Genomic DNA, 72,089 nt, shown 5'->3' on the forward strand with positions numbered 1-72,089 from the left:
AAGGAGATTAAGTAGCCTATAATAATTATAAATGCGATACAAAAATTGTGTTCGTGTCAATATAAATATTAAGCTATTTTAACATTGTACTGTCAGCAGAGAAAAAAATGCCACAGAAAAAATTTATGAAATATGAATAACAAATGAAATAGGACAAAGCCTATCACTCAAATTTCTAAGCAACAAACGAAAACCATATTGCCCTACAAGCTATAGACGGAGTAATAGAGCGGTTACTGAAGGCACAGAAGCTGACGATGCTTTCTCCAACGGCACGCTATTATGTGTTTGAGCCAATACTACAAAACAGAACAAAACCTTTTTCAATGCTTTTATTGATTGGAGAAATTAAAGTTAAAAAGAGGTTTACAGATTTACATAATGTAGATGCTGTATGTTTCTATTACATTTAAATTGTCATCAATTAAGTAGGTTCCCTTTAAAAAATAAGATTTCTGTAGTAAAGATAAATTCAGAAAATGTTTTAATGCATGTTCAATCAATGAACTTGTGGGCAGAATGACTTTTAATAAAGACTTCTTGTACAAATATAAGCAAATTGGGCTTGTTTTTGACCATCATTCCAGCAGTGGTTACCTAGGATAAGATAAACAATAAATACATGATTATTTTTTCTGAATCAAAGACACTTTTATTAATGCAATTAACTTTATATTTAATTAGTTTGAAGAAATCTGTTATATTCATACCAAAGTTTATTTCCAGAGTATGGTCAACATTTCCATAATTGTCAGGCTGTCCACTGCACCAGTTGTTGTAATCAAAGACAGATCCATCAGTCCACATCCACTGTCCTTCCTAAAGAGTGAATGAAGTGGTTAGAAAGTCTTCTGTTCTGAAACTCATTTCACAAGTTCATTTGTTGTTTACACATTTACTTATTGCAATTGATGAACTTTTTTCCCTTTTTGTAAAATATTTGTGCCCAAATTCATATTGTGTCCATCTGACTGTTTCGATCACCAGCTGGAGTGCCCTTGAGAGCCACCAGAGGGCGCTCCACATCAGACTATTGTGACCCTCACTAACTACATTTCCCATAATTCTCTGCAGGGACTCATCAGCACTCATTGTTTTCAGCTGTGCCTCATTATCCAGTTTAGCTCACCCTATATAAGCCTGGTTCATTCTGTTATTCTCTGCAAAGTCTTGTACATTTCGAACGGTATTTCTGAGTGCGTTTGTATCCTGGTTCTCTTGGTTCTCTTGTTTCTCTGTCTGTTCCCTTGGATTTCTCTCTTTGCCTCAGCCCTTAAAGGTCCCCTGAAATCTAAATTTAAGTTCTAAATATTAAGTAAGAATATGTTAGCCTTAAGGTTATGAACATTGTTCCTAAACAATGACGAAATTCACATTTAGGAGACATAAGCATTTAAACTTACAGTCTCTCACTTTCGCTAAAATGGATCAGGGATTTTTATGACATCACTGCAGACTTCAGCTTCCCGTCACATCTTCTGTCCAATCAAATGCTCTCTAAAATTTAAAGCTCCGCCCCCTCTGCTATTAACACCACCTGGCCAAAGCGTCAATTGTTGGCACGCTGCGGAGCAATATGTGTTGGAGAAGTGTGTTCGGTTGCTCAAACGCTCAAGCTTTATCATGTTTTTTTTTTTTTTTTTCTATTTATTTATTTATAATGCATCTCAAATACAATAGAAAAAAAAAAAAAAAAAACTAAGCATATAATACATACAAATCTATGTTACATTATTGATGAGTTACCATTTAAGCTTTATACAACGTTAAAAGGAATTAACCAATCTTCAATAAGGGAGAGACATTTGCTATGTTCCACATTTGATCTATTTCATAAGCTGTCAATTTCTGTGCATCTCTTAAAATACAGTCACCAATACATCTTAAGCTCGATTTTACTACTGATTTAACCGGATCTCATAAGTCTGAAAGACACAAATATTTCTAGATTTCCATAACGCTTCTTTAAAGGGGTGGTTGATTATGATTTCACTTTTCTAACTTTAGTTAGTGTGTAATGTTGCTGTTTGAGCATAAACAACATCTGCAAAGTTACAACACTCAAAGTTCAAAGCAAAGGGAGATTTTTTTCTTTTAAAGAAATCACTTTTTAAGGACTACAACAAACGGCTGGTAGAGATTACACCACATTTACACACACGGGTTAGTGACATCACCAACCCTAAAATTTACATAAACCCCGCCCCCTGAACGCGATTTATAGATTATCATGACACAATATGCTAATTAGTGACTAAAAGATAGACACATAAGCGACATAAATTCATCAACTAACCATTCAGAAATGTCCTGTTGCTTCTACATGTTGTCACTTCTTGAGTCTCTCCATCATTGTCTGACTCCGGTTTGAACATAAAAGGCTAAAAGTTTTTGAAATTTCCAGTGCATGTGTGTGTGAGGTAAAAGGACACAAGCTGTTGAAGCTCCGCCCTCTGTGCCGGGAGCAGCAGCTCATTTGCATTTAAAGGGACAGAAACAAAAACTGTGTGTTTTAGCTCACCCTCAAAAAGTGACAATTTTAACATGCTATATAAAAATATCTGTGGGGTATTTTGAGCTAAAACTTATACACACTCTGGGGACATCAGAGACTTATTTTACATCTTGTGAAAAGGGCATTATACTACCCCTTTAAAAATGTTTATAATTGTCCACCAACAAATCCATTTATTAAAATGAACCTCATTTAATTCTCCATACCAAATATCTCCCTCGCTTGGCACTCTATACAGATTTGACAACCATGGTCGAATTAAATTCCATGCCTACTGAGCATATGAACATTTCCACAAACAATGTCTAATTGTCTCTTCTTCACCACAGTTCGTTCTAGGACACAGCGTGGAACGGGTACAATTTCTTTTCTTCAGAAAAACCAGAGTGGGTAAACAATTTTGTACAACTTGCCAAGCAATATCTTTATGACAATTGAGTAAGAAGTCATAATTCACATTCCTCTAAACTTGAATACATTCTGATTCAATAAGCTTACAGACAGGGGTCATTTTAAGTAAGAAAGGGGATCACATTTCTTCTATTAGTAGTCTATTCATATTACCGATTGGAATCTTGGACCAAGACGCTTTCTTTAATAAACGCAGTATTCTATTGTACATAGCTGGTCTAATTTCTGCATGTGGGGTATTTTGTGCCGTTACCTTATTCCATATTCTCCTTGTTTCTTGGCCTATACCCAAAACTTTGCAAAGAAACTACTGAGATTTTTTTCTTCATCATTTAGACAAGCTTTTATTATAGGAAGAAGGATCATGGCATCTAATTTAGCTTCAATATCAGGTACTGTTAATCCTCCTTTCTCATTTTTTTTACATACTATTTGACGTTTAAATTTCTCTTGATTAGAACCCCATAAAAAATGAAACATAATTTTCTTTACTGAATTTAAAAAAAATCCTTACTGAATTACAAAAGGTTGCTATAACTATGTTGTGTGGTGAAGGTTTTTACAGTGTTGTTACAATATTGACTTTAAACCACCGTTCAGGGCCATTGCTTAAGGTTGTGCCAATGGTGTCTGGACAACCACTGGACTACATATGTACTCGTCACTGCCCTGAAGCGGGAAAATCAGCCTTTTAAATTTCAACCGCCCGTTGGGCTCATTGTGTTCTCATTCTTCATTGAGCAAGGGTACGTGAGTATTGCGTTTAATTTACCTCAGATAAATAAGATACGTAATTATTCAAACACAACCTACAACTTCCTTGTCTAATGTGACATTTATTTGTTCTGTCTAATTGAAGGGACAGAATAACTGTAGCTGATAATTCATGGAGTTTGCAGTCTTGTGTAAATTACAGTATTAGTGTAGGCTATGCTAACGTTAGCTATATTTCTTTTAGTATTCATCTTTTAATTCTTACTGTTAGGAAAAGTGTTGAACTATTAGTTATGACTAATATTTTAACCTTATGACAAAAGTTATAAGCCATAATGAAGCCAAAATGAGTTTAATGATGAGTAATTTACATTTCAGCACTCCTTGAACAGACAGCGACTGAAAATGCATAGAATTTTTTTTTTTTGTAACCACTCACACAACGATAAACTATTTAACCCTCTGGGGTCTAAGGTGTTTTTGGGGTCCTTGAATGAATGAATGAATGAGGCATTTATATAGCGCTTTCATATGTACTACTGTACACCCAAAGCGCTTTACAATCATATCAGGGGTCTCTCCTCAACCACCACCAGTGTGCAGCATCCACTTGGATGATTTTCCTTGAGATGCTTTGACATGCCTTGACATTTGTGCTTTTTTCAGTTGCTTATAAACATATAAATGGCAAAGGTGTAATTACACTCTATTTAGCACAAACAGGGCTACCATAATATGTGAGCAACATGTATGTACATGTTTGTATTTTTGAGAGAATAATGTTTATGCATGGTTATTGAAAAAACTAAAAAAGTTTCTGAAATAAGGCCACAAAACACATACTAAATATGTGTCCACAAGACTTCTGAATAATGGATGTTGTTGCCTAGAGTGTTTGCTTCAAAGGCCCCATTTACACTGCATGGTTCAAGTGACCCAATTCCGATTTTTTCCTCTCATGTGGCACAGATCGGATATGACCGGTGAACGTGTAAGCAGGAAAAAAACGCATGGATTCCGATTTTCTCAGATCGGATTCAGGCCTCACTCATATGTGGTAAATCGGATATGAATCGGATACGTGCATTTGCGTGTGCCATGTAAGCAGACAAATCGGATATTCCCCAGTAAATGCAAATCGTACGTCATTAAAAAAGTGACTTCAAACTCAGGTGGACACCACCAACTGAGGTCACATGTCTTATTATAGGCGCGATGGAGGACGAAGGCTCAACACAGTGGAGTAATTTTTTGTTTTGTAATGTTTTGCTGATCTTTGAAAATAGTGCGGAAAGCAAAACACTGCATAATTAGAGATGTGCGGATGAGCTCCAACGTCACCCAAATCCGCAGCCAAAAACAAATCATTCACCTGCCACTCTCCCGCACCAATAATTTTCTCTGATTTAAGTATCCACACCCGATGGTCAAATTACTATTATTCTTATATGTTGTTACGCGTGAGGATAAATGGATGATCATCACCTTCGACAGCGGACTCGAGGCGACGGTTGATAACGTGCATCTAATACAATGATGAATGAGCGCTGCTTTTAAATGATAATTTCTTTAAAACAAAATTTATTTGACAGAATTTCATTTTCTTAATGGCATAAACAGGCTTTACTCCCTTGAAACTTAAACTGGAATGGAACATGCTCATATTTTAGAGAATGTAGTCAATATTTTCGTTAATAATGATTTATCATATCCACCCGCGACCCACCCGAAATTAATCAGAATGTTATTTTTTTTTTTTTTTTTCCAACTTTTTTTATTGAGAAGATTTTACATTTTTTCCCAACACCAGGTGACAAATGTAGTTAACAATAAGCATTACAAAATGAACACCTGAACCCAATCCCCTCCCCACCCAACCCGTGAACTAACCCAACACAGGCCACTAGACGAAGACAGACACACAGACCCATGCATACCAACAGACTTATCAATACAGACACACACGGAGAAAAAAAAAAAAAAAAAAAAAAAAAAAAAAAAAAAAAAAATAAGATAGGGATTCAAACCTCCAAATCAGGGGACAGGTTGAGGGAATTAATCAGCCCCAAGAAAGGGTTCCACGTGTTAAGAAATGCTGTGGTAGCGCCTTTCAAGGAGGATCTGAGCTTCTCCAACCTCAGATTGACAAGCACTTCTTTAATCCAGCGATCATGTGTGGGGGGGCAGGGAAGCTTCCAGTTGAGCAGAATCAACCTTCGGGCTAGCAATGATGTAAATGCCAGGGCCCGCTCCAACGCAACAGGGAGGTCAGTGTCTGGGGAAATGCCAAAAATGGCTGACAAGGGGCTGGGAGGGATAGTGTGTTCGTAGGCTCTACTTAAGGTGTCAAAAAAGTTAACCCAAAAAGTTGTCAGTTTAGGGCAGGACCAGAACATGTGTGTATGATTGGCAGGAGACTGGTTACACCTGTTACAGGCGTCTCGGACATTAGGGTATATTTTAGACAATTTTGCATTTGTGTAATGAACTCTATGGAGGATCTTACACTGGATTAGACCATGACGGGCACATATAGAAGAAGAATGAACCATAACCTGAGCATGGCCCCACTGTTCGTCCGTAATAGCCATGTTCAAGTCGCCCTCCCACGCGGCTTTGGAAAAGGCACCAGGGTTTGCAGAGGTCGATCCTAATGACTCGTACAATACAGAAATGCATTTTCTACTATTGGGGTCTGTCGCCAAGAGGGAGTCAGTCAGGGTTTCGGGGGGGCGATTTGGAAAGTGGGGAAATGTTTTCTTAACAAAGTCTCTGATCTGAAAAAAGCGGAAGAGGTGTGACTTTGGCAAGTTGTGAAGAGATGAGAGCTCTGTGAAGGATGCAAATATGCCATCCTTGTATAGGTCCTTAACACTAATGATACCATTGCTATGCCAGGCCCTGAATGCCAAATCTGACCTTGAGGGGGTAAAGACATGATTTTGGAAAAGTGGTGTCAGGATGGAGGGACCCTGTAAACCTAAGCACTTCCTAATCTGACTCCAGATCTTGAGTGAGAGGGATACAATCGGGCACGAGCCAGCAGAGCCTGAAGGCAAAGGGAGTTGGGAGCATAGGACCGACCGCAACGGGAAGCGTGCGCTTGATCGCTCCAAATGTACCCAGGCAGGAGGTGAGGCGTCCCCACCCATCCAGTATAAAAGTTTTTGCATGTTAGCTGCCCAATAATACCGTCTAAAGTTGGGGAGGGCCAGACCCCCCTCAGACTTAGGGGACTGTAAGATCGTTTTGCGGATTCTGGCAGGTTTGCCGCCCCAAAGAAATTTAGATATCACTGTATCCAGTTTGTCAAAAAAAGATTTGGACATGAGTACAGGAATGTGCTGGAACAAATAAAGGAATTTGGGGAGGATAACCATCTTGATCAAATTTGCCCGGCCTACGAGGGAGAGTGGAAGGACCGCCCATCGGTCAAAATCACTTACAGTTTTTGCGACCAGAGGTACGAAATTTTTGCGGAACAAGTCAGACACAGTTGTTGTAATATAAACCCCCAAATAGCTAAATCCGTCGTTGCTCCACTTAAATGCCGATAACGAGCGTGGGAGCTGCTTAGCCAGAGAGTTTATCGCCAAAAGCTCACTTTTCTGGTAGTTGAGCTTATATCCGGAGTACGTACCGAACCGTTCCAAAACATTCAAAATGACAGGGAGTGAGGTGACAGGGTTAGAGATATACAGGAGCAGGTCATCCGCGTATAGTGAAACTTTATGAGTTACGCCAAATCGTGTGATGCCCTTGAAGCCTTCCTCCGCACGGAGCCAAATGGCCAGAGGTTCTATTGCTATGGCGAATAGAAGTGGAGACAGGGGACAACCCTGTCTGGTGCCTCTCCGAAGTGAGAAAGGAGGTGATAACACGTCATTAGTTTGAACCGATGCCGTCGGGGATGAGTATAATAATCTGACCCATAGGATAAAATTCCCGCCCAGACCGAACCTATCCATTGCCTCGTACAGATATCCCCACTCGACCCTGTCGAATGCCTTATCGGCATCGAGGGACACCACAATTTCCGGGATACTATTATTTGATGAGTGAATGATGTCGAGTAGCCGTCTAGTGTTATGGAAAGACTGTCGGCCCGGCATAAACCCTGTCTGATCTAGCGAAATAATGGAGGGCATTAACCGTTGGAGACGGAGTGCAAGAACCTTCGCGAGAATTTTGAGGTCTACATTGAGAAGTGAGATTGGCCTGTAGCTGCCACAGAGCAGGGGGTCTTTCCCTTTCTTAGGAATTAAGGAGATGGTGGCTTTAGATAGGGTATCCGGAAGGCAACGCTGATGAAAAGCCTCGTTGTACATATTTTTTAGGACTGGTGCGAGAGAAGCGGAAAAAGTTTTGTAATAATCTACAGTAAAGCCATCCTGCCCTGGGGATTTACCGCTCTGTAGGGAATTAATGGCTCCCTGAACCTCAGCAGTGGTTATAAGGGCACCTAGGTCGTTCACTGATTCTGCGTCTATTTGGGGGAAAATCAAATCGATAGGCGTCTCGTCTGCAATGGGGGGGCAGCCAGAGGTGTATAGGTCAGCGTAAAATTCAGCAAATATTTTATTAATGGTGACAGGATCAGTGTGCAACTCGCCTGAGCTGGCTCTAATGGCAGGAATAAGCCGCGAGGTTGCCTCAGCTCTGGCCTGATGGGCCAGAAGTCTCCCCGCTTTATCCCCCGACTCAAAGAAACGCTGTCTAGATTTGAGCAAACGGAGCCTGGCTTTGTTATCAGATAGAAGATCAAAGTCTGTCTGGAGTCTAAGACGCTCTCTGTAAAGGATAGGGTCCGGGTTAACCGCATATTCGTCATCAATGCTCTTAATTTTCTGTAACAGGTCTAATGTTTGTGACGCTTCGACTCGTTTTGAATTAGACACAAAGGAGATAAGCTGTCCTCTAATATAAGCCTTCGAAGCTTCCCAAAGTACACCTCTGTTTGTGTTTGGCAAATCATTCAGCTCAAAAAAAAGAGTGATCTGGGAGTGTGTAAATTGCTTGTAGGGATCTTCCGATAATAAAGAAGAGTTAAATCTCCACTGCCTGAAGGGGCTGAAGTGAGTACATAAGTGTAAGTCAAGGGAGGTAGGTGCATGGTCCGATATTACGATACTGTGGTAGTCACTGGATTTAATCATGGAGAGCAGTCTGTCGTCTAGAAGGAAAAAATCTATGCGTGTGTAGGTGTGGTGCACATGAGAGAAGAAAGAGAATGTCTTGGTCGTGGGAGAAGTGTGCCTCCATGGGTCAGAGAGGCCTAGTCGTTTGGTAAAGTCATGTAAAGTTTTGGCTGATTTGCTTACAGAGTATGGTTTGTTTGACGATCTGTCTAGTATGGGGTCTTGCACCAGATTAAAATCCCCGCCTATAATTATACGATGATTATCAATGTTTGGTAGTGACGTGAAAAGTTTGGATATGAATGAACAGTCATCCCAATTAGGACCGTAGACGCTGGCCAAGATGACGGGTGTATTTTGTAATTTGCCAGCGACTATAACAAAGCGACCGTTAAGGTCTGATACCACTTTACCTGGTTCAAACATGACGTTTTTACGAATCATAATGGCGGTGCCTCTGGCCCTTTCATTAAATCTGGAATGAAAAACATGGTCAACCCAATTCCTTTTAAGTCGTGTCACCTCCCTATTGCGCAGGTGGGTCTCCTGAATAAAAAACACGTCACCTTTGAGCTGTTGTAAGTGGGTCATTATCTTATCGCTCTTAGTGGGGCCACCCACCCCCCGCACATTCCATGAAATAAATCTAATTATATTGTTCATACTTGACATACCTTATTGATATTCCTTGAGTAAGCGAAACAGGGATTGGGGGTGAAGAAGGAGATAAAGAGGGAGAGAGTGAGAGAAAAAAAAAAAAAAAAGAGAAAAAAGAAAAAGAAAGAAAAAAAAAAAAAAAGGGGGGGGGGGGGCACACCAGATAACAACCACACACACACACACACACACACACACACAAAACTATGGCCTGGAAAACCCCGATAGCAAACAATATTTTCAGTGTCCATTGCACAGCGGTGTGTCTCATACACTTCCGCGTGAATTCCTAGTGTCCCCAACTCCCATGAACAGCAAAATAGTCCAGTGTCAAAACATTACCAAAACAAACCGAAACAACTCGTCATTCAGACAGCATCTTTCTCCGGTGTCAGCCGACACAGCTTAACAAGAATGCTAACATCAACCATAAAATCGAACTCAACATTGACAATGAAAGAAAATAAATAAATAGGTAAATAAAAGTAAATAAAGTAGGCTGCAAAAGGATGTGGCGCGTACAAATACTCACATCACCACACACATACGGTAGCGCGTGCGCATACATAAAGTTACTAATCACCACAGCCTAACACGAATGCTAACATCAGCCATAAAATCGAACTCAACATTGACAGTGAAGGTAGATAAATAAATAGGTAAATAAAAGTAGATAAAGTAGGCTGCAAAAGGATGTGGCGCATCCATATAGGCTACTCACATCACCACACACATACACGGTCGCGCGTGCGCATACATAAAGTTACATATCACCACAGCCTAACAAAAATACTAACATCAACCATAAAATCGAACACAAACATTGCCAATGAAAGAAAATAAATAAATAGGTAAATAGAAGTAAATAAAGTAAGGAGCTAGAAGAGAAGCTAAACTTAGGGGTATCATCGGCACAGAAAGTATATGGTAGCATTAGCTATTTATGGCTATAAGTCCTGGAGCAGTCTTACCAGCTCAGTAAACGATAAAGCAAGGGGGTTGTCGTGTCTTAGCTGTCCAGTAGTTAAAAGTGGACCACATCCGAGGGACCTCAATTTACAGTAGCCCTTGGAGAAGGCGTAAAGCTGGAGCAAAGCCGGCCGTAAATCACCCGTCGTGCAGGTCTAGCTCCGCCGTCACAGAGCTACGCGAGTTACGTTACCCGTCCTCCGTGGATCCCGAGCTGCTTTGACGATGAGAAGCAATGAAGTCCTGAGCAGCTTTCGGGGAGGGGAGGTGGCGTCGCGGTCCGGTTTCGGGCCTGATAAACAGCCTGGCAGGAAAAAGGAGAGTCGGTTTAAGGCCCAGATCATATAGCTGCTTCATCACGGCCCGGTATTCAGAGCGTTGTTCTGCCACTTCGGGTGAGTAATCTTCGAATATGTGGATCTCAGAGCCCCTGTAGTTTAGTTTGCCCCGTAAACGTCGAGCTTCACGCACAACCAACTCCCGCTCTTGAAACTTAAGGAAGCGAATAATAACGGGCCGGGCTTTGCCGCCAGGCCCCGGCTTTGGAGCTAGGGTGCGGTGAGCTCGGTCAAGTTCAGGGGCAGAGTTTAATATTTGGTCGCCGAGAACCTCCACCAAAACTTGAGAGAAAAAAGCCGTAGGGTGGCCACCTTCAATGTTCTCTGGAAGGCCCACTATCCTTATGTTGTTTCTTCTAGAGCGGCCTTCCAGGTCGACAAGCTTAGTCTGTAGCTTAGCGTTCGCTTCAGATAATGTGGCCAGCTCTGCTTCCATGGCCTTCATGTCTTGGCTCGTGGAATTAGCAAATGACTCCAATGACGCGAGACGCTGTTGGTGGTCGAGTAAGGTATTCTGGAATTTATCAACCCGCTCCTCGAGCTTGGAAAACGCAGTGTTGAATTCCGCCTGGAACTTAGTCATAAGAGAAACCTCGTGTTTAGCTAGCATATCTGCTAGCGCAGGCAGCACGGTGTTCGGAGGATCGTTCTCTCCTTTCTGGTCCCCTTTTTTCGATCTACTGGTCATTCTCTCAAGCAGCGATGCCCTGTCAAATATACTTAAGTGTTGGGGATCGTTTTTAACACTTTAGTTGGACTGTAAGATAAGTTATAAACGTAGAGGTTGGGAGCAGGGCAGAAACGCGACTCACTCCGTCATTTCCTCGACCTAATGTCCTATCAGAATGTTATTTTTATTAGCCTACTTGACCCGCCCGATCCGCGGATTATCCACAGAGCCCCCGCGGATATAACCACAATCCGCGCATCACTACAATAATTTTGTCTGCTTCTGCATCCATTGCATATCGAGCTGTTTTACTTAATTTTCTGGGCCAAAACGTCTACATTTGGTTGTTTTGGCAGTGTATAGTGTAAATGCAAATATCGGATACTGGTCACTTTTAAAAGATGATGTAAGCGGGTCGTCAAAAAAATCGGATATAGGGCCCTATCTTGCACCCAGCGCAATTGACTTTGTACACCGACGCATGTATCATTCCTATTTTGCACCCGCGCAAAGCGCGTTTTTCCCTCCACAGAAGCACGTCGCTAAACTAGGGAATGAACTTGCGCTCCCTGGGCGGTTCAGCGCAAAAAAGGAGGCGTGTTCCAGCGCAAACGTTCCTTCATGCTATTTTGCAGGTTTAGAAAACAGTTGCGCCACTAACCAGGAAAAAATAGTTTAAAGTCAGTGGCGCGTTGCGCATGTTATTCATATGCTATTTTAAGGGCGCATGCTTGGCCATAATCAATGTAGCGTGTGCACAACGCGCATACACTTTGATTCTCTCATCTACACAGAAGCAGCAGTTTTAATTTTTGCAAATCATACATTATTACGATAGATAGATAGATAGATAGATAGATAGATAGATAGATAGATAGATAGATAGATAGATAATTTATTATAAAAGCATACATCTAGCTTACACATTTCCTACCCAAATTATCATACGCCTTTTTAACCGAAGTTAATTTGGGTGGGTTTCTCCATCCCCAACGTCCCTGACGAGAGCGTTGCTCTCCTCGGCTGTGAACCGCTCCTCGCGTGCGTCTGGCAAATCCGCCGTTATAATAGGAATCCGCTTTAGAACAAGCGCGCCTGCTCTTAAAGGGAATGTGAGATGACGCTCTGATTGGTTTATTTCACGTTACGCCCAAACCACACCTATGAATAATGAAGCTCTTCAGACCAACCCATTTTAGATTTGCGCCTGGCGCAAGAGTCATTTATCCCGCCGGGAAAATAGCAACAGCGCCAAGACCCGCCCACAAAGTTACTTGCGCTTTGCGCGTTGACACTTGCGTTTCAGATCGTTAAAATAGGGCCCTAAGTCAGCAAATCGGAATTGGGCATCAAGACCTGCAGTGTAAATGCAGCCAAAATGTCCTGAAAATCATCCTGCCTAATCATTCACATAAAACCATACATTGATTTTAAACTTTGTTAGACACGTTTTGTTTGGAAAGGCAATAAGCATGGAGGCGTGAATGATCATGAATAATGCTGTGGTTCACATCTGAGAAGACAATGACCCGCATAATGAGCTGCATAATGAGCTTACATTGTTGTTTACATCTACCTTGTAAATATATGTTTTGCTATTTTATTAAACAGTTTTCACATATAAATCAACAACAAATACAATTTTAACAGTATTTCAAGTGTAATCTTTCTTTTTATAAAGTATACATTTTATCATACGTATTTCAAAGTTAAGGATTCATTAGTTTGAATATTGGAACAAACACTATAATAACATCTTAGTTGATAATTCAATATACCTATTTTATTTTTGACAAAACACCACATACTATATTACACATACTGAATTAATTGCACACATGTGCACTGTTGTTCACTACAGCTGTGCTGTTCATTCATTCACACACAGACTCGCGATTCATATTTAAACAGTCTTTTTGCGGTTTACAGACACTATTGCATATCGCGATTAGAAAAAAGCACTTAAGAATAAAGAACTTACTATTAACAACCCTCAGCTGGATCTGTTGCTCCTCGAAGTGAAACTAAACCAGCACTTCTGAGGTAAATTTCCCAGGATTATTCCTCACAGCGAAGCAAGACAACCTAAAGTACACGAGTCTGATTAAACTTGATGTGTTTTATCGAGCTGATGTGGGCGTTGACACGTTTGCATGTATCGCCTCAGATAATTTGCGTTTGAATAGCGTGCGCTCTCAGGGTTATTATAGTTTTGCATTTTTCATTAGTTTTTATTTTTATTTCGTTTTGACTTTTTGTTTTCAAATTCAGTTTAGTTTTAATTAGTTTTTAAAGTGGGTTTGCTAGTTTAGTTTAGTTTTTGTTTTTTTGAAAATGCTTAGTTTTAGTTTAGTTTTTATTAGTTTTAGTGTTAGTTTTAGTCTTTTTTTGTAATTTGGGTTATTTGTCAGGGGCAAGATTCAAAAAAGTCAGAAAAAGTATTGTGTAATAATAAAAACATAATACAATTTTAGAAAAAAATTCACACCCCATTGAAATTCCTTTACCTCTTACAAAATCCACACGCTGTACCAAAAATCTACTCATCTTCTATACAGAATTCACACCCTATACAAATACCACAGCTGTACAATTTTCACACCCTATACTAAATTTACCCAATGGGGAGAGTGGGGTGATTTGTGCCGGGGGGGGGGGGGGAGTAGTTCCACCCCTTGTTTCTGGAAAACCATAGAAGAAATTGGTCATGTGACCACATAATTTTGAAAAGCAATCACTTTTACTCATCCTCCAAAGAGACACATGGCATGTAGTCTAGATGGAAATAGGGGTCCACGCGCACCCCCCGGCTTTTTTTATGCCACCTGATTTTTTTAAATCCTTAAAGTGTCTATTTTCAGAATCTGCCAGGTACCAAGCTGAAATAACATCCCAAAGGGTTCTTTTTTAACCCTTTGATGCACCCGACCGGAACCCGAAAAATCAAAAAATTATATAGAAAGTGGCATAACATTAGAAGTAAACAACATACAGAGACAAATGAACACATTTTCCCATACAATTCTGACCCCAGGAATTTAATGGAATGGTTATTTTTGACATTTGACAACATATTGACCTTATTTCTGGACAAAAATAGCAAAAAATGGCCAAAGATGTGTAGAGGATCAACTATTTTTTCGTTTTCTCAAGCGCATAGGGTGATTTTTTTTCCCACAACCTGTTATTTCTTAATCATTAGAGTGTCTATTTTAAGATTAAATTGGGTACCAAGCTGAAATAATGTCCCAAAGGGTTCTTTTTTAACCCTTTGCTGCACCCGACCGGAACCCGAAAAATCCAAATATTATATAGAAAGTGGCATAACATTAGAAGTAAACAACATACAGAGACAAATGAACACATTTTCCCATACAATTCTGACCCCAGGAATTTAATGGAATGGTTATTTTTGACATTTGACAACATATTGACCTTATTTCTGGACAAAAATAGCAAAAAATGGCCAAAATATGTGTAGAGGATCAACTATTTTTTCATTTTCTCAAGCGCATAGGGTGATTTTTTTTCCCACAACCTGTTATTTCTTTATCATTCAAGTGTCTATTTTAAGATTAAATTGGGTACCAAGCTGAAATAATGTCCAAAATGCTTTATTTTTAACCCTTTGCACCAAACCCGAAAAATCTAAATATGATATAAAGTGGCATAACTTTTCATGTAAACAACTTACAGAGACAAATGGACACATTTTTCAGTGCAATTCTGATCCCAGAAATTGTTATTTGTCATGTTTTACAACATCTTGACCATCTGTGGTCAAAAAGAGCAAAAAAAGTTCATCTGACAGCGTTTTTATTATACTTAGCAGCCTGAAATGGGGTTTATTTGAACCTTTTACTGCACCTATCCTGAACCTAAAGAAATTTAAAATAGCTTTACTTTTGAAGTAAACAAAACAAAGCAAATTAACTTAACATCAACTGCCAGTTTTTGAATTTTGGGACTTGCAGTTGGCAGTTGGTGGCCGTTGGTTGGTACCTGCAAATCGCCATCTCCCACTGCTCTCTCTTTTGGAAAAATTTCAGTAAGTATTTGAAACTAGAATTAAGATATATATTTGTAGTCATGACTTAAAGTGATTTTTCAACAGTTTGTACTATATAATCACAGGCTTTCGGAAATCGAATCTGTATTCTTGACTAGCAGTGTTGGTAGCTTAGTTGGTAGCTACTAGCTAAAGTTTTTTTTATTTTCAGCCTCAATACTTCATACATACTTACCATGGGGAAAATTAAACATTGTAACACAGCTGAAGTGCCTCCAAAGAGGATTCGTTCCCTAACATGTATTGTACATGTCTCAACTCTTTCTGAGTATGGTAATTTTACCACACTCAACACATGCAAGGGGGGGCCAAGCGAGAAGCTATCATATCTACACAGTATACGAGATATGAGACTCTGTGAAGAAGTCAGTTCACCATACCACATGAGGGATATTTGTGAACAGATTCCATTGACATTAGAGGACTTGCCTTTGGATACAATTGGCTATCACCAAAACTGCTATAAAAGCTTTACAGGGAAAATAGATTGTTTACAAGTGTCAAAGGCTTCTACATCTGGTGAATCATTGTCATTGAAAAGGGACTCTCTGCGCCATGTCAAATCTCTGTCAGTTCAATCTGAAGGAGCTCCAAGAAGGTGTTCCTTCTTGTTTCCCAATCAGTGCATTTTCTGTGACAAAGCAAAATCCAAATTCAAGGACAAGACTGAAAAGCTTACAAAGTTTCAGAGTTGGAAACACAAGGAACCAGCCTGGAAAGTTATAGAACCTAGGGCACAGGAATTAAAGAAAGAGGCTCTTTATCGCAAGGTGCAGGGCAAGGACCTTTTTGCAATGGAAGCTAAGTATCATCCATCATGCAGAAATAACTTCAACACAGAGTACCAAACCCATGAGCGTGGAAAGGAGAGAGCAGAAAAGGCAGGAGACAACATTGACAGCCTGCAGGCCCAGAAAATAGCAGCACATAAAAAGTCGTATTGTGTGGTAAAGGATTACATTCTTAGGAATGTGATTGAATGCAAAGAGGTTGTCCAGCTAAGATCCATGTGCAACTTGTACATGAAGACATTGGAAAATCAAGGTTTTCCTAATCCTGAATACCGCAGTGAGAAATTGGCAAGACGGTTACAAGGAGACAAAGACATCTCTCATGAACTCACATTCTCCACGGTGCAACATCATGGGTGTATTAAGTCGAAACCTCATATACAGCTCTACCATTACTGTAGATGAAGCAGTTGGATGTGTGTACAAACTTGGAACAGCTGACCAACTTCAAGAAGCAGCACTCACCCTCCATTCTCACATTATAAAGGCATTCAAAGAGTCAAAGGAGCTACCATGGCCCCCGACAGCACAGGAGCTAGATGCTGTGAAGATGGATGTGCTTCTTCCAGAGCATCTTGTACAATTTCTGAGCTCAGTGGTGACTGGGACATTCAATGGCGAAAAGTGCGAGAAGACACAGAGGCTGGTCTATTCGATTACACAAGATGTGTGTCGAGCAGCAACTAACAGCAAGTGGAAACTCCCAAAGCACATCCTCCTATGTGCTACACTTCGACACCTCTATCAAAGCAAACAGGTGAGTTATAAGTTAATTTACCGCTTTTGAGGTCCTACATTGTCAATGCTGAACTCTTTTTGATACAGGTATTTGCTTTTGATATTTACTAAAGCAATTTTCTGTCTTTGTAGCTCACAACCATCCTTTCACGACTAGGACACTCAGAAACATATGACTTCAGTATGGAACTTGAGACGGCAATGGCCAAGGCTTTTGATGACATTTCCACCCACCTGACCCCTCAAATCATCACCGGCGAGGGAAACACTGTTTTTCACAGCGAGTGGGACAACCTGAACAGAATCACAACATACGTTCATGGCTCAAATTTTGTGAACAGCACCGGAGGAATCATGATTCAAGAGGTGAAGGAGAGCCATGTGAGCACCAAGAAGAGGACACTTCCTCTCTATGACAGGTCATCCAAGATGAGAAGTCTTAAGATCACACCTCCTGAAACATTCCCAGAGCTGGCATTCAAAAGAGCTGGCCCCAAATTCCTCAACAATGCCAACTTTACCCCTCCTGCTGAGAACCAAAAGTCATATGATGCCTCAATGTTGCAGTACAACACCCATCTCCTCTGCAGATGGTTAAGCAGCCAGGGCAAGCAGCAGGTGCCTGGATTTGGTGGTTTTATTTCAAGCACAGGGAAAGTACCTTCTAGGAAATCTACAATTGACTTTTACACCCCCATCAACCAGCCCATTACAGACAATGCGGTAGTGTATGAGATACTCAAGAGGTCCGAGGCAGCAACGGAGGAGGTTGGACAGCCATACACTATCAACACGTTTGACCTCGGAGTGGTCATGAAGGCCTGTCCTATAGTATGGAAGTATGAGGAGAAATTCAGTAAGCATGTAATCCTCGTTGGCAAGTTCCATACGGCCATGAATTACATAGGCAAGCTCACTGGGCGCAAGTGTCTTGGAGCTGGCTACGCGGAGATCCTCATAGAAGCTGGCCTCGCAACCAGTGGTTGCCTGAAAAACATTCTGAGCGGCAAATCATACGCCAAGGCTCTCTTCAGTCTTAGGGCGGTCACAGAGGCACTTGAACGGTTACTCATCAATGTTTTCCTGGAGGAGGAGAAACCAGACATCCCACATGAGACCCTCATCAACCTCATCCACTGCTGCACTTACGGGAACCTTGACTCCACTCTAAAGAATCCCTCACTCCTCAACCTGATTAATCAGTACAAGCAATACCAAGATAAGGTACGCAAGGGCCATCTGGGCAAAACAGGCATGTTCTGGCTCTCCATGATGGATCATGCAAGGCTGGTCTTCATGATGGATTTTGCAGTGAAAACCAACAACTTTGAGCTCTTCCACCACTGCAATGGTGCCATGGCAGATCTCTTCTTTGCATATGATGGCCACAACTACTCCAGGTAATCTATGCAATCATTTCCTTAATACACATTATAAAAATAAGTAAGTGGGAGCTTACTTGAAGTATAAACTTTATTTATTATTCATTTCCTACAGGTACCTGACCTGGTTTGAGGCCTTTCTAACAAACATTGACCTCTCTCATCCTGGTGCTCTTGATTACATCAAGCACGGAGCCATATCGGTCGCAAGATCTCTGATCCCAGGGGCTCTTGCAGCAGTGGACAAGACCATGGAGGAGACATTCATGAAGTTTGCGAAGTCTTCAGGTATGTCAATGTGGGAACACAAACATAATCACCTATATTTAATTACAGGCTCATGTTGGTTGTTGTTATAAAATTAAGACTTCTCTCTCTCTACATTGCAGGTGGTCTACTCGGCCTCTTCAACAACTGCGGCGCATACCAGAAGTGGTGCCGCACAACCTCTGCCCGAGCTCAGCTTTATGAACTTACTCTGGAGATGTGCGGCATGATTGACGACCCTGAGATGCCGAAGGCAGGCAAGCACCGTGAGCTGGAGCCTGCCCAGATCAAAAAGTCTGAGGAGGCGGTGCAGAGAGTCATTACTGCCATAAAGGGCTTCACAAACCCCTGGAGAATCCCTGATAAAAGCCGACTGTACTCCCTAGCATCTGGGGCTCCAATCGATCCAGAGGTTGAGGTTGACGTGCTGCGGGCCGAGGCTGCAGGGAGGGCTGCCAAGGAGCAGTTCATCCAAGAGCGCTTTGTTTCCAAGAAGAAGGAGTTCTTTGACCGCCTCGAGAAACTTAAGCTCAAGACGATGGATCACTGCAGCAAGAGGGTCAAACTTACATCTGCGCAGGGGAAGGTGGATATTGATTTAACTTATACTAATTGCACATTTCATTACACAAAATACATTCTGTTAAGGTCTGTTGTATTTATGCCTTTCTCATTTCTTTACTTTCCATTACAGCTCTTTGTGTACCAGGAGCAGAGTAACCTCGCCTATCAGCTACTCGTAAAGTCACAGATTATGGAGATGCCCATCAACATTGAAGAACTCATGCGGTATCCCCTCTCACCTGTTCCTCATGCCCTTGGCTCTCCTGATGGCTATTTTGCCAAAACAAATAAGGCCACCATCCTTCACCATCTGCTGAAGGACAGGGATGAAGAAGTTACTTACCCCAAGGATGCCCTCTACATACAGGATGGCAATGCCCTCTTCCACATGATGTCCAACCTCCCACCAACCTGTGGAGAGATTTGCATGCAGCTCCTGGACCTAATGGTTGACAAGCACCATTTTGTGTTCTCCACAGATTGCTACCAGCCAGATTCCATCAAAGCCCAGGAGAGGCTCATGCGTGGCTTTACTGAGAAGTATATAATTGACGGTCCAAATACCCGGAAGCCCTATGACTTTAAGTCATTCCTTGGTAATGAGCTGAACAAGAAGCAGCTATGTGACCTGCTTCTCAAGGTCTGGGGGAGCAATGAGGCAGCATTCCAGATTGAAAAGAGTATGAAAGCTGTGGTGTGTGTTAACGGGAAATCCTATGACCTAACATCAACAAAGGGAAAGGTAAGTTTGCAGAAGTCCTAAGCAGTCACACAATGCTTTGAAAAAATATTTAGGCTCTACAATGATAGGTAGACCAAATGGCTCTGGAAGTGTGAATATTCTCGACTTTACACATGTACAATTGCAGACCATATTTGGGCTCTTAAACATTTGAAGTCATGCAGTTGTTGTCTTATGTATTAATTGTTACATTATGTAGTAGTATTTAGTTTCTTTATTTGTTACAGGTCCAGACTTCTGAGATCTACGCACTGCGGTCCAACCAGGAGGAGACAGACAGTCGCATTGTCCTGTACCTCCACCAGGCTGTCAAATGGGGGTACAAGTCCTGTGTGGTGAGGACACCTGACACAGACATTCTGATGATCCTCCTCTACCATGCCAGCAAGATCAACCTCTCAATCTACCTTGACCATGGCTCTGGCAAACATCGCATACTCATAAATGTGACGGAACTGTCTGAATCACTGGGCCCTGACTACTGTAGCAATCTGCTGGGATTCTATGTCTTTACTGGGGAGGACTGTACCAGTGCTTTTAAAGGCAAAGGAAAGGTGAATCCCCTGAAGAAGCTACAGCAGAATCCTAAACTCCACAATGCTTTCAGGCAGCTTGGTGCAGACTGGCTGATCACAGATGAGCTTCAACGGGAGATAGAGAGCTTCACGTGCATCATGTATGGCCAAGCACGGATGACATCAGTTGACGCAGTACGAGCCAAGATGCTGAGAAAAATGTTCGGTGCTGACAAAGTCCTGGACTCAAAGTCAAAAGTAGACCTGGAACGCCTGCCACCCCCCAAAGTTTGTCTCATTCCACATGTACAGAGAGTCAACTACAGAGTTGCCTGCTATAAGAGAGCAGACGAGGCAATAATCGAGAGCCCCAAACCATATGATCCAGGCATGGGCTGGGAGAATACAGGAGAGGAGGAGGTGTTGGAACCTGTTTGGACAATTGGACCCATCCTCCCTCCTTCTCTTGTTGAGGTACTGGCTCAGAGAGCAGAGTCAGAAGAGCAGGCAGCTGGTTTCAGCAACAACAACAACTTGTCTGTGGGTGAAGAGGATGGAGAGTATGAACATAATGATGAGGATGAAGTGCTGGTAGAAATAGACTTAGAGGATCTCTTCACTGATGATGAGGAAGACGAGTAGTTTGGGTCAACTTGTATTATTTATTATTTTTTGGCCATAAATAATAATAAAAAACAGTCAATATATTGTCAAATGTCAAACATAGCCATTTAATTAAATTTCTGGGATCAGAATTGCACTGAAAAATGTGTCCATTTGTCTCTGTAAGTTGTTTACATGAAAAGTTATGCCACTTTATATCATATTTAGATTTTTCGGGTTTGGTGCAAAGGGTTAAAAATAAAGCATTTTGGACATTATTTCAGCTTGGTACCCAATTTAATCTTAAAATAGACACTTGAATGATAAAGAAATAACAGGTTGTGGGAAAAAAATCACCCTATGCGCTTGAGAAAACGAAAAAATAGTTGATCCTCTACACATATTTTGGCCATTTCTTGCTATTTTTGTCCAGAAATAATGTTAATATGTTGTCAAATGTCAAAAATAACCATTCCATTAAATTCCTGGGGTCAGAATTGTATGGGACAATGTGTTTATTTGTCTCTGTATGTTGTTTACTTCTAATGTTATGCCACTTTCTATATAATATTTGGATTTTTCGGGTTCCGGTCGGGTGCAGCAAAGGGTTAAAAAAGAACCCTTTGGGACATTATTTCAGCTTGGTACCCAATTTAATCTTAAAATAGACACTCTAATGATTAAGAAATAACAGGTTGTGGAAAAAAAATCACCCTATGCGCTTGAGAAAACGAAAAAATAGTTGATCCTCTACACATCTTTGGCCATTTTTTGCTATTTTTGTCCAGAAATAAGGTCAATATGTTGTCAAATGTCAAAAATAACCATTCCATTAAATTCCTGGGGTCAGAATTGTATGGGAAAATGTGTTCATTTTTCTCTGTATGTTGTTTACTTCTAACGTTATGCCACTTTCTATATAATTTTTGGATTTTTCGGGTTCCGGTCGGGTGCATCAAAGGGTTAAAAAAGAACCCTTTGGGATGTTATTTCCGCTTGGTACCTGGCAGATTCTGAAAATAGACACTTTAAGGATTTAAAAAAATCAGGTGGCATAAAAAAAGCCGGAGGGTGCGCGTGGACCCCGATTTCCATCTAGACTAATGAGAGTTAAGCACATTTTAGTGCAAAAAACATTTTTTTTCCCTTTAAAAGTAAAATTTCTATGATTAAGGTTTTTTGATTGTAGTGTCTGACCAATTATAGACAAGTTTGAAAACATTTCACACATGTTTTAGTGCTTTAGTAGGCTACACAATGAGTCTATACAGTTAGCATGATGTTAGCTCTTAACTGCTGTATCATGCTAGTTTTTCAAACTTGTGGGTCTGGGGTGATTTGTGCCAAAGGGCCTGGGTTAAGTTGTGCCAGATCCAGACCACCTAGACCTACATACTCACAGGGGATAATCTTGAGAAGTGAGGAGATGGGCATGCCTCATCATTGTTTGACTTAGGCCTGCCTGCTATTTGTTTAATTTAGCTAACACTGATTTCAGTTTTGAGTTTGCACTATGTTATTAAAGAGAAGTTTTATTCTGTTTTTAAGAGGCCTTTGTCACAATAGTATGTTTAGAAATTAGCCTAGTCACTTTATTCTTATATGTTACATAATTGACAGACAGCGCTATGTCAACAGGTATCTATTGCCAAAGCCTTTTTGCCTGAAATGAGTCACAAATATCATATATTGTGTTGCTATGGTGCTCTAAATGGTTGCTAGGCCGTAGCTTGATAGCTTCACAATGATCCTGAGAGACTGATTGGTCGTCTGAGTAAAATGAGCCCACCCCCTTGTCTCTGACACTGTGATCCAGAGTTATGTTCAATACAAAATCCCTATGCAATTGACCATAGTAGGAAAAACGCATGCTATGGTATTCCAGGGTGACAATATCTAAATAAACCTTAAATGAGTAATTTTGTATTGAAATTGTCTTGCTTTCATATAGCATTACAGTTCATAACATTAAAATGTTCTGTTTTACTTCAGAAATCACTGGCACAATTTACCCCAATGTATTGCCCTAAAGGCACAACTTCCCCCGCACCAGGGGCAAGTTGTGCCATGAGACCACTTTTTCCCCAAAAGCTATATTTCTGAAACAATTAATTTCAGATCCAAAGTTATTGTTCTCAGGGATGCACCACATCCTGAAATATATGTACATTGTTAAGTTGAAGGAATTACTGCCATGGCCTCACTTTAAAGTCACTTTGAGTAAAAACTTGCACAACTCACCCCACTTTCCCTACAGTCAATAGCCTACTCATCTGGATTGAAGCAGCAAACATTAAGTGTAAAAGTAAAAAAATGACATAACATTATTTAATATTTGAATCAAAGCTTATATAGTGTTTTGACAACGACAACCACAACCAAAAAGTGCATCTTACCTCAAACTTGCGACTAGTTAACTTTCTAAAAAAGGCGCAATCGCTTCTCGGGCCGACATTAACACACTGACAAAATTATATTCAGAATTTAAAATATTTTGATACCACTTTTTAATGTGGGATTGTGTAAAGGTGTTCACGAGATAGAGATACTAACCTTTAGCGAACTTGCTTTCAACGTCGAACGAACACTCGTTTTCATGGAGACGCGTGTGTGTGTGTGTGTGTGTGTGTGTGTGTGTGTGCGCGCGCGCGCGCATGTGAGAGACGCATGAGTGACAGAGATGGAGGGAGAGCAGGGAAAGGAAATGCAGCTGAACGAATACGCTGCGTGTTTTAAATAGCGTTAAAAAATGAAAGACCTTGACAAAGACGAAAACTAAGGACATTTACTCTATAATTTTATTTTATTTTAGTTAGTTTTGCCAAACACACATTACAGTTTTAGTTAGTTATCATTTTTTTGTAATGCCTCGTTTTTATTTTTATTTCAGTTAACGACAATGTTTTTTCCCACCTAGTTTTCGTTTTTTCGTTAGTTTTCGTTTACGATTATAACCTTGCCGTGGGCGTGTTCTCATTAGCAGATAATGAGCTATAATGAGCTGAGATGAGAACGACTGACATCTCTGTCTTTTCATACATATTACATAAACTGAGAATATTTGTTTTTTATATAAATTACTTAATTTAAAAGAAGAGAATTCAAGCTTCATGCCTGTGTGTCTGTATGCCTGTTTGACTGAGTATTCGCTGAGTTATAGTTCATTGTCGGACGCGTTTCAGAATGGACTACACTGACAGAGAGAAGGCAGTCGCATCATGTTTATTTTTCTTTATTTGGCAAAAAGCACAACACTTTGTTTTTATTGTATACACAAAAAATAGACATTTAACAGGATCGAATGATGTCCAAAGTCCAAAGTAGTCGATTGCAGAGTTCACACGCATAGGTTTAATACCTATGATCACGCGCATGAACTCGGCAATCGACTACTTTGGACTTCAACCGAAAAACAGGATGTAAACAAAGGTATTTGCGCTGGCTTAAATAACATCATTTTTATACACATCTTTCACATCTACTGCAGTCAGACTCACTCGTGTTCACTCAGAAGGAATCACTCACATTTTCTGTGCACTTGTAATGACACATCAAGGATGTTAAGAGGCTAAAAGCAGGTTTAGTACTTGCCCCATTGAAGTCAACAGGGCGCAAATTTTAAAAAGAGGATAACACGGTATAGGCAACACCGATTTTTGTCATTGTTCTCTGTATTGACAGCACTCCAAATGTACAAAAAAATGAGCTCAATGTTAAAATTGACCGGAGTTCTCCTTTAACGAAAATGTAAAAAAAGTAAATGTTTTATCATCTGCATAACCACTTACTTTTACAGCATCATGACTTTAATCCAAGTTTGTGTCGTACCAGGCACCATGTTCAGCAGAAGACTGTTTTCAGCTCTACTGTGCACCAATACAAGATTTCCACCAAAAGTTTGACAGTGCTTCTGAAAAGGCAGATTGTTTTTAATATCATCAATCAAAATCATTAATAATTGTAAATGTAGTATCCTCAGCATTACAGATGTGTTTTTCCAAATGGGATCTGCACTGCAAAAAAACTAAACTAAACAAACAAAACTAAACTAAAGGGACCTTTGCAAATTTTTTTCAATGTACAGACTTTTTGTTGTCAGGGATTCTGCATTCCGGATGAGGGTGGGGAGAGCGTTCCATCAGCATGGAACTGTGAATGTTCTGGAAAGTGATTTTGTGGCTTTCTGTGATGGAACCACGAGACGTCGCTCGTTGACCGAGCGTAGGCTTCTGGTAGGGATGTAGGCTCGTAGTAGTGAGTGAAGGTAGGAGGGAGCTGAGCCTGTGATAGATCTGTAAGCAAGCGTCAATGCCTTGAACTTGATGCGAGCAGCGAGAGGTAGCCAGTGCAGAGAGATGAACAGAGGAGTGACGTGGGCCCTCTTGGGCTCATTGAAGACAAGACGAGCTGCAGCGTTCTGGATCATCTGTAGAGGTTTGGTTGCACATGATGGAAGTCCAGCCAGAAGAGCATTGCAGTAGTCAAGCCTAGAAATGACCAGGGCCTGGACGAGAAGTTGTGTTGCATGCTCAGTTAGGAAAGGCCTGATCTTCCTGATGTTGTGCAGTGCAAACCTCCATGATCGAGCTGTCTTTGAAATGTGATCTGTGAAGGTCAGCTGGTCATCAAACGTTACTCCAAGATTTCTGACCGACCTTGATGGGGTGATTGATGATGAATCTAGCTGGATAGTGAAGTTGTGTTGTAGAGACGGATTGGCAGGGAGGACGAGAAGCTCAGTCTTTGCCAGGTTGAGCTGCAGGTGATGTTCCTTCATCCATGTCGAGATGTCCGCCAGACAGCTTGAGATCCGTGCAGCTACTGTGGGATCATCTGGTTGAAATGAGAGGAAGAGCTGTGTGTCATCAGCATAGCAGTGGTAGGAGAAACCGTGTGCTTGTATGATGTGTCCCAGTGATCTGGTGTAGATGGAGAAGAGGAGGGGACCAAGAACTGAACCCTGGGGAACACCTGTGGTCAGTTGATGAGTTCTGGATACCTCGCCTCTGCATGTGACCCTGAAGGACCTACCCGTGAGATAGGACTCAAACCAGTGGAGTGAAGTTCCTGTGATGCCCAGTGATGAGAGGGTAGACATAAGGATCTGATGATTCACAGTGTCGAAGGCAGCAGATCCAGGAGAATGAGAACTGAAGATTTGGAAGCAGCTTTTGCGATCCGTAGGGCTTCTGTGACCGACAGTAGTGCAGTCTCAGTTGAATGCCCTTTCATGAAGCCGGATTGGTTGACATCCAGCTGGTTGTTCAGAGACAAGAAGGATGTTACTTGGTTGAAAACAGCTCTTTCAAGTGTTTTCGCAATGAATGGTAGGAGAGAGATAGGTCTGTAATTCTCTACAAGTGATGTGTTTAGCGTTGTTTTTTTAAGCAGTGGAGTTACCCGAGCCTGCTTGAATGCTGTAGGGAAGGTGCCAGTATGGAGGGATGAGTTGATGATGTGTGTGAGTGCTGGTAGAAGTGTGGGAGAGATGGCTTGTAGAAGGTGTGAGGGGATGGGGTCTAGAGGGCAGGTGGTAGGATGACTGGAGAGGAGAAGTGTAGATACCTCTTCCTTGGTTAGCGGAGAAAAGGAGGACAGAGGGGTATTGGCTATGGAAGGGGTCAGTCTGGGTTCCTGTGTGTGTGGAGCTGAGAACTGACTGCTGATAGTTGTTGTTTTGTTGGTGAAGAAGTTCGCAAAGTCGTCAGCAGTTAAAGAGGAGGTGGGTGGTGGTGGAGGTGGACAGAGGAGAGAGTTGAATGTTTTGAAGAGTGATCGTGTGTTGGAGGAGTTGTTGATCTTGTTGTGGAAGTATGAAGATTTTGCAGCATGAACATCAACAGAAAAGGAAGAGAGGAGAGATTTATACATACTCAGGTCAGATGTGTCCTTTTATTTGCGCCATTTCCTCTCCGCTGCCCTGAGTTCGGTCCGGTGTTCACGAAGAACCTCAGACAACCAGGGGTTAGAGGGAGTAGCGCGTGCAGGCCTGGAGGAGAGAGGGCAGATATTGTCTAGAGAAGAGTTTAGAGTGGAGCATAAGGTATCCGTTGCGTTATTCACATCCAGAGATGAGAATTGTGAGGGTGGGGGAAGAGAAGATGACACGGCAGAGGAAAGATGAGAGGGAGAAAGTGAGCGCAGGTTTCGCCTGAAAGTGACTGGTGGTGGGGTTGGTGGTGCAGAGGTAGAGAGTTGTAGACTCAAAGTAATTAGGAAATGATTTAAAACATGGAGAGGTCTCACCAAAATGTTGTCTGTGATGCAGTTGCGTGTGTAAACCAGGTCCATTTGGTTGCCTGATTTGTGAATACCTGTGGTGATGAGTCGTTTGAGATCAAAAGAGGCTAGGAGAGAGATGAAGTCAGTTGCATGTGGCTTTTCGAGATGGATGTTGAAGTCACCGAAGACTAGAAGTGGGGTGCCGTCCTCAGGGAAAGAGGACAGCAGCACATCCAGCTCCTCTACGAAGTTACCCAGCTGACCTGGTGGGCGATAAATGACTACAATATGGATCTTATTGGGAGTTGTAAGTGTAATAGCATGATATTCAAATGAGTTGTTGTTGCATAGAGAAGAGAGCGCTGAGTATTTCCAATTGTTAGAAACGAGAAGCCCTGTACCCCCACCTCTCCCAGACTGGCGAGGGGAGTGAGAGAAAGAGAAATTGCTAGAGAGAGCAGCAGGGGTTGCTGAGTCTTCTGGACGAATCCAGGTCTCAGTCAAGCCCAGGATACTAAGAGTAGAATGAGATGCAAAGGCTGGAATAAAGTCAGCTTTATTGACTGCTGACTGACAATTCCATAGACCCACAGAAAGAGAGAGAGGTGTGTGTGAGGATGAGAGAATGGGACGCAGATTAGCAGTATTGCGCTGCCTTTTGCGCGTGATGAAAGGGTGTTGCCGAGAGATAAAAGGAATGTATTGAAAACACATGTTGATTAAGTTGTAAAATAAGTTTAAAGTGGGAAGGGAAAGGGAAAAGGAGAGACTTAAGTGCCTGAAGGGGGTGGATTGGAATCCACTGCTGCTTCAGTGTATAAGTAATGAGTGATTATAATCAAGGGATTAATCAATACTTTTTCCTTCTAAATATCAAATGATTTTACTTTGTTATGGAAGTGAATTATGTGTGTAACAGTGTGATTACTGAAATTATCTTTTCATGTATTCTCTTTAATGTCAGTATTTGATATTTGAATGTAGTAACATTGCTTGCCTATTTACTATTTACATTACTTGTCCATTGCTTCCAGAAATTAAATAGGGACTGGTTTTGTGTTTGAGAAAGGTCTTCAACATGTTAAAACACATAGGGGTCATTGAAGTCTATAGTTTAAGAGACCATTTGTCAGTTAAATCCTATAGTTTCCATTTAGACTAAAGTGTCCTATCCTGAGAGAAAGAACTTGTTATCTTGATGTTTTGAGACGAGACTCCTGTTTATAGTTAGAGCCTGGCCAAATCCAACCTTGGAAAAGATGTGTGTCGGGTGTGTGTGTTAGTCTTCTTGCTTACAGGTTAAGGAACCACTGGCATTATTGGAGATTGACTGAGTTGGTGTTCGAGACATGCTGGCGCCCAGCAACCCAAATCTGCGACCTAGAAGGTCACGACGTGTCAGCAGCAAAATCTATGGAGATATGCTTCTGTCTATCTGTATATGTGTGGAAAATTACTATGTTTATCAATTTCTTGGCCAATGAGAATCATTCAGCCTGTAAAGTAATGACGTAGCTTAGACCTTGTAAATGGTATAACTGCTGTGATCTTTGTAACTGTAAGTGGGGCGGCCTACGAACTCCTGTGTGAGTCTTGAAGCTGACTTCTGCTGATGAAACTGCAAACTATTTTCAGTAAAACTTTTCTTCAATTTTTTTATAATTCTGACTCCGGGTCTTCTTTTAAACATCTGGTCCATGGGTCCTAAACTGTGAACCCCTAACATGCCTTTCTGGTGTCCTTGCTCGGTGGAGTCGCACAGGTAGAGTTGCTGGTCTTTACCCGAGTCGGTCTTCACACGAGAGCTGAACGCTTCCGCTGACGCTTCCGCGACAGCGCGCAAATTACATAGATATAGATGTAATGCTATCACCGCTTGAGTGAGGACAGCTGTTTCAGTCGGCCAATTAAGTCAATAACGCGAAAATGGGGCAAATCGAAACTGCTAGGAGTCAATACTTAAGTGCTATTAGAACTGCAATAATAATTTTCACGCGCGGCTGTTAATGTAGCAACGCGTCTAAATAAAATACAGAATTATGTAAAGTTAAAATTGACAAATAAACAGAGAATCGAAGATAGCCTTACCTTGAGTCAAATACAACACTGAAATAACAGGAGAACTGAGTATTCTGAAAAACCACTTGCGCGCTCTTGCCGTGCGTCCTCTATGCTGACCGCTGGTCCTCAAAACATAACGTTTTGTTTTTATTATTTGCAATAGCCGACCCCAGGGGGTTAAATGAAACATAAAATAAAAAAATTATATAATTTAGTTATTATAGATTATAAAGGTTTTTAAACATCTGAAAGGTCATCTAAAGCCAGATGACCTCTATTTTTTTTATTTTTTTTTTCAAAATAGAGTCTGCCCAGTGAATTTTGCCCATTTCCACCACTGGTTAACTTGAACTGCATTTCTGAAATCATTTCAAAACTATGTTTTTTATTGATCCATTTCATACAATCCGCCTTCATTTAGCAAGTGCACTTGCGCAAAAACTTTTTTCATGTTCAACATTTGTTGTTGTTGTTGTTGTGGATGCTGCTGATAAAACAGCTTTGCGAGACTACAAAGAGATATGCATTTGTTTGTGTGTGTTTCTTTTGTAAAAGTTTCCCCGGATATAGCCTACTTCCCTATTTAATGCACAATTTTCCTTACAAATTATATTATCAGCATTACAAAACATTACTCTCCATAGCATCATTGCACTTACCACTAACCTGCTTTCAGTTCATTTTCAGTTGTTGTCTCAAACTCCGTAATCTTCAATCTCCTTCTTGTGAGTCTGATTCCGTAACAACAGCATTACTTGCTTCATTTTTAGTGAGAAAATGCACTGGTAATTTGATTATCTGAACTTGATTATGGCTATTGTTGGGATTATCTGATGATACCTGGAAGTCTCACTGCTGATCCTGACTAACCACTAAACCTAGGGGTTTCTGCCTAGTACATTATAAAGAAGTATGCAATAACAACATATTCAATGTATATTTATTAAAATCCTAAACGGATGCTGCCTTACTGGGACCTTACTTCCCCTACGTCCCTAAATCCACACATACACTAACCATATTGAACCTGCTGATACAGCAGAGCAAATTGTTAGTTGTCATCCTCAATTCTGTCAAATGTTTAATTCTTGTTTTAGAGAATTATTATTCTTAGTAAACCTGAAAAACTAAGTGTAAGAGATAGCCCAGTGGTCAGGGAGAATAATTTGAACAAGCGGGCAGAGGTTCAGTGGATCTCCAAACGGTGGTTTATTATAATGAGAGAAAAAAAAAATTTACATTGAAAGGTACAAACAAGACAAAACAAAAACTGCAACAATGTGCAACAAGGCTACACCAAATAATTCGGTCCAATTCGCAACAGCATCACACCTCCAGCCTTAAACAGACCAAGACTGCCTGATAGTCTCTACAGTTCCCTATTTATAAGGGCTAACTCCACCCTCAGCCTGTTCCAAATGAACAAGCAGGGAATACACATACAACACATTATACACCAAAAAATAAAAATAATAAAACACTAAACATATTCACAAATAACACTGTGTAAACCCATGGGTACTTAACCACCAACACACTAAACCAAAAAAAAAAGGAAATGAAAAGGGAAAAATTGTTTACCAGATATTCCCCCACCCCCATACAAAATTACCAATGGTTCAGTCCAATTAGGCAATGCTAATGCTACAAAAACATGTTTTAATCAAACGGACTGTTTGATGGTGCAGCATGGGATGAGACCAGTAGGCCAACAGCCAAAACAAAGTTTTGGGGGTAATTCTTTCAAGAAATAAAAGGTAATTCTGATTGCAATTATACCTGGTTGTGAAGTTATTAAAGAAAATTAATCATTGAGTTAAACAGAAAACAAAATGTATATCAGATTCATTTCAAATGGGGGAAACACATTACAACATCATTCTGATCTTAAAAGATTGTAAATGCCGGCATAATCAGATAGTGATGTGTGCATGTGTATCAAGTCCATGTAATTCATGTCCTGTCACCAAGCTTAACTTGTGACATTTCCCCCCCCTTCTCCAGACACCTCGTGAGGTGTCCGTGAAAGATAGTCCGCAGTACAGTTTTGGGTGCCTGATCTATAAAGGACTTCAAAATCAAATGGTTGAATGGCTAAAAACCACCTTGTAATCCTAGAATTAGTGTCTCTCATTTGCCCCAACCAGGACAGGGCCCGATGATCAGTTTCCAGTCTAAATTTTCGGCCCAGCAAATAATAACGTAGGGAGTCCAGGGCCCATTTAATAGCCAAACACTCCTTCTCTACCGTAGAGTACCTAGACTCACGGGGAAGGAGCTTCCTACTAATATAAGCCACCGGTCTTAATTGTCCTGACTACCCCTGTAACAAAACGGCTCCAATGCCGTGCTCAGAAGCATCAGTTTGCACAGTAAACTCCTGTTCAAAATCGGGACTCTGCAGAATTGTCTCCTTGCATAGAGTGTCTTTTAAGCCCTGAAAAGCAAGTTCACATTTATCAGTCCACACCACCTTGTTTGGTTTGTCCTTTTTGGTGAGACTGGTCAGTGCAGCAGCTTGTGCAGAAAAGTTTGGTATAAACCGTCTATACCATCCACTGAGTCCAAGGAAGGACCGCACTTGTTTCTTCGTCTGTGGTCTTCCAGCAGACTTAATAGCCTCAATTTTGCTGACTTGAGGCCGAATCATTCCATGACCCAGAACGAATCCCAGATATTGTGTTTCTTGCTTGGCCAAAAAACACTTGTCAGGGCGAAGGGTGAGTCCTGCACTTTTAATCCTCCCTAGAACATCTTTCAGATGAAGCAGATGTTCTTCCCATGACTTGCTATAGACGACAATGTCATCTAGATAAGCCGCTTCATATCCCTGTGTACCTCGTAGGAGCTGATCCATCATTCGTTGAAAGGTGGATGGTGCCCCATGGATGCCAAAAGGCAATACCCGGAAATGGAAGTGCCCAAATGGTGTTCGGAAGGCTGTCACTTCCTGACTCTCTGGGGTCAACGGAACCTGCCAATAGCCTTTACACAGGTCTAGGGTGCTGATGTACTTAGCTCGTCCCAGTCGTTCCACAAGATCATCTACCCTGGGCATGGGATAGGAGTCAAATTTACTGACGCTGTTTACCTTCCGAAAGTCCAAGCAGAAACGAAGGCTGCCATCCTTCTTGGGCACCAAGATGACTGGACTACTCCACTCACTGGCAGATGGCTCTATGACCCCCAGATTCTGCATGGATTCTAACTCCTCTTTAAAGGCAGGCAAGAGTCGTTCTGGTATTCTGTAAACAGGTTGGCGAATGGGTTTAGCATTGTGCAGGGTAATGTGGTGTGATACCATTTTGGTCAGACCAGGTGTCTCTTTGAATAGACCCGGTGGTATCAGGTCCAGTAATTGCTTTTTCCCATGTTCGGACAGTTGGCACAAATCTAGTTGAGCAGATTGGCAAGGAAGAGGGAAGTATTGTTCCTCTACCTCCTCTTCGTCCTCCACTGCTCGAATGAACAAGGTTTTCTCTGGGCTTGATTCACTGGTGCTAGTTGGAGAAACAGAGGATGGAGGTCGCACATGCCATCTTTTTAGTAGATTAACATGAAATGTCTGCAATGGCTTACTTCTCGATGGAATGTAAACTTCATAGGTGACTGGGCCTACCTTCCGTTGGACCCGGTAAGGGCCCTGCCACTTGGCCAGTAGCTTGTTTTCTGAAGTAGGCAGAAGTAACAATACCTCATCTCCTTCTTCAAAGCTGCGGGTTCTGGCTGTTTGATCATACCATTCCTTTTGACGTGCTTGGTTCTGAAGAAGGTTTTTTCGAGCCATAGCTGTAGTTTTCTCCAACTGTTCTCTCATCTTTAGGACATAAGAAATAATGTTTATTTGACCTGGCTTTGCTGATGCTTCCCAGGACTCTCTTAAAACATCAAGAGGACCTCTGACTGGGTGAGCATAGAGGAGTTCAAAGGGAGAGAATCCTGTTGATGCTTGGGGTACCTCCCGATACGCAAACAACAGGTATGGCAACCACTTGTCCCAATCTTTTCCAGTCTCTGAAACAAACTTTTTCAGCATATTTTTTAGAGTTTTGTTGAACCTTTCAACCAAGCCATCTGTCTGAGGATGATAAGGGGTAGTTCTTACTCTCTTAATTCCTAAGAGTTGATAAACCTGGTGCAGGGTGCGACTCATGAAATTTGGTCCTTGATCTGTTAGGACCTCCTTAGGTATGCCTACTTGAGTGAAGAATCTGAGAAGTGCAGTTGCTACCTGCTTAGCAGTGACTTCTCTGAGAGGATAAGCCTTGGGATACCTAGTGGCATAGTCACAGATAACAAGAATGAACCTGTTCCCTGACTGGCTCCTTTCTAGTGGACCTATCACATCTACTCCAATACGCTCAAAAGGCATATCAATGACAGGTAATGGGTGTAGCGGTGCATAGGGAGGTTTATAACTAGTTGTGAGCTGACACTCGGGGCATGACTTACAGTACTCTTTCACTTCAGTATACATCTTAGGCCAGTAAAACCTCTTAGAAACTCTCATAAGGGTCTTCATGAAACCTAAATGACCAGACCAGGGAATCGTATGTCCGAGCTCAAGCACCTCCTTCCTGTATGCTTTAGGTACAACCAACTGAGTTCCTTCCTCCCTACTCTTCCTATAGAGAAGGCCCGCCTTGAGAACATATGTTTCTCCCAGGCCATGCAAGAGACAACCCTTTTCAGCTTGCTTAAAGAACTCCACCAGAGAGGGGTCTTCCTTTTGTAACTTAGCTAAGTTGTTGGGTATAGTTACATCAGACTCGGTTAGTTCAGGTTCCCCTAAATCTAGATCAACATGGTCAGCGTTGTCAATAAGTCCCTTCACCTCCTCCCTATGCCTCGCTAACCTCTCTTCATCAGTGGGCTTAAGCTCTGCCTCTATGTCAGCAGTTGAAAAAGGCATCTCATTCAAAGCATTAATCTCTGTCTCCTGCCTTTTATGCTGGGTTTGGGCCCTTGTAACTACCCCACACCAAGTGCTGCTCTGCACTAGATCTGACAAAATAGGGACATCAGTACCCAACAAAATGGGGAAGGGGAGATTGGTGGCTACCCCCACACCCATCAGATAAGGCTGGTTGTGTATTTCAATATATACATCTGCTGTGGGTAACTCTGTTCTATCTCCATGTACACAGACAATGGAGACAGTTTCCTCCTCATTCCACATATCTCTAGGGATGTACTGAGACTGTACCAGCGTACGGGAGCAACCTGTGTCTATTAGGGCAGTGAGTGGTTTACCATTAAGCAAGACGGGTTATAGTGGGCTCTGGGTTGTGGGCATGGGTGGGGGAATGATTAGGACGGGGCACCCAACAAAGACTGGTGGTTTTGGGCTTTTTCAAGGGGCAAAAAGGGCTAGTATGACCACGTTCTCCACAATTAAAACACACAACATCGGTCCTGTCAGAATGTTGTCCTCCTTGTGGGGCCTTAGCAGTATAAGTCTTATTGTGGATGGGCTTCAGGATCTTGGCTGGACTAGTGGTATAAGAGTTTAAACCAGCCCCAGTTCCTTCAGACTTACCCCTGCCTGGATGTATCATGCCTGCATATCGATAGTTGCCAGGGCCTTTTTTCGTGCTGCAATGTAGGCCTCCACATGTGTAGCAGCTTCTTTAGCAGTGAAATGATTCCTCTCGTTGACCCAAGTCCTTATTTCCGGGTAGAGCACTCGCAAGTATTGCTCTAACACCAAAGTCTCCATAATGTCCTCCTTGTCGCAGCTGTCAAACTCTACCCATTTGCAGAACAGATCCTTGAGGCGTACATAAAGTTCTCTGGGAGTTTCCTCTACTGGAGTCTCACGCCCTCGGAATCTCAGTCTATAGGTTTCAGAGTTGATTTCATATTTTGACAAGATTGCCTGTTTGACCGCATTATAATCCTGCGTCAGTATTGGATCCATAGAGACAAAAGCACTCCATGCTTTACCAGTCAGCAGCGGGATAAGGCGTATAGCCCAGTCCTCCTTTGGCCATTTTACGACTTCTGCTAGTCGTTCAAAGGTTGTGAGGTAATGCTCAATGTCGTCGTTGTCTTCCAGCCTTGTCATACGTAGCTCTTGGTCCATTACTCGAGCTGATTTACCCGAAGTAGACACACCAGCCCTGGTGTGTTCAAAGTCAAGCTGTATCTGGCTGACCTGATGCTGGAGGACCTTGTATTGTTGTTCCCGACGGGCCGTTTCTCTCTCTTGCCTGTCATCACGATCTCGCTGATATTCCATAAAGCTGTGGAACATCTTGGAAAGACTGGTGATGGCTGCTTCTCCTCCAGATGAAGTAACTTCAGCAGCAGACGAACCTCCACTTGCACCTTGTCCCAGATCTTGCTCATTGCCCTCCTCAGGCTGACCCCTCAGCTTTGGGGGCATCTCAATGAGCAAAAATAATCCAGCTTGTTTATGACCAGGGTTATCCCACTTCTGACACCAACTGTAAGAGATAGCCCAGTGGTCAGGGAGAATAATTTGAACAAGTGGGCAGAGGTTCAGTGGATCTCCAAATGGTGGTTTATTATAATGAGAGAAAAAAAAAAAATATTTACATTGAAAGGTACAAACAAGACAAAACAAAAACTGCAACAATGTGCAAAAAGGCTACACCAAATAATTCGGTCCAATTCGCAACAGCATCACACCTCCAGCCTTAAACAGACCAAGACTGCCTGATAGTCTCTACAGTTCCCTATTTTTAAGGGCTAACTCCACCCTCAGCCTGTTCCAAATGAACAAGCAGGGAATACACATACAACACATTATACACCAAAAAATAAAAATAATAAAACACTAAACATATTCACAAATAACACTGTGTAAACCCATGGGTACTTAACCACCAACACACTAAACCAAAAAAAAAGGAAATGAAAAGGGAAAAATTGTTTACCAGATATTCCCCCACCCCCATACAAAATTACCAATGGTTCAGTCCAATTAGGCAATGCTAATGCTACAAAAACATGTTTGAATCAAACGGACTGTTTGATGGTGCAGCATGGGATGAGACCAGTAGGCCAACAGCCAAAACAAAGTTTTGGGGGTAATTCTTTCAAGAAATAAAAGGTAATTCTGATTGCAATTATACCTGGTTGTGAAGTTATTAAAGAAAATTAATCATTGAGTTAAACAGAAAACAAAATGTATATCAGATTCATTTCAAATGGGGGAAACACATTACAACATCATTCTGATCTTAAAAGATGGTAAATGCCGGCATAATCAGATAGTGATGTGTGCATGTGTATCAAGTCCATGTAATTCATGTCCTGTCACCAAGCTTAACTTGTGACACTAAGCTTAAATGTGTCTTTAGAAAAAAAGTCTAAGAGATGACACAAATAGAGGAACTTCCTTAACCTTCATCATCAGTGGAATCATCTGGATCAAGCAGATAATAAGGTAATGCTTGTAAAGGGTGAGATTTTTTCATTTTATTTTATACTATGCTTACAAATATAATTACTGAATGTAGTTAAAAGTTAATGACAGAATGAGGATTTTACACCAACATAATGGCATCTCTGATGTTCTGCAGAACTTTGCTCAGGGAATAAAGACACTCATGTCACTGTTTCCATTTGGATATGAGAGACAGTCCTGTGGACCAAGAAGGAGCCAGATGGTCTTTCTATAAGGCAAAGGGACCCAACTGGGTGGATGAAATGTGTTTTAGAAGGTAACTGTTAGCAAATTTATGAATGTCATAATTAAACACAACATAGTCTCATTGACAAATGCGGAACAATTAGTTCATGCGTTCATGACCTCAAGGCTAGATTATTGTAATGCTCTACTGGGTGGTTGCCCTGCACGCTTAATAAACAAACTACAGCTGGTCCAAAACGCAGCAGCTCGAGTTCTTACCAGAACCAGGAAGTATGACCATATTAGCCCAGTTCTGTCAAAACTGCATTGGCTCCCTATTAAACATCGCATCAATTTTAAAATATTGCTGATCACTTACAAAGCACTAAATGGTTTAGCTCCACATTGCTTGAGCGAGCTCTTAACGCATTATAGTCCTTCACGTCTATTGCGATCTCAAAATTCCGGCCAGTTGATAATACCTAGAATATCAAAATCGACTGCTGGCGGGAGATCCTTTTCCTATTAGCACCAAAACTTTGGAACAGTCTTCCTACCATTGTCCGGGAAGCAGACACACTCTGTCAGTTCTAAAATAAAAGATACAGCCCCTAATTTAATAACAAATTATCATTGCGACGGAAGCGAATCAATCAAAACTAACTTTAGCTGGAAAATAACTTTATTAAAGAACCGCTATAAAGCCAAAACAATCTCTGTTACCTTAAATTATACGTTTATCTCTGTAAAGCTGCTTTGAAACAATCTACATTGTTAAAAGCGCTATATAAATGAAGACGACTTGACTTGACTTAAAAGCTTTTCTCTAATTTGATTTTACCATCCCAATACACACCCTTACCAACACACCTTTCCTCATTCATCCTAATCTCTACCTCCCCTTCTGGGCGGCCCGTATATGTCCCAGGAAGTTCATCGGTTCATGCAGGGCTGCCTAGACTGTGCAATTTTCCAAATCTCCTCGCCACCTGTCCATTAGCAAACTCCTTCCTCAGCCCGTTCCTCATTGCCCCCCGTCACACCTAGGACTGGACTTCATCCCTGATCTTGCGGCATCAGATGGTCCTTGTGGCAGTGGATTAGTTTTCCAAAGCTTGTTGTCTTGTGCCAATGAAGGGTCTGAATGTAATCCGGATGTACTTCATGCTGTCATTATCATGTGACCTACCAGCATCAGTTGCGTTGTTTCACCACCATTCACAAATCCTCTCCCAAGGCCTCATGGGATAGTAATGTGTCCATCATATGCACACTTTAGAATCTCGCCGGAAGTAGTAGGTCAACCGGGTATTTTTTGCCAACACTTTTATGAGTTCTGTGAATTCGAACATACCTCTTCTGTCACATATTGCTTTTCACCTACTGTATAGTAGAGAAGTATGCCATTTCTGGACACAGCCATAGTGTCTGACCATGGCCCCCAGTTCATCTCCCAGGTATGGAGGTCCTCCTCAGTCCTGGATATGTCAGTGAGTTTATCATCAGGTTATCACCCACAGACAAAAGGGCAGGCGAAGAGTAAGAGCCAGAAGATTTGATGTATCCTGAGGAAATACTGCCACGACCACCACCACAGCTGGAACCATTTTCTCCATTTAGTACACACAAGACTCTCTTTGCCACTTCCAGTGCGTACTTGGCTTCCAACACCCTCTATACTTCTGGCCTGGCAAACCATCTGAGGTTCAAGAAGTGAAGGCCACTGGTTTGAAGAGAGCGAGAGAGTGTGGGACTCAGCTCATGTTCATCTGCAGAACATTCAGGCGGCCACCTGGAGATCTAACGCTCCCACATACAAACCAGGGCAGAATGTCTGGCTCTCCATCTGTGGCACTGGCTACAGTTGACCAGTCAAGTTGAGTCCCCGTTTCGTTGGTCACTTTTCACGTTTCACTCCTCAAACCTCACCATTCCTCTTCACCTACCCCTTCATGGTCTGATGATCGTAATGATTACAATATATAAATTATCTGGCAATTTTGTATGTTGATTCAGAGTTGGAGGGCTTCTTGCCCAACTGGATGCAAACTGCAAATCCCGAGTTTTAAGCAGAAAGGCAAATGGAGAATAATTAGCATAACTGCTGTTCAAAACATTTCAAGCAAGATAATCATGTGCATCTCATCTAACTAAGTGCACAAGGTTATGAGATGCATTATGTGAATGTTTGGCAACGAACACAGTCAGACCCCTCAACAGCATGCTTTGCTCCCAAGCAGAGCACAAAATATCATGGGCCTCGTTTATGACAGAACAAAACTTAGGACAGAAAACTGGGCGTACGGCCGTTTCCAGCACTCATCTGTCTCTACGTTAGATTGATAAACGAGGCTGCCCAGTAATTCCATTCCATTCCATGTTTATTTATATAGCACATTTAAAAAACCAAGGTTTACAAAGTGCTGAACAAGGCATAACAACATAAAAGCACATATAAAACACATAAATCAACATACAATCACACAGTTCTCATGCTGAGGTAAAAGCCTGGGAATACAAATAAGTTTTAAGACGAGATTTAAAAGATTCGAGGGTTGGGGCCAATTTGACCTATGGAGGAAGCTCATTCCACAGTTTAGGGGCTGCCGCTGAGAAAGCGCGGTCACCCCAGGTTTTTAACCTGGTTTTTGGAGCGACCAGCCTAAGTTGATCAATAGACCTAAGTGACCGTGAGGGGGTATAAACTTGTACAAGGTCTGAAATGTAGCGAAGAGCCAAACCATTTAGTGATTTAAAAACAAACAATAAGATCTTAAAATGTATTCTAAAATGGATCGGGAGCCAATGTAGCGAGGCCAGGACTGGTGCTATGTGTTCATGCTTGCGAGTTGCGGTTAACAGGCGTGCAGCCAAGTTTTGTACTAACTGTATGCGTGAAAGAGAAGTTTGGTTTACGCCAATGTAAAGTGCATTACAGTAGTCTAAACGAGTTGAAATAAAAGCATGAATCACATGCTCAAAGTGCTTAAAAGATAAGACAGGTTTAATTTTAGATAAAAGCCTCAAGTGATAGAAACTGGTTTTAACAACGTTATTTATCTGTTTATCAAGTTTAAAAACATTGTCTATTTTGACACCCAAATTTGTGACTATAGGTTTTGCATATTGTTGCCTATTTAATACCTAACCCTAACCCTAACCCTAACCCTATCCCTGCCCATAATGCAAGGAGACATACTCAATCTAAACTGCTTATTGGCCTTGATCTATATATATTCCTACAGGATAAACAACACCAAATAGGTTGTTTGCACATGACGTCACGCTGTGGCACGAGATGCAGATGAAGGGCAGGACGCCATTTTCTACATAGTAAAGCACTATCACAAACTCAAAATGCCTATGTTTTGCGTCTATTATGGTTGCTCAAATTGATCAAACCGAGAAACCACAAGGAGCTTTTATCATTTACGTACATTTTATAATTTTTTTTTACTTTAAATGTTGTCTCCTTTAAAGGGACACTCCACCCATTTGCATTAAGCTTTGCATTGTTAGAAACCCAGTCATACTATTGAATGGTCGTGCAACACTCTCTCATTTTCCCCTGAGACGGGAGAAATCCGTTATTTACCTCTTACACTTCCTCCCACAATGACGCAAAAATCGTCATTTTGCGTCATTGTAGGAGGAAGTGTAAGAGGGGGGGATTTCTGTTGAGACTACAAGCACTAGTTCCTCATCTTTCCCAGGGGGCGGGACCCGCTCACGCTACAGACCTATTACAGATCAGTGGGTGGGACTTTACTCTCTGAAACTGAAAGCAATATCCTCCATCTTGTTTGAAGCTAAGCTAACAGACGCTGTGGAGACAGATGTAAAGTTATGACAATAGCGGAGGAGAGTGCTCAATATGATATAGAAGAAGAGGATTTCGGAAGTCTGATGCTTGAATCAGGTGTTTGTGGCTACCTTTACAAGCCGCATTATAGCGAAGAGCAGCCGAGGCAGAAGACCTGCCTGCCGCGGACGAGGAGCCCGGACTGGCTCGAGCTGGGGGCGGACTGGTGGCGCCGGTGATCTCACTATGCAACTCATAGACTGTAAGATGCAACTACGAACACAGAGATAGAGTCCGTCTGCGGCAAAGAATTTCAACGATGACAATTTCTCCTGGACGAAATCTCTGAATCAGACGAGGACACGGACGTTTGTTTTGAGAACTATCCTAGTTTCGCACCGCATGTTCTGACTGAACATCCAGGTACCATGCAATAATTCACCTTTTCGAAAGAAATACAAACGAGGAGTAATGCACTAATGAGTTCGCCAACTAACTTGACATTTTGTGTGAATGTGAAATGAATTTCAAGCTCTGGTGGTAGCTAGCCTTGTAGACGGAAGAGTGATTTGCGCTTTCTGGATTAGTGGGAGTGGCTTGCGGAGCTGTGCAATGTGGTGCATTGTGGGAGTTGTTGTCTTTCATACAAATGCGTCCTGAAGTTATTTTTTGTCTTTCCTCGGTCACGAAGGCACCAAATTCAAAATTTATTTTACATTTCGACTACATATATGACCCACTTTAAATAAAAAACAATGTTCAAATGGGTGGAATGCCCCTTTAATGGTGTTTTGCGTCTGCTGAAACTGAAAGTAATATGGATAACTGCTTACCTTTTGACTTCATGATATCGTTTGCAGTGAAGAGAAGCTATTTTATCCCATTGTATGATCATTTGATGTTTTCACTGAAGTTTTGAAGAATTCTGTTCACAATGTTGATAGTTCTGTGAAAACAGTGTCACGCGCTGCTGCTTCAGCCATCATATGGCAGAAATGTCTAATATAAAAATGTGTTCAACAAGCTGACAGAAGTCGATCCATTTCTTTGTTGGAAAGGTGAAATGTAACTGAAGTTTTATAGTTGTCATTGTTAATATTCACTTTCCCATACAGTATGACCACAGAGGAGAATCTGAGAGCGTCACGTTCAGTGGACAGACACCAACACACTGGATTTTTTGTATTTATTTCAACAAATGACAAGAAAAATCAAATCTATAGAAGCTTGCGAATAGGTCTGAAGTGGCTGTGTGCAAGTTCTGCTAATTCACAACCTGAAAATATTAGTGAAAGTATGAGTGACAGCCATACTCACAAATGTAATGTTAATTATTACACCAAATAAAATACAAAACTTTCAAAAACACACAATATGATTATTTTATTGAGAAATAAGGTTTAATCAGTGACATTATTACAAGATGTGCTATCTGGCGTCTCCTCCTCAACCTGCTTTCCCTTAGTGTTTTTACACATAGACAAGGTGAAAAAGCGTATTATATTGCCTAGTTTTCTCCCTGAACGATGATGTGAGTTCCTATGGCAATTCTCCATTAAGCACGAGTGACATTTTTCACAATCACGACAGAAAATCTAAATACTGCCCTAGCAGAAAGACAGTGTGAAATATACAAACCAGACCTCAGCTTCACATTCTCTATATCTACCACCTCAAATGACAGGCAATGCTCCTTTTCATAACATAAGAATCATATCCAACATATGTTGTGATTTTCTGTTTGATACCTTTATATACTAGCACAGTACGGACTTTCCTCCATCTCGTCCATTCTGCTTTTCTCTTCCTGACCTCCATCTGAATTTTGCGCGTCATCAGAATCACGTGTCGACAAACAAGCTATAGACGGAGTAACATAGAGCGCTTACTGAAGGAACAGAAACTGACGATGCTTTCTTCAACGGTACACTATTATATGTTTGAGCCAATACTACAAAACAGAACAAAACCTTTTTCAATGCTTTTATTGATTGGAGAAATTAAAGTTAAAAAGAGGTTGAAATTCAGATTTACATAATGTAGATGCTGTATGTTTCTATTACACTTAAATTGTCATCAATTAAGTAGGTTCCCTTTAAAAAATAAGATTTCTGTAGTAAAGATAAATTCAGAAAATGTTTTAATGCATGTTCAATCAATGAACTTGTGGGTGACTTTTAATAAAGACTTCTTGCACAAATATATGCAAGTTGGACTTGTTTGTCATTGTCATTCCAGCAGTGGTTACCTAGGATAAGATAAACAATAAATACATGATTATTTTTATGAATCAAAGACATTTTTATTAATGCAATTAACTTTATATTTAATTAGTTTGAAGAAATCTGTTATATTCATACCAAAGTTTATTTCCAGAGTATGGTCAACATTTCCATAATTGTCAGGCTGTCCACTGCACCAGTTGTTGTAATCAAAGACAGATCCATCAGTCCACATCCACTGTCCTTCCTAAAGAGTGAATGAAGTGGTTAGAAAGTCTTCTGTTCTGAAACTCATTTCACAAGTTCATTTGTTGTTTACACATTTACTTATTGCAATTAATGAACTTTTTTCCTTTTTGTAAAATATTTGTGCCCAAATTCATATTGCGTCCATCTGACTGTTTTGATCACCAGCTGGAGTGCCCTTGAGAGCCACCAGAGGGCGCTCCACATCAGACTATTGTGACCCTCACTAACTACATTTCCCATAATTCTCTGCAGGGACTCATGTAAGGGAAATTTTACATTTAGACATGTGTTTGACTCTTAGATGTGTTTTTACTATTAGAAGTGTTCATTTTACTTAGATGTGTTCTTTACTTATAGATGTGAACCTTTTACTCATGTGTATCACTTGTATTAACATTTAACACTTATAGATGTGTTCTTTTACTCTTAGATGTGTATCACTGGTTTTGACATAAGACATTTAACATTGAACATGTATTTGTACTCGTGAAGGAGTTAAAGAAATATAATCATATAAGCTAAAAATACATTATTGAAGATATGTAACCAAGTTTTTAGAAATGCATAAGTGAAGACAAGCTTGCGGGAACAAAATGTTCTGGGTTAGAAGACTAAGTAACAAAGAGACAATGTGCACTTCAAGTGACCTATTGTACTTGAAGTGTGAAAAGCATGTGCGTAGATTTGAGCAGCTTCGATCAAAATAGCGATAGGCAGAATGTGTGAAAACCAAGTAGCTTAAAAACAGGAACTTTTGCAGACGTAGGTATTGTGCTGTCTAGATAAATTTATGTGAGACAGGGGGGGTCTTGAACCAAGATGTTTCCTTTTAAGGTAAACAAGACTGGATGCAACGGACCCAGGATGTGTTAAGGGTATATAATGATGCCAACTGGAAGTAGCTTTGCTCTTCTCATGACAGACATTCTCTGTATGTGAACTGCCAATTTCTTGCAAGAAATAAAAGATCTTGATACTTTGACTTTTCAAAGGTTTTTGTATTTGTCTCCTTCCTCCTCACTTTTCGAATAGAATTATTTCCACAACAAATGGCGACGAGGATGACGGGATAACCGTGAACCAACCGATCGCCGTGATAGAGGGACAATTGAATTGATCATCCCGAGAGACCAGCTCTGCGGCTCAAAATCCTCAAGTTTAAGGAGAGAGAATTGTTCTACTCATCACGACGAACGGAGGTGAACGTACTCCCAGAACTGAACTCACGAGGTCATCAAAAGACGGTGAGAGAAAATTATTTACGTGGTAAATAAGATATAAGAAAATTATTTGCGTATTGAATATTTTTCCTAAAAGGGTCAGGAGTTTTGGAATAAGCTTGAAAGTAACTTCCAAAAGGATTTGAGAATAAGCCTGAAAGTAATAGTCTCAAATGCCAGGTGTTAATTGTTTTCCCAGAAGGGCCAGAGTTTGAGAAAGAGGGTTTCTCAAGCGTCCAAACAAGGGGCTGTTCGAAATAAGCCTGATAGTAATTTTCGGACATTTTAAGAAAGCACTTGTTTGGGAAAAAGACCTAACATCGACGGATGTGGGCATTTTGAAAGTCCTAAATTGACGAATTTAGGCAGGCGTGGTGGCCACGCTGGGGGGAAGAATTAACACAGTAAATAAAGTAACGTGGTGACCACGTGAGAGAAAAGATTCAAATACGCAAATATAAATACTGTAGATAAACCCAATGGGTAATGAAAATTCGAAAAGCGTGGAGGAACAGGTTAATTTCTCTAAGGGCTCATATAAAGCAATGGATAAAATAATGGGAACCTGGTATCATGCTTTTGTGCCGTTTTTGATAAGTCAATATGGGTTTAACGGGGGTTTAAGTGTGTCACATTTGACTCAAACCAAAATAAATTGGGCGACTCATATTGTAAAAAAGAAGGACAAAGAGCAATATGATAAATGTGGTGAAATCATAGTAAAATGGTTGGATGAAGCAACACGCAGACAACAAAAACAAGTCTGTCGGGCTATCGCACCATTGTACTCTGATGAGGAAAGACAGGAGGCTTCAAAGAAAGCACTATTGAATCTTAAAAATGACTGTAGTGCTATTGCTGACTCTTCTTCTCCCTTTTTCGGTCACTACGCGAGAATGACGGTGGAGGACGAGGGATATCCGGCTCGACATCCACCACCTGCTCTCTTTCCTGCCCCGGGGGATGTTGCTCAAGTTGCGGGAGAGGTGCAAGCCAGCGCACCAACTGCACCGCCGCCCGAATACACTCCAACAGAGGAAGGAAGAAGTGACGCATCGACAACGCGCTCTGGTGCACTGTTCAGAGAAGCCAAGCAGCAGAAATGCAACAAAGACTTAGAAGACCTGCTAAGCACAAACATGAGAAAATTGACTTTGCACTCACGAAGGCAGCAAAAAAGAAAAGCTGATCAAGATTTGACCAGAGCCACGTTAAGGCGGCAACAGACCCTGCGAAACCAACGTTATCAGACTGATGATTCAGAGACAGAGATAAAGAGTGAAAGCGACGATGACGACGAAAGTCTCCAGAATTTTCAGGCACCGATGCTCGAAGTGGCGGGACCAAATGGATCGGTTCTGGTGATGAAAGATCTTACTCTAGCTCTGATAGCGCTGCATAACAACAATCTCAAGCAAAACCACTATCTACGCAACCAAAGTAGTAGTGGGGGAAAAGGCAGAGGACGAGGTCGTGGAAAAGATAGACATTTTACACAAAACCAGCAGCGTCCAGATCGGGACACTTGCTTTATCTGCGGACAAAAGGGACATTGGCGTGACACTTGCCCGCAAGCGGCGTTCAACACGGGGCAGGCAGACTGAGAGGAGGGGGGTGCGAGCAACGGGTTTCCTGACTCTCCATCAGATAAGTATCATTCTCCTTTCGTTTCTGACTCTGCTCTCTGCAAAGAAGAAGTGCTTGCTAATGTTTTCTATAGGGCTAAAGATTCCTTACCTTTGATAGAAGTAAATGTTTTGGACAAAACATTATTATTTTTGTTAGATACAGGCGCGAGTAACTCCATTATTCAAGAAACAGAATTAACACAACCTATTTCATATTCTGGGAAAATGACTTCTTCTAGAAGTGCTACTGGTCATGTGGTTGTTGAACCATTCTCAACGCCGTTTGAGTGTTCAATTAATGAGAGAAAATTCAAGCACCGTTTCCTGATTTCTCAGTCATGTCCAGTTAATCTGATGGGAAGAGATTTAATGTGCAAACTGGGTATTTCTGTTCACTGTACTGCTAAGGGGCTTCAGGCTGACATGAGAATGCTGCATTTAGAAGCAGAGGAAACCCATCTGTTTGTTTATGAATGGCAAGTTTCTAACACGTGTCTGACCACAAAGGCTCATGACAGAGTGTTGTCATCATCTGATTTTATGAATGACTCAGATCTGCACTGTACTTCACATGTCAGCATTGAACCTGATGATGAATTTGAGCAGCGTTGGTTTAATGTTGAGGTGGAAAATATAAAGACAGATTACTTGTATTGGACAAACCACTGGTGTGTTTTGGGGGTGAAACTGACTGACAAACAGGCAATGTTTTATGACGTGGAAGATGCACAGCCTCATATCTCACTGGCTAAACCAGTGAAGGCTGAATGGCGTGACGCAGGTCCCTTCATGACCAAGTGCCATGAACTGACCGACTGGGTCATAATAGATCAACAAAGAATGATCTGCCAAAGTGAAAGTACCGGATGGTTTAAACAACCATGTCATAAAACATTGAGAGGTTTGAGATCAGTCACAGTCTTGGAGGAGGAAGTGAACTTTGACGGTCTGACTTTATTGCATCTCCCTATCATCCCTGAGGGGTTGGAGGGAGTTCCGAGTTGTCTGTGGGCTAAAGATAAGTATGATGTGGGTCTGATTGCAGGTTGTGAGCCTGTTCGAATCAAACCTAAATCTGATTACAGACCAAAGAAAATGCAGTATCCATTGAAAAAGGAAGCGATTGAAGGCATTACGCCAGTGTTTAATTCTTTGTTGGAAAAAGGGGTCATTGTTGAGTGTCCGGACTCACCTGTCCGTACTCCCATTTTTCCGGTAAAGAAAATTAGGGACGCAAATCAAGCTGTTGAATATAGATTTGTCCAGGATCTTAAAGCGGTTAATGACGCCGTGGAGGCTCGCGCTCCAAACGTACCGAACGCTTATACGATCCTCGCTCAAATTCCGGCTGACACTAAGTGTTACACACTTGTTGACATTTCGAATGCTTTTTTCAGCGTTCCAGTGCATCCTGACTCACAATTTTGGTTTGCTTTTAATTTCAATGGTAAAGCATACACCTTTACACGATTGTGTCAGGGTTTTTGTGAAAGTCCAACAATATTCAACGAAGCTTTAAAACGCAGTTTAGAAGATTTGATACTTCCACCTGGCGTGGCTCTGTTGCAGTATGTTGATGACTTGTTACTTTGCTGTCCAAACGAACAGGTCTGTAAGCAGGCTACAATCACATTGTTAACCTACTTGGCAGAACGGGGCCACAAGGTCAACCCAGGTAAAGTAGCTATAAATCAATCCAAAGTTACCTTTTTAGGTCACGTGTTGACAGCAAATGGGAAGTCATTATCTGACAAAAGGGTCACTGCAATACAAAACATTCCTAAACCGATCACGAAAAAGCAAATGATGTCGTTTTTGGGAATGACTTCGTATTGCAGAACATTCATTCCTAGCTACAGTGAAAAGGAAGGGCCTCTGTCAGCATTAATATACGGGCAGGAAATGGCAGCCTCTGACAAACTGACATGGACCGAAGAGGCAGAAAGGGCTTTTTGCGAAATGAAACAAGCTTTGCAGAGTTCTCCTACCCTCGGAATTCCGAATCCAGAGAAAAAGTTTACGCAGACAGTAGCTGAAAAAGATGGTTATATGTCTTCTGTCTTGTTACAAGAACATGCTGGGAGACAGAGACCTGTAGCGTACTTTTCCACCAGGTTAGACGCAGTTGCAAGGGGACTTCCTGCTTGTCTGAGAGCTGTGGCGGCAGCGGAGAGAGCTGTGATGGCTTCCAGAGATTTTGTGGGTTTCAGTGATTTAACACTGCTTGTACCACATGCTGTGTCTCTGATTTTGTTAGAACAAAAGACTTCTCACTTATCTGCAGCTCGCTGGCTGAGATATAATTTTGTGCTGCTAGAAATGCCTAACATTACTGTAAAACGATGTAATGTTTTGAATCCCGCAAATCTGCTCCCCACAGAGGAAGACGGAGAACCACACTGTTGTGTTTCAGCTTTGGAACAGATATGTAGTCCAAGACCAGACTTGACAGACGAGGCTTTACCCAACAGTGATATGATTCTTTTTGTGGATGGATCATCCAGCAAAGATGCTTTTGGCAAGAACAGAGCAGGTTATGCAGTTGTTTCATTAACTGAGGTTCTGGAACAACAACCACTGCCATCACATTTTTCTGCACAAGCTGCTGAATTGGTTGCTCTGACTGCAGCATGCAAATTGGCAAGTGGCCAACGTGTTACAATTTACACTGACTCAAGGTATGCTTTTGGTGTTGTACATGACTTTGGCTCGTTGTGGAGACATCGAAAGTTTTTGAAAGCGGACGGTAAGCCAATATTGAATCACCAGCTAGTGGGTCAATTATTGGATGCTTTGATGTTACCAAAAGAAGTGGCAGTGTGCAAATGTCTGGCCCATACTTCAGGCAGTGATGATGTTTCTAAAGGAAACAGACAAGCTGATTTAGCTGCAAAGGCTGCGGCTCTGCTTCCTGTTCAGATAACCACAGCAGCACGGCTGGATGAGGAACTAGGGGACATAGAAGCTATGCAGCAGCATGCATCTGCTGATGACAAGAGAAAATGGAGAGATGCAGGCTGTGTGTATAAAAATAATCAGTGGTGGGGCCCCAATGAAAAACCATGTTTACCTTCTCATTTCTTTCAGGCATATGCGAAACTGACACACGGTTTGGACCACGCTTCCAAGACAGGAATGTTTTCCATTATGAAAAATAACTGGTTTACCAAAGGTTTTTCCACAGTGGCAGCAGATTTTTGCAGCAGGTGTCTGATTTGCGGAACGAACAATGTGGCCAGGGGTCAGGCAATGAGACAGGCGGGGCATCCCAGGCCGCCAAGACCATTCTCACATGTAATGCTTGATTATATTGAGTTGACACAATCAGATAAGAAGAAATACTGCATAGTTGCTGTAGATCTTTTTTCAGGATGGGTTGAAGTTTTACCAACATCAAAAGCAGATGCACAAGGGGTGGCAAAATTACTCCTACAGGAGATAATCCCACGATGGGGAATTCCTGAGAGATTATCAAGTGATAATGGCTCGCATTTTGTGAACAGTGCAATTTCAGCAGTTGAAGCGTTTCTGGGTACACCCTGGAAACACTTTTGTTCCTATCATCCAGAATCAGCTGGAGCGGTAGAGAGACAGAACCAGGTTCTGAAAAACAAGCTGGTAAAAATTTGCGATGAGACAGGGCTCTCATGGCCTAAGGCTCTGCCCATTGCTTTGACTTATATGAGAATGAGAAAGAGGGGGCGAGCACAACTCTCACCATTCGAGATTCTGTTTGCTCGTCCACCTCACATGGGCTGGGAACCACACAAACCTAGACCACTGCCTGACACCACTCTTTGTGAACATGACATGTTGCAATATTGTGTTGAACTGGATAAGGTGTTCTGTGATATCTCAAAACAGGTACAGGCAGCGGCTCCAGAACCGGCTGAGACAGCCCTGCACAGCATCAGACCAGGTGATTTCGTGCTGATAAAGGATCTGAGGCGGAAACACTGGAGAGCAAAACGGTGGCAGGGACCATTTCAAGTTTTGCTGACAACTCACACTGCAGTGAAAGTCGAGGAGAGGGCTCCGTGGATTCACGGGACGCACTGTCGGAAAGTGCCAGCTCCTGCGGTAGCTGCAGCGGAAGAAGAATCCCAGGTATCAGCTCATGCGGTAGCTGCAACGGAGGACGAATCCCAGGCATCAGCTCATGCGGTAGCTGCAACGGAAGAAGAATTCCATATACAGCCAACGAGTACCTAACAGGTTACAAACTAAAGGGTGCGGCTTGTCATCCTGTAAGTTTCCAATTCAAACACTATCATCTCTGGAGGGAGGACGAATCTTTAATTGAAGACGATTCAGCCATTCTAGGAATCATTAGAACTGAGTCAAGAACTTTGTGGAGTTTTGATGGTGAGGGCATTGGAGTGACTTGTCTATTAATAGCCACCAGACCTGCCCTGAGACCAACAATAGATAGAGAAAAGGGACTCATATCTTTTTCACAACAACATTTTCTTGCCTGGCAAGGTTGTAAATTGTGGGAATATGCTACTAAATCTTATCCTCTTAACTAGTCTGACCATGGGTCTAGCACAGGATGGTAGTATACAGGTACAAATGACAAAGGGGAAAGAAAGTAAACTGATTATAATATGTGATCCTATTTCAGCAGCAGGACCTGGGTATAATCCCACCAGCTTGAGCAAATGGGGCAAAGCCATGTATTTTTGTAAAGAACCATGTGAATGGCTAGATGTATACGGGGGTAATAAAGATGCTATGCTTGATGGTTTAATGACGAGAGCAGACTATAAATCACCTAATAGTCAAATCAGAAAGATGATTTCAGGTCTTATTGAATTCGAAGAAATCACTGAAAACCGTAAAATTAAATTGAAAGTCACTCTGTCAACAGGAAATGATGGTGCAGCTCAGTGGGAAGGAAAATTTTTCTGTGCATGGTGGACAGCAGGTACTGACACTTATGTTCCAATAGACATTACAATGGTAGATCCACCAACGGAAACCCATAGCTTGTCTGAACTGATAACTCATTCTAGCATACCTGAAGAAGAAGATGCTGAATTAGAAAGACAGTTTAATTTGCATCATGAAGACACGACTATTGCACATAGCAGAATACAATGTGGGGGCAATAGAGCATGTATGTTAAGTTTACTTCAACGACAAGCTTTGGAAATTAATCAATCATGTTGGTGGTGTCTGAGAATGGATAGGACCTGGAGGGTTCATCCGTTAAGATCAACTAATCTAGGAGAATTAAAAGGATTAATTCCGTGTGCTATGTGGAAATTACTGAATGGAGTAAACACTGACGAAAACAAATCAATGTCTCGAAAGGGGGTTGCGTGTCAGAATCCATCAGAACACAGTACCAAAGACTTTGACAATGTATGGGCAGTAAAACCGCAATTAGGCGACGTATGTTTATGCAAATTAGAGTTCCAAAGAGGGGCAGTAATGACAGGTACATCCCATTGCAAAACTACGATAACAATGCATAATAACAAATGTATAACATCAGATGGTGTGTTTATTGCGTGTCCAGGTAACGACGATGATCTAAGAGAAACTACAGCTGGAACAGTATGGGTCTGCGGTCAAACTGCTTTCCATTCCCTTCCTAAGAACTGGATGGGGTGCTGTTATCCAGGACTTTTAGATATAGGAACGGACGTTTATGTAAATAAAGAAAATGACGACTATAAGCAAACTTCTATGAGATCAAAGAGAAGCTTAGCTGATGAAAAGATACCGATAATGTTTCAAGGTACCAAACTTTGGAATCCTTGGACAAGTAGAATATCGATGACCGGATGGTCTTTCCTTGGTGGGGCAGGTACTGCTGCCAGCTTGTTAAAAATAAATGGCTTAGCCTGGCAGGTATTACGCTTAGCTAACGAAACTGAAGATGCTTTAGGACAACTGAATTATGAACTTAGAGGCGTCAGACAGGCAGTCGTACAACATCGTATCGTGCTCGACATCCTCACGTCAGAGCGAGGGGGCGTGTGCAAAATGTTAGGGACTTCCTGTTGCTTCAATCTGCCTGACGTCTATCAAAATGTAACAGACATAATAGAGCACATGAAACTGGCTGTGGCCACTCCACCAGAAATGTCATCTTCTCTGGATGCTTGGTTTTCTGGCCTCCAGGGGTGGACTAAATGGGTAATAAGTACTGTTATGCCGATAGCATGTTTGATTTTGATTTTGATTTTGATGATCCCATGTTTGATAAATTGTATCTCTACAATCACTGCTAGAACAGTGTCTACCACGATGGTTAGAATAACTACAGGAGAGTACGTCACAATGATACGTAGGGAACCTGAGGCGGATGCCACAGTGCCCGAGACTGAAGAATATGAGAATGAGAGCGAACATGCGTTTGACTAAGAAATGAAGTAGCCATGGGAAAAATTTACTTGATGTAAATTACTATGATTATGGAGAAGTAAATGTCAAATTTTGTGTGTATGTTCTTTGAAAATGAACATGGGGTGGATTGTAAGGGAAATTTTACATTTAGACATGTGTTTGACTCTTAGATGTGTTTTTACTATTAGAAGTGTTCATTTTACTTAGATGTGTTCTTTACTTATAGATGTGAACCTTTTACTCATGTGTATCACTTGTATTAACATTTAACACTTATAGATGTGTTCTTTTACTCTTAGATGTGTATCACTGGTTTTGACATAAGACATTTAACATTGAACATGTATTTGTACTCGTGAAGGAGTTAAAGAAATATAATCATATAAGCTAAAAATACATTATTGAAGATATGTAACCAAGTTTTTAGAAATGCATAAGTGAAGACAAGCTTGCGGGAACAAAATGTTCTGGGTTAGAAGACTAAGTAACAAAGAGACAATGTGCACTTCAAGTGACCTATTGTACTTGAAGTGTGAAAAGCATGTGCGTAGATTTGAGCAGCTTCGATCAAAATAGCGATAGGCAGAATGTGTGAAAACCAAGTAGCTTAAAAACAGGAACTTTTGCAGACGTAGGTATTGTGCTGTCTAGATAAATTTATGTGAGACAGGGGGGGTCTTGAACCAAGATGTTTCCTTTTAAGGTAAACAAGACTGGATGCAACGGACCCAGGATGTGTTAAGGGTATATAATGATGCCAACTGGAAGTAGCTTTGCTCTTCTCATGACAGACATTCTCTGTATGTGAACTGCCAATTTCTTGCAAGAAATAAAAGATCTTGATACTTTGACTTTTCAAAGGTTTTTGTATTTGTCTCCTTCCTCCTCACTTTTCGAATAGAATTATTTCCACAACACTCATCAGCACTCATTGTTTTCAGCTGTGTCTCATTATCCAGTTTAACTCACCCTATATAAGCCTGGTTCATTCTGTTATTCTCAGCAAAGCCTTGTACATTTAAATAATTAAAATAAAAATAATAAAATGTTTTATCATCTACATAACCACTTACTTTTACAGCATCATGACCACCAATATAAGTTCGTGTTGTACCAGGCACCATGTTCAGCAGAAGATCGTTTTCAGCTTTACTGTGCACCGATGCGAGATTTCCACCAAAAGTTTGACAGTGCTTCTGAAAAGGCAGATTATTTTTAATATCATCAATCAAAACTAATTATTTTAGTATTTTGTAACATTAATAATGGTAAATGAAGTATTCCTCAGCATTACAGATGTGTTTTTCTAAACAAACTAAACTAAAGGGACCTTTGCAAAAAAATTAAAATGTACAGACTTTTGCATGTGCACAAAAAACTTTTCATGTTTATGTATACTATAACCTATTTCATTTGTGCGCCACTGCCATTTTACTATGAAGAAGACAGGAGTATGGATGCACATGAATTAATAACGCTATATTTGCTCAAAATGTGTCTTTCATTAGGGCAGTAGAATAGTCTATCTCTAATATCACGGCTTTATCTCTGCTTCATGATATGGGCTGATGGCAATAGTGTACATTGGGCTTATAAACAGTACAATATTCAAGGATAAACACACCAAACACAGAGGTTTTTCAGATTTCCCATCATGCCGTTCTCTCCGTATTTATGATTCTTTGCAGTCTTTAAAAACTGTGCAAATATAACATTAGAAGCACATCCTGAGAGGTGTCGTGTATTGTCAGGACACGGACGTGTCACTAAACAGAGCTGAGGGCCACTGCCGTTTCCATAGTGACATGCAGGACTCTTGCTCATGATGCATCACATGACCATACGAGCCAATACATCTCTGCATGTGCAATTCAGTACAAAAACATGTTTAAATTCTACAGATTTATTTTTCAGTGAACATTACTATGCAACAATCATTTCTACATAGACTGTATTTTTTATATGAACCTATGAATATGTTACGTTTACACCAGAAGTGCGAGTGGCTCATTGTTGTGAGTGTATTTAAAGATGAAATAATACACAAAGGAGGATCTAAACATTTCTTCAAAAACCCTGGAATAACTCATGAGCCAAGAGGGTGTAAATGTGGTTACTGATGCAAGTTTGGGCATTTCTCAAGATTTCTTCAAGATTTGCAGATTTGTGTTGCTTAAGTTGTACTACTTATTATTATTATTATTATTAAGTATTATATACTAATAATAATAATTATGATGATTTAAAGCTCATTTCAAGAGTGATTTTTATGCATAAGAGTGAACATTATTATGCAACAATCATTTCTATATAGACTATTTTTGTAATGAACTTATGAACATTATTGTGAGCATTTAAAGATGAGATTTGCAGATTTGTGTTGCTTATTTAAGTTATACTTAATAATAATAATAATAATAATAATAATAAGTATTATTATTGTTATTATTATTATTATTATGTAAAGCTCATTTCAATAAACAAAAGTATCAGAATATTTATTTGATGATCAAATTCTTCCATTCAGATCAGATTCACTATTAAGAACTCAGAGTGTCTGAATTCTTGATATTTCATGTATAACTTCAGAAAATGACATTTCAAACTCAAATTTATGCATAAACATATGTCACATAACTATAATAATGCTGTCAGGAGCACATTACCTCTGCTGCCATCCAGTCAAGTGGTGTTGCGAAGTATTTGACACATTTCAGTCCAAATGCAGACCATCCAGTGGGGCAGCCATCAGCTGTATATATAATATTCAAGAAACAGTGAGAGTATTTACATACACAATCACTGATTATGCTTAATAACCCAACAACATGTCATGTAAACACTTTAAATAGGGTTTTTATTGGGTAAATGTCATAATGTGTTTAAGTTGTATAAAACGTATATAAAATGTATTCTTTGCTCTCTCTGTAATAACAATAATTATTTCAATATTAACCTGCTGCGTCCCCCTGAGAGAATGTCATGAACAGAAGCAGAAGTGTCAGCTTTTCCATGGTAAACCTGGGAATGAATCAGCAGCAAAGGCAAAATATGTCTGTGCATTATAAGAAAATCTACAAAGAGACCAAGCAAGAGAAAAGCTTTTTGAAATGCAAAAAAAAAAAAAAAAATCAGTAACTTAAGCTTGTTTTATAATAATAATAATAATAATAATAATAATAATAAAGAAGAGGTAAATGAGCTGCATTAATTATTTAGAAATAAATGTAAATTATACATATTGTTTCCATGGCAGAACTTTATTCACTTAAAGAGATAGTTCATCTCAAAAATGAAATTGTCATAATTTACTCACCCTATACTGTTCTTAAACTGTATGCTTTTCTTTCTTTTGTGATACAACAACAAGAAGTCAATGGGGTCCAATCCTGAACTGCACTGACTTCCATTCTATGGACACTGAAACATTCCTCAAAATATCCTCTTTTGTGTTTCAAAAATGCACACAAGGTAAGAATATCATGACAGAATTTTCATGTTTGGATAAACATAATCTCTTTGTTTATGCTATAAACTAGTGTAAAGATCTGCCAGTGTTACAAAACAAAATATACACAGTCTGAAAACAATTTCTACTGAAATGTAGGGATGTGCTAATACTTACATGTTTATTTCAGAATGTGCCGTCAAAATGTCAGTAATGCTGGTGCAAAAGTGGTGCTCTATGAAGCACTTTCCCTACTTTTATACTAGATGTTATATGTAAATCACAAGTGGGATAATATTTCAATAAATATTGATATTTCTGACAAATTTCCCTTTACACCAGGTATCATTTCAAATTTGGGTGGAGTGATAATTTGATGGATATCAAAGATATTTGATACCTGTATTTGGATTCTTCCATAAATGTGCTGTAGATAAAAACCCCTGAGGAGTGTAAGCATGGTATGTTTGCTCAGTCCAAGGAAACAGTGGGTAATAAAGGCCAGTTTATCAGGTTCAATGAATGAGGACCAACAGCAGAGAGAAGGAAAACAGGATGGAAACATCTTTCCAGGCCATGTGATCTTGAACTGGATCAAGTTTCTGGATTCAGTGTTTTTGAAAAAAAAGTTGCCAGCCACCGCCAGCATTTTTAATAATTTTCACAAGTTTGTTGTATGAATATCTGACCCTGCAGTATCTCAAAAGAAATCTAAAGCCTCTGCTTTTGATTTTTGATTTGATTTGATTTTGATTTTTGATTTTTTTCTGGTAAATTTAACAATGAAATAACCAAAAAAAAAAAGGAGTAGGCTGAAGCCGAGGCTTATATTTGCCTACCCTATTTAACCACTTACCTGAAGAATCAGCATTATAAATTATAAAAAAACAAAACAACAACAACAACAAAAAAACAATATACATAATTATACAATACATACAATACAATACTGCACATACATTTTTTTTCTTTTCCTTTACATAATATTAACAAAATTTACATACTAACTGAATAATCATTTAACAATTTTCTTTTTACATTTTTTTAAAGCTAAACAGAGAAGTACACAATTTCAAATCATCTTCTAGTAAATTCCATAATTTCACACCCATAACTGATACACATCTAGATTTTACATTAATTTTCTTTTCCACATTCAAACATAAACAGGCCTCTTAAGTTATATCTACCCTCTCTTAACTTAAATAATTTCTGAATACCAGATGGAAGACTTTTATTAAGTGCTCTATACATTATTTCCAATATTTTTATATATACGATATCTGTAAATTTTAAGGTATTACTATGAATAAATAGTGTGTTAGTTGGTTCACAATATCCTACTTTATTAATAATTCTAATAGCTCTTTTTTGTAACTTAATTAATACAGCTATATTAGTTTTATTTGCATTTCCCCATATTTCTGAACAATATGACAAATAAGGCATTACTAAGGAGGAATATATAATTCTCAAACCAATTTTATTTATTAGATCTTTTGTTTTATACAATATTCCTACTGATTTTGCTACCTTACTTCTAATGTATTCAATATGTGGTTTCCAACTAAGTTTATTATCTAAGATCACACCTAAAAACCTTTCAATTTCAACTCCATTTAGGTGTAATTTAGCATTGCTATAAGTCCTATTACCAGAAAATATCATAAATTTAGTTTTATTTTCATTTAAAGATAGCTTATTATAGTCAAACCACTTCTTTAACACAATTAATTATTTTTCTACCAGTTGCAATAATTCATCCATATTTTTTCCAGAGCAAATAATATTTGTGTCATCAGCGAACATTATAAATTTCGATAAAAAGAACAAAAAAAATATATATTTTAGTGTAGTTTTATTCTAGCTTCATGCATTATTTTTTATCAACACTTGAATGTGGGCAAGTTTTTTTTAGCAAAAGCTGAAAAAAATTAATGTTTTTGTCAAATACTACATCCAGATCGAATCAGAAAGATGATTAAAACACAGATGGAGTCGATCGAGTCCATCAACACCTCAAAGCTTCACAGTCCTGTATTTCATTCAGTGACATTAGGCAGTTTGGATTTATATTCTGTTTAATGTTGATGATCACGTTATTTTACATATTCATATGATTACATATGATATCACTTGTTTCTGCTTCTTCTTATCCTGCGTTTTGATCAGAAGATTCTGTCCTCTTTCAGAAGATGTGTAATAGCTTCTATAACAGTGAAAACATGGATAGCGGAAATTTCCATCAATGGTGAGGAAAGAGTTAAAGACACAGCTAAATTTGACATTTATTACAATGGGTTTATGTCAAGATTGTTTTAAGTATATGTTTTATATATATATAATTTTAAGACTATTAAATGTTTTTAATTACATTGTAATGTGGATTGGCTATAATTAATGGGTAAAATTGAGAAAAAATATATTTTTTTTGATACATTGCGTCAGACAGCACCGTATACAGTTCTGTTAGTGGATCTGGAGAGGAGTGGCTTCATTTTGTGTAATTAAAGTATGTGAAAATATGTTCCTTGGCTTCAGGCTAATGGCAAAACATGTTGTACCTGGGAGTCTTATGAATATGATCATTCACACTTATGAATAAGAATGAGGCAGAACAAAGCAGTTCCTGTGATTGTATGTTATTGTTAACCCTAATGTTCTCTCTAATAGGTGCTGATCTTAAATGAAGGCACAAGGCATTGTTTGTTGCCCACAGAAACCTGATCCAGTTCAAGATCACATGGCCTGGAAATTATGTTTCCATCCTGTTTTCCTTCTCTCTGCTGTTGGTCCTCATTCATTGAACCTGATAAACTGGCCTTTATTATCCACTGTTTCTTTGTACTGAGCAAATATACCATGCTTACATTCCTCAGGGGTATTTATCAACAGCATTTCGATGGAAGAATAAGGTAATAAAGCTATCCATTATCTTTGATATCCATCCAATTCTCTTGGCACTCCATCCAAATTTCAAAGTATATCTAGCTTGTCAAAATAATCAATATTTATTGAAATATTATCTCACTTGTGACTTGCAAATGACGTCTTGTCAAAGAGTTAATACTGCAGGGCTGAACGCAAAAGATCTTTTTTACTGGTCCAGTTGCGCCAGTTCAGATTTTAACAAAAAATTATTTTCATAGTTTTGACCCATGTAACCTTGTAAAGAGTGCTTTAATATTTTCAGGTAGGTCTAACCGTAATGTTAAGGTAGGAAATATACAGCACACACAAACATACACAGATATACTTAACATACCTACAGTATACATGCACACGTCACCTACTGTACATGTACACAAAACACTGGGACAAACATTCAGCCCTGGCACTGTCTCGACACCAGCCCGCATTACCACACCCACAGACACACACATTCACTACTTACATCTGTGCACCGATGGAGAAATAATTTAAGCAAACAGATATTTAAACATTTAATGTTTGTGACTGGCAAACAATGCTTACTACTTTTTAAAGAGCACACGTTTAAAATAAATTTACACATACAGTAACAACAAATCTGAGTTGTATTGTCTGCAGGCATTGCAGAAATTCACTCTTCTCTGCCTCCCTGTCAAGGACAACACCTGTATCTAGGGCCATAACGTTACAGACGTCTACTGAAGGCAAGATGTAGAACCCATGTGCAGTTTAGTGTTATTCAAAAACAGGACATGGACATCACTGAAGCTTCAAAGTGCGTATTGAGTACACAGCGCAATCTCTCATGAAGCTCCGTGCCGGAGCACGTATTGTTTTCAGAGAAACACGAAATCAACGAAGAACGAAGCCTCACTTTCTTTCCAGTCACGTGAACGCTTCACTCTGCGTGTCGGCGTGTTTGAACACATTCAACTTCGACATGGCACTTACCAACAGTCGTTACAGGAAATAAATACTTGACAAGGATACGTGGCAAACATGAGAGCTTAAATACACACAAGCCAAATGACAAGACAAGGGACACCTGTGCACAATGCAACAATGAACCAATGACAACATGACACAATCACATGGGGAACACATGGCAGGATCACATGACTAACACAGGGAATCACATGACAAGACATGACACATGAACCAAAACATGACGTGACACAAGTATTTCCTTTTCAGTTGCCATCAACATAAATGCCTCAAAGTGATCATTGGATATGGTGCTCCTGAGTCAATTATTATTATTTTTTTATATAAATTTGAGTGTTGAGAAGCTTCTCTCACAAGCTACCTGGGTGATGGACAGAGTGAGTAGGAGCATAGTTGGCCTATAATATAGTAACCATCTGTTAACAAGTTGTATCGCCGTAAAAGTTGATAACTTATTGCCGTCTTTATTATATCAGGAAGCAGCGTTAAGCAGTGGACTGATCTTCTGGACATCACTATGCTGAGGTACTCTTTATCTGAACTTTTATCTCTGGATCACCATGGCCGTCCAAATATCAGTGTTATACAATCTCTGCGCTCCTTGCACCTCCTCCGCCGGCCTAGTTACCTTCATAGAGGCTCTCGTCAGAGTCGTTCTGCTGCCGGTGCTGGAGTTACTGCATTTTGGTCGGACAGCAGGCCCACGCTGCATCGTACTTTTGTATGCCGTGGAATCTGTCATGGAAATTTACGCTATCCAGAGGCTCTCTCTCAAAAGTTTGTGGCGAATGTGTTCTGCAGCACTATGTGAATTGCTCATTTTAACACGAGGTCAATAAACAATAAAACGGCACTTTTCACTGACACTATTCTCGATAGGAAAATAGACATTCTTTGTCTCAGTACGCGCGTTTCCATTACAAATTTGCGCAAAACTTTTGTGATTTTTTTAAAAATATCGATAAAAAAACTATTGCGAAATGACGGTGTTTCCATTAACCAATGTTATGCGACTAAAACGTAATTTCTTTTCCTCTCGCGATAAGTCATTCCAAAAATCATGGCAACGGACGTTGGTAGGTTTATATATATCACAGCCACGTACCGCACTAGACATTATTATTATTAATGGAAGGAAACGTATGCTTGTTATCCAAGCATTAATGGCAAGGAAAGACCCTTACTTACAGCACATATGAGGAGTTTCTGGGTGTTTCTCCCTCATTTCTGCTTCGAGGTCTTGATTGTGGCACCTCTATGAGGTTTAGAATCCAGTATTTCTGTAATTCTTTTGTCTTTTATGAATTTAATAAAGAACTCTGTCTCGTATTCTGTCCAAGCACACAGTGCCTTCTAAGTCAGGTGACCTGTAAATGCGCAAAAGCTGTTTCCATTGCAGTTTTGCGAAATATTCCTTTTTCGAATTGCCTGAAAAACCCCCTCATGCGAGCACGAAATTTTTTTGGCAATAAATGGGAGTTTTTGCGAAATTGACGTGTTTCCATTGAGCGTATTTCCAATTCGCAATTTCAATTTGCGCAATTTGAAGGGTAATGGAAACGCGGCTAGTGAAACATGGCACAAAGACAATGACCTAAATGATCTAAATCTGAATATGTGTGCCCCATCTGGATATAAATACATCGACGTGCCTCGAGCTTCTGGTAAAGGTGGTGGTCTGGCTGTAATATTTGGATCTAACATATCTATTAATGTTATTGATGCTCCTAGTGTTTCATCATTTGAATATCTGGTTTTTAAAATCAATGGTGTTTCACCTGTTCTTGTGCTGCTCATTTACCGTCCACCAAAACCAAATCCTTTATTTCTCTGAGTTTGCTGAGTTGTTGACACTTCTTAGTCCACTCTGTCCTGCTATGGTGTTGACTGGCAATATACATTTTCATAATCCAACTTGTGTTAATACTCTCTCCTTTTTGGACATTTTGGATGGTTTTGATTTTACACATCATGTTACTTTTCCGACCCATAGGTTGGGCCATACATTGGATGTGGTTTGTTCTGCTGGAGTTGGTATTCAATCTCTGGATAGTATTGACATGAGCATAAGTGATCATAGACTTATTACTTTTGACATGAATGTTATGTCATCACGATCTATTTCTAAACGCATTATTAAATTCCAGAACATAAAGGACTTCACATGGACTTCACTTTCTTTTCTACATCTCTCTCTCTGGGCTTCCCATTACTAACTCAGTTGAGCACTTCAGTTGAGATGCTATCTGCACTTCTGGACGAGTTTGCACCTGTGCGAGAACGGGTTGTTACATTTAGGAAACCCTGTCCATGTATACTCCGGAGTTACGTTTAATGAAAGCTGCTGGAAGGCAATTAGATCGGCAGTACAAAAGATCTGGCCTGACGGTACATAGGCTTCTCTACACTAAACAACAGTCTGCTTACCATCCTGCTCTGAATACTGCACATAAGAACTATTACTCAAGCATCATTGGTAATGCTGCAACTAATTCCTTTATTTAAGACTGTTGACAAACTTCTTAAACCAACTAAGGCCATTGTTCACTCCTCTGTTGAAGTTTCATTATTATTTCACTGGAAAGACTGAGGGCATATACAGCTCTTTAACCACTATCACCCCAGTAGAGCTAGTTGATACTCAGCCTTTAAATCATCTGGCCACTACCTTTTCAAACTTTGACATGGTTGGAGTTGACTTTATTGTTAGTGCAGTAAAGTCCATGAACTCAACTACTAGTATTTTAGATCCGGTTCCCTGCTCAGTTATTATGAACTGCCTTGCATCAATCTGCCCTCATATGACTTCAATTGTGAATTTATCACTGAGTTCTGGATTTTTCCTGCAGAATTAAAAATAGCTGCCATTACACAGTCCCTAAGAAGCCTGGTTGTGATGTTTCTGATTTGTCCAATTACAGGCCTATTTCAAACCTTCCATTCTTGGCTAAAGTTCTGGAGCGTGTTGTTAAATCGTTCAGTTAAGCGTTCAGTTAAATCGAGCGTTCAGTTAAATCGTCACCTAGCACTGAACAGTCTTTTTGAACCTTTTCAATCTGGCACTGAGACAGCTCTAGTGAGGGTCGTAAATGATCTTCTTATTGCGGCTGATTCTGGTGCATGCAGTATTCTGGTCTTATTAGACCTCAGTGCTGCTTTTGATACTATATGTCACTCTCTTCTGCTAGATCGGCTGGAAAATTGGCTGGGTCTTTCTGGAACAGTATTCAGTTGGTTTCGGTCTTATTTAACGAATCGTACCCAGTTTGTAAGCTTGGGTAATTACAAATCTGATACCGTGTCTGTACGACAGGGAGTTCCTCAGGGTTCAGTGTTGGGTCCAATTTTATTTAACATATACATGCTTCCATTTGGGCAGATCATCAGGAAATATATGGTCTTGGATATCATTGCAACGCGGTTGATACACAGACTTACATTACCACTAGTCCTGATGTCCATTTCTCATTAATAGCTTTGCGTAGTTGTCTAGCAGAGGTCAGTATCTGGATGCAGAATAACTTCCTGAAGCTGAACGGCTCCACAACTGAATTGATGCAGATTGGTACAGTGGCGGCTACTCGTAAGGCCCAGCAGATTAGTTTGATTGTTGACTCCAGCACGGTAATTCCCACTTCACAGGACAAGTGCGGAATCTTGGTGTCATTTTTGATCCTCAGTTAACATTTGATGCACATATAAAACACATCTCTAAAACTGCTTTTTACCATCTGAGAAACGTTGCTCGACTCAGACCTTGCTGACACAGAAAGGCTTATACATGCCTTCATTAAAACTAGGTTAGATTACTGTAATGCCTTGTTCTCTGGCCTTCCAGTTAAATCTCGGAGCAGGCTACAGTATATTCAAAACTCTGCCGCCCGTGTGCTCTCGTACTTCTCCTCGTGAACATTACAACGGTGCTTTCACAGTTGCACTGGCTTCCTATAAATGTGAGAATTGATTTTAAAATTCTCATTTTGACATACAAGGCACTATATGGGACTGCACCAGAGTATCTTTCTGATCTCATTAGCCCCTAAACTCCATCACATTGAAGTGCTAACGCTCTTTAGCTACATCAGCCTTCATGTAAGCTTAAGACCATGGAGGAAAGAGCCTTTTCATACAAAGCCCCCAAACTATGGAATGTGCTTCCTCTTAGCATCAGAAATGCAACAACGTTGGGACATTTTAAAAAGTTGATTAAAACACATTTATTTAAGGCTGTTTTTTAATTGTTGTATTGCCCTTTCTGTTTTTGTTTATTTTACTGTAGCGCTTTGGGTTTAAGAAAAGCGCATTACAAATAAAATGTATTATTATTAACAACACACAGCACAGTTCTTACATGTTGAACAACTTTTATTCATAATCTCTACTTGTTCTTTATCAGGTCCATCCGTAGGTATCTCGCTCACAATCCTGGTTGTGTACTGCAGACTTTTCAGTCTCTCTCATTGACCAGCGAGATTAGTCAGCTCACACTAGCCGCGTTTCCACTGTTGGGCCAAAAGCTCGGCATTTAAGCTCAAAACTCACTTTTTTATCGATTCTCAAATGTCAAAAATCGATTTTCTAAATGTTTTTTTTTCTAAAAATGTTATACTGACGGAGCACAAGAGCTTCCTCTGTTTCTCTGACTGAAAATATAACTGTACTGTGAGAGAGTGCTAAAGCTCCTCAGGGCGTATTTTGGTGGCAGATTTGTAGAAATGATCGTTCTTTCTAATTGTGATGAAACGTACTGTCCTGTGACTGCAAATAAACAGAAACAGACGCAACTGAATAAGTATGTTTGTTTTGGGAAATAATGGTAAACCACTTTATTTCTGTGTGCAGTCTTGACACAAATTAATTCATTATGATCAATGTATCACTTAATATTGTAAACCTGTGGTAAAACATTGATGCTTGGGTTTTAACGGTCGGTTTAATCATGTTTGTTTGCGATCTCGCTATTTCCAGTGATTTCTTTCTGATTACTTTTCTGATAAATCTTCATTTGTTGGTGAAATGATGGGTTAGTGTGACGTTGTTCCAGAGAGGCGTGTTACGGGCGTGTTTTAGTGAAGTGCTGCGGAGTTTCTGGCCTGACGCTTGAAACGCAGCAGGTTTTGGGCTTTTGCACTGTCAGAATGTCCAATCCGCTGGTTTGTAGGTACTTGGAGAGAGGAGACAATTTCTTAAATACATACAGAAATGTTTGGGCAGTGAGGATGGTTTCATACTTGAGCAGGGACACATGTACATTTGGCTTTTGACTTGCTATCTCTTCAATAGTTGTCAAGGTGAGAACTAAAGATCGACCGAGTTGGATTTTACCGATACCGATATTTAGGTTTGACCGTATATGCACTTCTGAAAGATTTGGGATGAACTTTGCTAAGTACTGCAACATGGCTAAGAACCTCTGCAGGGCTGACTTGCCCTGTGGCTCCGGCATCTCAAGAATAGCTTTTTTCATCATCAAGTTTCAGTCCGTCTTTGCTCAGCACGTGACCTATGTAGCTGATTTCACTTAGGCCAATCTTGCATTTGTTTTTGTTCAGTTTCAGGTTTATGCTTCTCAGTTTTTCTAACAACTTCCTCAGTCTGCAGTCATGTGAGTCTTTGTCTTCTCCCCACACCAGAATGCCATCCAATACATTAACTACTCCTTCCATTCCTTCCAGATGCTGAGACAAACACCTTTGAAACACACCTCTGGAGCTGATGAAATCCCAAAAGGAAGCCTTGTAAAACTGTACCATCCCCAAGGGTGTGTTAAATGTGCAGAGTTTAGAACTGTCATCATCCAGCCGGATCTGCCAAAATCCCTGATTTGCATCCACCACAAAGAATATCTTGGCTCTGGACATTTCTGCAACAACTTCCTCAAGCTTTTTAAGAGGATAATGTTCCCTTCGTATTGCCCTTGAGGGTCTAAGCAGATCCTAATCTTATTGGTTTTTATGGTCACCATACTATTTACCCATTCTGAGGGCTCAGTCTGTTTTTTGATGACACCCATCTCTTCCATACGTTTCACTTCTCTTTCAATGTCTTTTTTCAAGGCCACTGGAACTTTCCTTAGAGCATGAATTACTGGCATGACCTCGGGCTTTGTCTGAATGTAGTGAACCCCTGGAACACAACCCAGTCCTGTAAACAAATCTTCAAATTCACTCAGAATATCTTTTTGTGTATCTCTTGTTATTTCATACATCCTTTTTATCACTCTCAATGTGTTGCATGATTCTCTTCCCAAAATTGCACAAGCATTTTGCGCTATGACCTGAAATTCAAGAGTGTACAGCTTGAACTGGCATTCAAGGCATTGCTGACCCAAGGGTGACATCTTGTGGCCTGAATATGTCACTAGTTTACACCGTGATTTTCTTATGTTATTTCTGTCAATCTTTAACGCATCCAGTTCTCACACTGATATGACATTACAGTGTGCACCTGTATCTAACTTTACAATCAGCTTCTGGTTGTTTACCTTGAAGGTTTCAGTCCACTGTTTTACTCCAGTTTGCAGTTCTTTCTTTTTCACTTCATCATTGATTGATACAGTTCAGTCTCCATCATTTCAATGGTTCCAAGAAATATTTAATCGTCTTGATCGATTTCATGAATTCTTCTTTCTCTGTTTGTGTGCGAGTCATGCACTTCTTTGCATAATGATTCTTTTTGTGGCAGGCTTTGCATATCTGTCTGTATGCAGGGCATTTTTTGGTTTGTGTTTGTATCCACATCTTGTGCATTCTCCTAGTGACTTCTTTGGCTGAAAAAAGTATTTTTCTTTTTTCACATTCTTGTGCTTGTGAATTTTGTGCACGGGAAATTCAGTTTCTTCTTGTAGTGATTTTAACTGATTTTGACTCACTTCACTGGCATGGCAAATATCCACTGACCTACGTAGGGTTAAATCGGGTTCCCGTAACAACCCGCCTCTGATCTGGTCATTTGTAATACTGTGACCAGGAGGAGGAGGAGGAGGAGGAGGAGGAGGAGGAGGGGGGGTGCTAATGCATGACCACCCCAACCTACTACCCTGAGGAGCAGACCACACCCACAAATAAGGTTCAGAGGCTCAAAAAATAATTTAAAACAAAGAATTTATTGAAGTCGAACAATTAAGAGCATCTCTAAAAGCAAGGCAGTCGCCCTTTGCCAGGTGTGTCTCTGGGCATGGCTTTAGTCGGAAGTTCCCAAACCCCCCCGGGGAGATGAACTGGAAAAGCGAAGGTTACTTCGGTGCAGTCCTGGCTGCCAATGGTTGAATTGCAATGATTCACTAGCACACTACACAGGCTATTACCTGGCGGTAAGGTGTGCCCGGCTCGCTCCCAGATACTTCAGCTGGACGCTCGGTCTGACAAGGCCCCATCAACGAGGTCTGGGGAAATGCACTGCAAACGTGGGACACACTTTGAAAGAAAACACCACAACACACCAAGGGTCAAGTGAGACTTCACCGCAATCTTCACACCAACAGTCAGCAGGCGGTTGACTCAGGACAGTGGCAGGCAGGCGGCGACGTCAGCGGTGCTAGAGTGCAATATTCAGTCGGGTATACCCATACACAAAAGAAATATATTTGAAATATATTTTCAAAATATATTTTTGGAATATATGCAAATATTTGAAATTGGCCCAATAAATATATTTTAGTTAAATATATGTAAATATATTTTCATATATGTTTACATATATGTTCATATATGTTTTCACTTTTGCAAATTGTTTCATTTGAAATATATTTTGAAATTTAAAAAGTTAACATTTTCAATTTATTTTTTAGATAGACCACTTCAGCCGTGGTTGTGGGCATGGGAGAGCAGTGCTCTACCACGTCCCCCGCCCACATTTTTCCTACTGGTCGGGGATCGAACCGGCAACCCTTCAGTTACAAGCCCGAAGCCCGAAGCCCTAACCAATAGGCCACAGCTGCCCCTTTACTGACTTTATTGGCCTAAAATGACAATTTTATGTAGGAAATAACACACAGAGTTTTTTTCCCTATTTTTACAGAATTGAATACAGTTATTAAAAGGGGTGGTTGAGTATGATTTCACTTTTCTAACTTTAGTTAGTGTGTAATGTTGCTGTTTGAGCATAAACAACATCTGTAAAGTTACAATACTCAAAGTTCAAAGCAAAGGAAGATATTTGCTTTTAAAGAAAAGGACTACAACAAATGGCTGGTTGGGACTTTTTTTTATTTTTTTTTTTATTATGCAATAACAAATACAAAACAACCATAAATGAGCAATAAATGAACATATAAACAATACACAGAAAAAGAGGGTTACATTACATAAACAAAGAATATTAAGAGAGCTTAAATGATTGACACCAACGTAGAGTCTTACAAGCAGCAGAGTTTTTAGAATTCCTCAAGGAGTTCAAATATATATCAAAATCTTTCTTAAAAATGAAAAAGGAAGGAGTTTTCTTTGAAAACTTACACTTGTGAATATAAAATTTGGCAAGAAAAAGTAATAAGTTGAGAATAAATTTAAAATGATAATGGTCTACTTTCAGAGAGTCACCAAAAAACACAATTTTTTGGCTTATAAGTTTACAGACATGTATCTTTTAACAAAATTTGAAAAGTCAACCCAAAATATTTTGCAATACATACATTCCCAAAATAAATGAGTAATTGTCTCATCAACCTGATGACAAAAGGTGCACAAAGGGGAGATACTATTATTAAATTTAGCAAAATTATAATTAACTGGATAGCAATTATGAATAATTTTAAAAGATACTTCAACAACTTTATTAGATAAAAATAACTTTTTCTGAAGGAGCCAGAAATCTTCCCATACTATATTATTATCAAATTTGTTGTTCCAAAAGCTTACACAAGCGTAAAGAAATCTGATCCTTGTTAAGAATTGAAAACACCCTTTGCAAAACAAAAAGCACCCTTTGCTTTACATATATATAAGTTATCTAATGAGTTCTGAAGTTCAGCCAATTCTATTTTCTGGACAACTGATACATTTTCAAAGGGGATACAGGAGAGACAGACAATTCTTTTAACAATGTTAAGTTCCTCTAATTTGTATTGCTTGGCTTTTTGAGATCCAACTTTGAGTAACAATAATCTAATGTTGTATTTTAATAGTTCCCAATTAGAACTAAAATTGTTTTCAGCTTGAGCTTTATTAAAAAATAAATTAATTTTAGAAATTACAGATTGACAAGTTTCCTCATCCTCTAATAAAGCAGAATTTAGTTTCCAATATGAACTATATGTTCTTGAGTAAGATGGGTTATCAAAAGACAGAATAATAGATTGATGATCGGATAGTGGAGAAGACAAAATTTCAACCTTATTGACATAATCAGATAAAGAGTCAGATATTAACCAGAAGTCAATCCTAGACCTCAATGAACCAGAGCTGTTAGACCAGGTAAATTGTGAAGCATGCGGATGTTTTTCCCTCCAAATGTCAGTCAGACCAAAACGGGAAATCAAATTACAGAGATCTGATGATCCATTAGAAATTCTAGGTGGTGATCTATCTAAAGAGCTGTTCATAGTTTGGTTAAAGTCTCCACCCAAAATAATAAGCAAATTAGAATATTTAGATTTAAAATAGTCTAAGTGTGTTTCTATCAAATTAAACAGTTTCAAGTTTTTTTTGCCGTGTTAAATCCATAAATGTTACCGAGGACAAAGATACAATCATTTAAGGTAACTAATAATAAAAGAAAGTGACCTTCAGGATCAGAAATTGACTCTATTATTTTACCCTTAAACTTGTGCTTTAACGTTATGACTCCTGCTGAAAGATTAGAACCATATGAAGAAAACAACTCATCACCCCATTGTGATTTCCAAAACTTAAAATCGCTTGAGTTTGCATGAGACTCCTGTTTAAAACAAAAATCAGAGCTAAGAGATTTAGCATACAGAAAAATAGCTTTACGTTTGACATCATTACGTAACCCTCGTGCGTTAATTGAGCAAACAGAAAATTTAGGAAACATTAGAACAATATAGCCTAACACGAAAAAAATTTAACAAGTGAGTCAGTCCACGGCATTCTGTAAATAAACAATTACCTGTAAATAAACGGTTGGGGTCATATGAGAGAGAGAGAGAGAGAGAGAGAGAGAGAGAGAGAGAGAGAGAGAGAGAGAGAGAGAGAGAGAGAGAGAGAGAGAGAGAGAGAGAGAGAAATGCAGTCTGTTATCTTTCAGTAAGCATTTAGAAAATTGAGAACTGTTACTTAAGTCAAAAACCATGACAAAAAGAGAGAACCATACCGCTAGTAACACCAACTAGCAGCTAATTCAAATCATTCAACGACCTCCATGTCTTGCAAATGAAGTTCTTTGCCATCAACGTACGCCTTTGGACCAACGAAGTAAGCGCGTTTCCCTTGCTGCCGGGCTCTCTCAACAAGTGGCCAAAGTTTATTACGCTGCACGCGATCCTCGGGGGACAAGTCTTCTGCGAAACGCAAGTGGTGCGTAGCAAGATAAGGAGAGTTCTTTGCGGCTTTCCAGAGAGCATCCCGAAAATGACGCATTGTGAACTGAAGAATAATTCCGCGAGGTTTTTTTGGACCAGGGGGCAGAGTGCCGTCGATCCTCACTCTTCCCAAACGGTGCACCACATCGATTAACTCGTGAGACTTACCAGCAAAAGCTGGGACAACAGCCTCGCATATTTCCAGAACTTTCTGCCTGATGTTTTCTCCTGGTTGTTCGGGTAAACCATGGAGGCGCAGATTCCATCTCCTCTTATATCTGGAGAGTTCCTGTACTTTATTCTCCAATTCACTGATTCGAATTTCAGCATTTGTCACCCGCTTATCAACTCGCTCCACATTCCTCTTTACATCTTTAATTTCTTCAGCCAGAAATTCGACTGATACCTTGACCTCTTCAATGCCTTTATCAAGGATGTCGGCTCTTTCATTGATGACGGACTTGAGAGATGTTATTATCATCACGGCTAAAGGGGAATGCGTATCTTCATCATCATCATTCCTGCCTTTTTTGTGCAATGGTTCCTTAATCGGAGTTTCAGGTAGAGGAACAACTGAACCCGAGCACGAGTCAAAGTCCACAGTAACATTTGCACCGAGATCTAAAGATGAATCCATTAGCTTGGATCTACGTTTTTTCCCTTTTGTCATAATTCAAAAAGTTCTTCTAACGGTTCGAGCACGTAACTCGAATGTAGGCCTAATTCACGACAATGAACATCCCAAAAATAAAATAAAACATAACAAAACAGACCCCTAAATAATCAAAAAGTGATTTCGAGTAGAAATAAATGTGGTATTAAATGAGATGCATTCTAAATTACAAGTTTAAGCACAATTGTCCACGGACTGATTCACTCACACTGTCAACTTCACGCCGCCATTTTCACCCCTCGCTGGTTGGGACTTACACGACATTCCTCCCGGGTTAGTGACATCACTAACCCTAGAATTTACATAAACCCCGCCCCCGGGAACACGCAGTCCATGTTGAGAAGAGGAAAAGTTGTTGTATAAGAGTACATTTGTGAGTCAGCTCAAACTTTAGCATCCATCTTTTCACATACAATAGAAAGTCACTCTGTGTGCATCTCACAACAGTTCCTATACGAGTGATTTATAGATTACCATGACAGAAAATGCTAATTGAAGATAGTTACTCCACATCAGCAACATAAATTCAACAACTAACCATTCAGAGACGTCCTTTTGCATTCTACATGTTGTCACTTCTTCTTGAGTCTCTCCATCTTTGTCTGACTCCGTTTAAACATTAAAGGTAGAACAGCTTCTGACATTTTAGTGTGTCTGCGTGAGGTAATCGCAGCTGCTAACACACAAACACACACACAGGAGCTCTTGAAACCCCGCCCTCTGCAGCAGCTCATTTGCATTTAAAGGGCCAGGCACAAAACGGTGCGTTTTTGCAAACCCTCAAAAAGTGACAACTTTAACTTGCTATATAAAAATATCTGTGGGGTATTTTGCGCTAAAACTTCACACACACACACACTGGGGACATCATAGATATATTTTATATCTTGTGAAAAGGGCATTTTACCACCCCTTTAATAGTGTGTGTATGCAGTGTTAGACACTGAGTTCTATCTATTGTTTAAGTGCACTTCACTGTTGGAGTGTCACTGTTATACTTGCATCGTAAATATTGTGCATATTTTCAATATTTAAATGACTTCAGGAAAGATGTTAATAAAACAACAATAAATCTAATAATTGCATTTAGTGTTAGGTACGTGCCACCTAGTATGGCCTAATAGTCCTAGGAAAGCAACTATCTGTCATTTTACATTGCAGTCATTTA

This window comes from Scardinius erythrophthalmus (assembly GCF_964197995.2).
Source record: "Scardinius erythrophthalmus genome assembly, chromosome: 6".
NCBI classification, from domain to species: Eukaryota; Metazoa; Chordata; class Actinopteri; order Cypriniformes; family Leuciscidae; genus Scardinius; species Scardinius erythrophthalmus.